The following is a 72,089-nucleotide window of genomic DNA, read 5'->3' as shown; positions in this document are numbered from 1 at the left end:
ATCCTTTGTCAAAAATCAATTGGCTGGAAATATGCAGATTTGTTTCTGAGTCTTCTATTCTGCTCCATTGGTCTATATGTCTGTCTTTGTGTCAATACCATGCAGTTTTCATTACTGTTGCTTTGTAGTATAGTTTGAAGTCAGGTATTATGATGCCTTCTACATGGTTCTTGTTGCTGAGAACTATTTAGGCTATTCTGTTTTGTTGTTGTTGTTGTTGTTGTTGCAAACAAAATTAAGGACTAATTTTACTTTGTTTGTGAAAAATGACCTTGGTTATTTAATGGGTATTGCATTGAATCTGTAGATCATTTGGGAAGATGGAAGACTGGCCATTTTCCAGCCCATACCTCTTTCTTGTATCCTAGGCAGTATATCTACTCAACATCTCCACTGGTTTGTCCAATAGTGTATCAAGTTGAATAAAACTAACTTATAAATCTTCACTTGAATAGTTCCAACATACTTCATTTCATTTCTGGAGTTAAGTAACTATGTCCTTAGTCTCTGTGAAGCAATGAAGTGACTTCAACACCTTCTTGCATATCATGTCAGCTACGTATCCTCCTGTTTTACAAATGCATTTCTGTTTTGAAATGAGCTGTCTTAGATAAAGACTGTGGTATACTGACAGAGTAGAATGAAACTGAACTTTTTCATATGAAAAGAGCACATTGTCTAGCCTTCTATGTATATAATATTCTAGAACAAGCAAAACTAAGGTGTGGTGGTGGAAATAAAAAACTGATCTCATGATTATCACAACTTATTTAATGAAATTTTGATGTATATAAAATATTCTTTCTATAAATATAGTAACTATATTTTTACACTGTTGGAAGTAAATATAGTAAATATAGTTAATATCTTGTATCTCAATACAACAAATTGTGTTATTTCACTTTCTTTATTTGAACTTTGTCTCTGCATTGTTGTTTATTTATCATTGATAGTTTCTTCTATTTTTTTTATGGTGGTACTGGGGATGGAACCCAGGGGCCTTCTACCTCCAGGCTACACTCTCAAACCTATTTTATATTTTATTTGGAAACAGGTTCTCTTAAACAAGCTGAGGTTGGCTTTGAACCTGCATGATTCTCCTGTCTCAGCCTCCCAAGCGTGGAGATTACAAGCGTGCGCCACCACGCCTGGCTGACAGTTTCTTCTTAATTCAGTTTGTTTTAATTTTATGTCATAATAACAAGAAACTGGGAGCTGGGACATTATAGGGTTCTGCAAAAGAGTATTACGCTGGAAAATAAAGCAGTTTGACATTTATAACATCCCATGGCAAGAGCTGCCTATTACCATGAGAAAAAAATTAAAAAAATATGAAGATTAATAAATATTTCATTATTACCTGCATGAATTTTAAAGTAAACTCAGGACATTGTTAAGAAGTTTATTGAAGAAATACAGCATTGCTTCTATGTAAGGAGCTTTTGGAGAAATGCAAATAATTAATTTGTACCAATTTCTGATTTAATTTAATTATAGCAAGTAAATAGATTTTAAAAAATAAGCGAGGCTGTTCAGGTTGTTTGTTTACAGAAAGAATACAAATGTGGCACTTTCATTTACTTGGTTAATAAATTAATTGTGTCTGATATTTCATTGCACTGAAATTTAAAATATAACTGCAATGAAGTCTCTATAGTATGCTGTTTTTTGGCTGGATAAATTTTTGTTACTACAAATAACCTTAGATTTAGTTCAAAATTGCAAAGTTTTATAATGAATGTATTTCTATAAAATAACTATGCATATAATATTTGAAATATTAAAATATAATTTAATTATACTATTTATACAGGTGATTTATGGTTGTTCTGGAGACTTTAAGCAAAAACAAGATTGACTTTGCACTTATGTATGGGTAGATGTATTATTAATTTTTTATAATATCGTGGAATACCAAAGAAGCTTTATTAACAGATCTTCATTTTATAGAGTTTCTACTCATACACTTAAAAGGTTGTTTTCATCATAATCATCATCATCATCATATTGACAAAGTGCATGTAGTTTGCCTAAGCTAATAACAAAACTTCACTAATATAACTATTAATTAAAAAGAACCACCTAATAAATTTTGGATAAAATATATCATATTTTTAAACATTGTTTTATTAGTGGATTGTAATTGTACATCTTGATGATGTTCAAGGTTATAGAAGCATTCATGCACACAGAACTTGGTGAGTCTTCTCCCAGTTCCCATCCCATTTCCTCTCTCTCCCTAAGTTCTCTTGTTTGATACAGTGATTGGCATTGAAAAGATTTTACTTACATCAAGTCCATTGAAGTATTTCCCTCTTTCCCTCTTCAAGTCTTCCTCCCTACTCCCATATCCCTCAGTTAGATTCCCGCATTCACTTCATTAAGATTTTTTTTTTTTTTTTGGTCTGGAGTCTCTTCTGAGTCCACAAATCATAATTGACAATGGATGGAAACAACTGATATTCGTCAGCATGTAAATATATTACAAAACTATGAGAGATACACACACAGAAATTCTACTAAGCCATAATAAAACATTTTTTGTATATATGTGCACTATTGCATTTATTTTTTAGAAGAAAAATGGAATATTGCATATATTTTTTTCAAATTAAAACTTTTATTTAAAAAGAAGGATGAGAATGGAGATATATTGTTTTTAGTGTATTTATACTTTAGTTTTTAGTAACTGATATCATAAAACATTCAAAATTAAATAATATTCAAAATATTATAAATGTGTACTTATATAGTACTCAAAATATTAGATATTTCAAAAATTTTAATGAAAGCACATCATTATCTTTCAAGATTAAACACATTAATTCTTTATATAATTTTATACATACATTATCTTAGTAAAGCATGAATAGTAATTATTAATTTGTCCCAAGATTTATACTTTTTAGTGGAATGCAGCATAATTAAATTATTGCCACTGAAAATAATGAGCTACAAATCTATGCCAACTATAACAGAAATAATGCATTAAAGTGCTGAGAATAACTCTTAAAATTCACTACACATATACTAGCTATTTTAAGTATTATTTTCAAGCCCTAATTTAGGAAATAGTATTCTTTTTTTTAATTAATTTATTTTTTAAATTGGTGCATTGTAGTCATATATCAATCACATTGGAGTACAAGACTTGAGAGGATATACAAGCACACATCATCCAATTAGCCCTCCTCCAGCCCCCGTCCCATTCCCTCCCCCTCCCTCCATCCCACACTTCTTTGGTGATTTACTTTGATACATTTGTTTATGTACCTCCTGCGTTTTAAAGAGGCTCCGTCCTCCAGTATTACATATCCTCTGATTGGTCACATTAGTTGCTTCACTATAGGGCCCTTTCTATAGCTCAACCTCTTCCTGTTGCCCTTTTCCTCCTAGTTATTGCTGATTAAGAGAAGCGTCTGATTTATATTTTCTGCGATATTTCTCTGTGCATGCTGCGTTGCAAGTACCAATCCCATTCTTGATGGTCCCAGTAGTGGCCTGGCTACTCAGTGGACTGATACAGACCTCGCTGGCTCAAGCAGCGGCCTTGCCTCATGGGAGGACCCAGTTCTGGTCTCGCTGGCCCCTGAACGGGTCAAACCCCTAAGCTGGCTTTGGTCCCACCCTTGGAGGCCGCAGGAGTGAACTTGCCTCAAGCCAGGCTCCGATGCTGGCCATTGGCCCCTGCACCGGTCTAACCCCTTGGCAGGATTCCAATCCCGGCCTCGGAGGCCCCAACACTCACGGCAGGCTCCGATGCCGGCCTCACTGTCCCCAGCACTGGCCTAACCCCTTGACAGGCTCTTATCCTGGCCTCAGAGGCCCCAGTACCGGCCTTGCCTCAAGCCAGGCTCCGATGCTGGCCTCGCTGGCCCCAGCACCGGCCTAACCCCTCGGCAGGCTCCGATCCCGGCCTCGGAGGCCCCAGCACTGGTCATGCCTCAAGGCAGGCTCCGATGCCGGCCTTGCTGGCCCCAGCACCGGCCTAACCCCTCGGCAGGCTCTTATCCTGGCCTCGAAGGCCCCAGTACCGGCCTTGCCTCACGGCAGGCTCCGATGCCGGCCTCGCTGGCCCCAGCACCGGCCTAACCCCTCGGCATGCTCCGATCCCGGCCTCGGAGGCCCCAGCACTGGTCATGCCTCATGGCAGGCTCCGCTGCCGGCCTCATTGGCCCCAGCACCGGCCTAACCCCTCGGCAAGCTCTTATCCTGGCCTTGGAGGCCCCAGCACCGGCCTAACCCCTCGGCAGGCTCTTATCCTGGCCTAGAGGCCCCAGTACCGGCCTTGCCTCAAGGCAGGCTCCGATGCCGGCCTCGCTGGCCCCAGCACCGGCCTAACCCCTCGGCAGGCTCTTATCCTGGCCTCGGAGGCCCCAGTACCGGCCTTGCCTCAAGGCAGGCTCCGATGCCGGCCTCGCTGGCCCCAGCACCGGCCTAACCCCTTGGCATGCTCTGATCCCGGCCTCGGAGGCCCCAGTACCGGCCTTGCCTCAAGGCAGGCTCCGATGCCGGCCTCGCTGGCCCCAGCACCGGCCTAACCCCTCGGCAGGCTCTTATCCTGGCCTCGGAGGCCCCAGTACCGGCCTTGCCTCACGGCAGGCTCCGATGCCGGCCTCGCTGGCCCCAGCACCGGCCTAACCCCTTGGCAGGCTCCGATCCCGGATTTGGAGGCCCCAGCACTGGTCATGCATCAAGGCAGGCTCCGATGCCGGCCTCGCTGGCCCCCGCACCAGCCTAACCCCTCGGCAGGCTCTTATCCTGGCCTCGGAGGCCCAAGTACCGGCCTTGCCTCATGGCAGGCTCTGATGCCAGCCTCGCTGGCCCCAGCACCGGCCTAACCCCTCAGCAGGCTCCGGTCCCATCCTCGGGGGCCCCAACACTGGCCTTGCCTCACGGCAGGCTCCGATGCCGGCCTCGCTGACCCCAGCACCGGCCTAACCCCTCAGCAAGTTCCGGACCTGACCTCGGAGGCCCTAGCACAAGCCTTGCATCATGGCAGGCTCCAATGCCGGCCTCGCTGGCCCCAGCATCGGTCTAACCCCTCTGCAGGTTCCAATCCCGGCCACGGAGGCCTCAGTAGTGGCCTTGCCTCACAGCAAACTCCGATGTCAGCCACTGTCCCTGGCACCCGCCTAACCCCTCAGCAGGTTCCGATCACTGTCTCTGTGGTTATTATTTCAAAGGTTCCAATTGTAATGTATCAGATCTCTGCCTCCCCTAAGTATTGGCCACTGGCATTGCCACTGCCTCCACCGTTTCAAATCCTTCCCAGGCTCTTTTTCCACTCTGAATGTTGTCCAGTGTTCCTAAGCATGCGTGATGGTAGCATTCGACATTTGGTGTAATTTCTCCAAAAAAATAATGTTGGTAAGATCCGGTTTCTGCTTCTCCTGAATACAAGTCTCCACCACCATCGCGAAGAACTCTTTCAACACCGCATTTCTCCTTGGTCTTCGCTAAACTCTCTCCTTATATGTGATGTCTGAGATTCTTAACAATATAGAGAAATAGCAGTCCTCTTTCACGGCGAATTTTTCCATAAGTTCCAGTGCATTTAGATAAGTTTTGTCTGCATCTCCAGTGTCCTGGCATCCATAACGGCTTTCTTACCACCTCTCCGATATTTTTCTTTATCTTTTTCTGTTCTGGGCCCGGTTTCTCCAGGGGTCTGGCGTGCTACTCGCAGTTCGGCCGGGACCCAGAGTCCCGCGATCCGGGCCCCAGCTGGTGTGCCCTGTGCTCGACCCCCGCCCAGAACCCAGCATCTTACTGGGCCTGGTTTCTCCAGGGGTCTGGCGTGCTACTCGCAGTTCTGCCTGGGGCCCAGAGTCCCGCGACCCGGGCCCCATCTGGCGTGCCCAGCCTGCGACCCCCGCCCAGAACCCAGCGTCTTACTGGGTCTGGTTTCTCCAGGGGTCTGGCGTGCTACGCGCAGTTTGGCCGGGGCCCAGAGTCCCGCGACCTGGGCCCCATCTGGCGTGGCCCGCCCGCGACCCCCTCCCAGAACCCAGCTTCTTACTGGGCCTGGTTTCTCCAGGGGTCTGGCGTGCTACGCGCAGTTCGGCCCGGGGCCCAGGGTCCCGCGACCCAGGCCCCGACTTTTGTGCGCCGCGCGCGACCCCTGCCCAGAACCCAGCGTCTTACTGGGCCTGGTTTCTCCAGGGGTCTGGCGTGCTACCGGAAATAGTATTCTAAATAATTGTTAATTTTGCTCATTTTCATGTTTATGTGCTAGAATAAAAAATTATTCATTTGAGTATGACTTTTTGCAATGATTGATGTGTTATGACTTCATAGGAAATTTGTAGAGCATCTACTTTATAAAACCTGCCACCATTCATCTTGTTTATCATCCAAATATTATTCTAAAAACTTTGGATTTGACCCTAATTATATATTATCATCTATATTTAATTATAATCACTTCACCAGGTACATCTACCTTTCCAAACTGAGTATCAGCCTGAAAATGTAATTTTGGAAAGAGTTAATTTTTCCCCCCTGTTCCTGAATGATTTTTGCAGGGAATAGAACTGGACATCTACACTATAGGAAACAGTGCACAGTAAAAATTAATTAAATCAATCTATTGTTGAATAAAAAATAAAAAATGTTGGCTTTTATTCATCTTCTTGGAAATCAGATGGTAGAATTCATTTAGATCCAAAGCAGGTTATGTCAAAACAGGCCTAGGAACTGATATTCTGAGAAAAGGCTGTTATACTGAGAGAACTCAAATGTGTTATCACTCTATCAAACAGGATAAATTACCTTATTAATTTTCCAAGCCATTCAAATATCTAGCACAATAAATTGGTGTATGTTTCCAGTGTCAGACTAATGACATTTGAATAGTAGAGATTTTGTTTTCTACCAAATTTTCTGCTTTTGGCAGTATACAACTTATATTACAAAACAAAATATATCAAGAAAATTACATTAAAATAATATTGAAAAATTAGATAAGTGATACCTCTTTGCTGAGTCCCTAGAGAAATACATAGAGTTTGTTTCAGAAAGTAAATTCTATAAATTGATAATATTTTACACTTTTTTCTTTTTGTGTGCTACTGGGGATGGAACTCAGGGGTATTCTGCCTCTGCAAAACACATCCAGCTCTATTTTTTATTCTTTATATTGAAACAGGGTTTTACTGAGTTGCAAAGGGCCTCACTAAGTAGAGGAGGCTGTCTTCAAATTGTGATCCTCCAATCTCAGCCTCCTAAATACTGGAATTACAAGCATGTACCACCATGCCTGGCTCATTTTACACTTTTTAAGTTAAAAAAGTATAACTTTATTATAGATAACTTTAATTTAATACAAAATAAGGATAAGGGGGTTCTATAAAATTCAATGTTAACTCCATAAACCAACTAAAATATTATAAAAATCAGCCTACCCAAAAGTCGAGAAATAGGACATTTTAAGAAAATATTATCAGTAATACATTAATAAATCAAGTTTATTTAGAAGAGATTCCATTATATAAAATCTGTGTTATCAAAAGTGGTGTGTCCTCTCACACCACTGGATCAATCTTCAAGGCAAAAGATGAGTAAAGACTCTTCTGAACTAAAGAAAACTATAAACCAAATGGACCTAAGAAACATATACAAAATATTTCAACCAGGAACTACAGAATACACATTCTTTTCAGCAGCCCATGGAACCTTCTCCAAAATAGATCACATCCTGGGCCACAAAGCAAGCATTAGCAAATTGAAAAGATGTAATATAATTTGCTGCATCTTTTCAGAACATAATTGAATGAAAATAAAAATCATCAACAAGAAACCCAAAAGAAACTATTTAAATACATGGAGATTGAATGATACATTATTGAACAATGAGTGCATAAGATCAAAAATTAGGGGAGAAATAAAGAAATTTATGGAAATAAATGAAAATAGAGAACTTACCAAAATCTATGGGACACTTTGAAGGCAGTGTTATGAGAATAGTTCATAGCATTGAGTGCCTACATAAGAAGAACAGAGAGTTGCCAAGTGAACAACATAATGACACAACTCAAGGACCTAGAAAGACTGCAACAGTCTAATCCCAAAGCCAGCAGAAGGTAGGAAATTATTAAAATTAGACCAGAAATAAATGAAATAGAGAACAAAGAAGCAATTCAAAGAATAAACAAAACAAAAAGCTGGTTTTTTGAAAAGATTAATAGAATTGACAAAACCCTGACCAACCTAACCAAAAGAAAGAGAAAATCAACTCAAATTATATAGAAAGGAGAAAGGAGACATCACCACAGACAATGGGAAAATTTAAAGAATTATCAGAAACTATTTTGATAATTTATCCTCCAATAGACTGGAAAACATGGAAGAAATTGATAGATTTCAAAGCACATATAACACCCCTAAACTGAATCAAAAGGACATAGCAATCCTAAACCAACCAATAGCAAGTAAAGAAGTAGAAATAGCAACAAAATTTTTTACCATCAAATAACAGCCCAGGCCCTGATGGGTTTCAAGCTGAATTCTTTAAAACCTTCAGTGAAGAACTAATACCAATACTTCACAACTTGTTCCAGGAAATTGAAAAAGATGAAATTCTCCCAAATTTCTTCTAGGAGGTCAGTATCACATTAATCCTCAAACCAAATAAAGATACCTCAAGAAAGGAAAATTACAGACCAATATCCCTAATGAACATAGATGCAAAAATTCTAAACAAAATACTAGCTATACTCATTTAAAACCACATCAAGGGAATTGTACACCACAACCAAGTTGGTTTCATTCCAGAAAAGCAAGGCTGGTTCAACACATTAAAATCAATACATGTTATTCACCTTGTAAATAGAAAAAGAACAAAAATCACATGAGCATATCAATAGATTCTGAAAAAGCATCTGACAATATCCAACACCCATTTGTGCTAAAAACCCTGCAGAAAATTGGAATAGAAGGAATGTATTTCAACATCATTAAGGAAATATACAATAAACCCCAAACCAGCATCATATTGAATGGGGAAAAACTGCAAGAATTCTCTTTAAAATAAGGAACAAGACAAGGATGCCCACTATCACCACTCCTTCTCAATATAATCCTAAAGATTCTTGCCACAGCAATAAGACAAGAAAAGGAAATCAAAGGAATTCAAATAAAAAAGAGGAATTAAAGCTAACCTTTTTGGCAGATGACATGATTCTTTATATAGACAATCCAAAGAACTCAAACCAAAGACTTCTGGAGCTGATTAACCAATTTATCAAGGTTGCAGAATACTAAATCAACCTAAAGAAATCAGTTGCTTTTCTTCATGCCAACAATGAACCCACAACAAAAGAAATAAATAAAATAATTATATTTATTATAACCTCAAAACCAATAAAATACCTAGGAATAAACCTAACCAAAGATGTAAAAGACCTCTACAGAGAAAACTGCAAAATATTAAAGAGAGAAACTGAAGAAGACCTTGGAATATGAAAAGATCTCCCTTGCTCATGGATAGGGAAAATAAATATCAAAATGGCAATTCTGCCAAAAGTGATCTATAGATTCAGTGCTATTTCTATTAAAATAACAATGACATTTTTCATAGACCTAGAAAAATCAGATATGAAATTTCTTCTCATCAAAGAAAACCACCAAGAACCTAAAGAGAAAGCATACAGAATGGTAGAAGGTATTTACCAGCCACCACTCTGGTAGAGAGTTAATATCCAGAAAAGATAAAGAGCTCAAAAGACTCCACACTAGCAAAACAAATAACCCAATCAAGAAATGGCAACTGAACTGAATAGACACTTCACAAAGAAGATATACAAATGGCTAATAGATACATAAAAAGATTTTCAACATCATTAGCCATCAGAAAGATGCAAATCAAAACTATGCTGAGGTTCCATCTAAACCCAATCAGAGTGACAACCATAAATAAATCAAATAACAACAAATGCTGGCAAGGATGTGGGAAAAGAGGAACTCTTACACTTTTGGTGGGAATGCAACCTAGTTCAGCCACTTTGGAGACCAGTGTGGAGATTCCTTAGAAAACTGGGAATAGATCCAAAATGTGATCTGGCTATACTACTCCTGAGTATCTTTCCAAAGGGCTTAAAATCAGAGAACTACAGTAACATATTCATACCCATGTTCATAGCAGCATTATTTGTAATAGCCAAAATATAGAACTAACCTAGGTCTCCATCACCAGAAGAATTGCAAAATTATGGGAAATACACACAATGGAATTCTATTCAGCTGTAAAGAAGAATAAAATCATAGCATTCACAAGAAGATGGGAAGATCTGTAGAACATTATGTTAAGTGAGATTAGTCAAGCACAGAAAGAGAAGAGACATATGGGTTCTCTAATATGCCCAAACTAGGGAGTAGTGTGAATACCAGAGGGACTCCAGATAATGAAGGGGAAATCTCAGCAAAGCTAGAATGGAAGGATAGGAGAGGAAGAATGCTGAGGTTGATTGATGGAGGAGCTACATTTGAATATGTGTTAAAGCATGAGTATAGCATGGTTAACCTGGACACTCATTGTTGGAAGGAGGGGAAGAAGAATGGGAGGGGGAGAGGGCACCAAGTACAGTCTAAATAAATACCATTTTCAATGTGTTCCACATATAAATAAAATAACATATAAAAAAGATGTGAGAATATAATGCACTAATTAAAGTGTAGAAAAGATTATTTTATATATATATTTTTTTAAAAAACTAAAAACTAAAATATAATAATAAAAATCAGTGTGTGTGTGTGTGTGTGTGTGTGTGTGTGTGTGTATGCACACGCATACAGAAACACTCAGGGAATCAGACATGATGTTTTAACAGTTGTAGGTGAAACATATCATAGTGCATAGTTTTGTAAAAAAATATACAAAGCCAAACTTAAATTTTTTCATTTTGGCCTCTGCTTTCTATACTTTTATCATTTTCATTTATAATTCATTTTTCTTTGTTATACTAATATTTCTGCTAAAACAAAATCCATCACATAATCTTCAAATCTCTGATATGTTGATTTATTTATTATTGAAATTATAAATTTTATCTTATAATTTGAGGAATTGTTCTGTTTGCTCTGAAATCTGGAATGTGGAAAGGTCTCATAAAAATAACTTTGTAAAAAAGATCATATATGTTTTCCTTTTATCATTTTAAATATAAGTGCCTGTGAAGAGAGTAGACAGATTTTTCTCTCTTTACCACACACCACTCTGAGTTTCTGGAAGAGTAAGCTGATGGTTTGATCCATTGACTCTCTAAAAATGATCAATTTAATTTTCTCAGGCTTATTCTTTACTTTTATTTTGTGCTTTTATAACAGAATACTACATACTGAATAATTTATAAACAGAAATTTATTGGCACACATTTCTGGAGACTATATAATGTAGTGTAAAATTTCAAAAGATAGTCTAGTGAGGGCATTTTTAAAGATGATTCCTGGCACATCCTTTAGAGGAGGAATTCTGGATTATGATGTGACAGAACACCAGAAAAGTAAGAGGGCCTGAGGGGATAAAACGTGTCCTTATATAATGGTACAGATCTCCTTCAGGCAAATGGAAACCTGATGTCCTCATCACTATTTTTTAAATTTTTTTATTGGTGCATTATATTCACTCATCATATTGGGTAAAAAACGTGTGTGTACATACAAGTATACATCACTGATTTAACCTCTACCAATTCCCACCCCATTCCCTCCCCGTTCCTCCTTCCCTTGCTTGGCTTAGTGGTTGACTTCAATATGTTTAAGTACATTGTGTGTTTCAGAGATTTTCTTCTTCCCCTCCTCCTTTCTCCTCCTTTATGTGTCTTGTTTGCTCATCTATAGGATATCCTTTTTCATCTAGAGTTACTCCTATGACCTATTTCTCCCTAACTCTCACATATTAGGGAAAGCATCTGATTTCTTATTTTTTGTGACTGACTAATCTCACTTAGCATAATGTTCTCCAGTTCCATCCATTTCTCTTAAAATGATATAATTGAGTGTTTTTTTAATGGCTGAGTAAAATTCCATTGTGTACATATCCCACAGTTTTGTAATCCATTCATCTGTTGATGCACATCTTGGCTGGTTCCATAGTTTGGCTATGGTGAATTGTGCAGCTATGAACATAGATACACATGCATTAGTTTCGTAGTATGGTTTCCTATCTTTTCGGTAGATACCCAGAAGTGGTATTGCTGGATCAAGTGGTAGATTTGTTCCCATTCTTCTGAGGATTCTCCATATTGTTTTCCAAAGTGGTTACACTAATTTGCAATCCCACCAACAATGTCTTAGAGTTCCCACATCTCCACATCCTCGCCAGCATCTGTTGTTGTTTGTGTTTTGAATGATTGCCATTCTAGTTGGAGTTTGGTGAAATCTCAGGGTAGTTTTGATTTGCATCTCTCTGATTGCCAGTGATGTTGAGCATTATTTCATGCATTTATTGGCCATTTGAATTTCTTCTTTTGTGAAGTGTCTATTTAGTTTGTTTGCCCATTTTGTTATTGGATGCTTTGTTTTCTTAGTGTTGAGTTTCTTGAGTTCTCTGTATATTCTAGTTATTAGTCCTCTATCGGTGATGTAGGTGGCAAAAATCTTCTCCCATTCTGTTGGCTCTCGATTGAGGTTCTTGATAGTTTCCTTTGCTGAACAGAAGCTCTTCAGTTTCATGCAATCTCATGTATTGATTCGCCTTTTAATTTGTTTTGTGTTTGGGGTCTTGCTGAGAAAGTGTTTATCTCTGCCTTTGTGTTGCAGTGTTGGACCTATGACCTCTTCAAGGAGCTTCAGTGTCTCTGGCTTTGATTTCCAAGTCTTTGATCCATCTTGAGTTGACTTTTGTACAGGGTGAAAAAGTGGGATTAACATCCAATTTTCTGCATATGGTTAACCAGTTTTGCCAACACCATTTGTTGTACAGGCTATCTTTTCTCCAGTGTGTTTTTGGCCCCTTTGTCAAAAATCAATTGGCTGAAAGTGTATAGACTTGTTTCTGGGTCTTCTATTCTGCTCCACTGGTCTATGTATCTGTTTGTTTGTTTGTTTGTTTGTTTGTTTGTTTGTTTTTTGCCAGTACCATGCTCTTTTTATTACAATGGCTTTGTAGTATACTTTAAAGTAAGGTATTGTGATTCCTACTGCATGGTTTTTGTTGCTGAGAACTACCTTGGCTATTCTGGGCTTTTTGTTATTCTAGAGACTCTAGCCAGAGCAATAAGGCAAGAAAAGGAAATCAGAGGAGTACAAACAGGAAAAGAAGAACTCAAACTTTCACTATTTGCAGATGACATGATACTATATCTAGAAAACACAATAAACTCAACCAAAAGGCTTATAGAAATGATCAACAAATTCAGCAAAGTATCTGGATACAAAATCAATCTTAAAAAATTAGAAGCTTTCCTGTACACCAACAATAAGTCCACTGAAAAAGAAATTCAGAAAACACTTCCACTCAGGATCTCCCCCACCCCCCAAAAAAAAGATACTTAGGAATAAACTTGACCAAGGAGGTAAAAGATCTGTACAAAGAAAATTATAAAACACTGTAAAAAGAAATGGAAGAAGATCTTAGAAGCTGGAAGGATCTCCCATGTTCATGGATTGGCAGAATAAATATCATTAAAATGGCTTCCAAAATCCTTCCAAAAGTGATCTACAAATTTAACGCAATGCCCATTAAACTACCAAGATCATTCCTCACAGCCACAGAAAAATCAGTCCTCATCACTTCTTAAAGCTCTCTCTCACCTCTTACTGTTGTTACAGTGGCAATTGAACTTTCACACTAGTTTTAGAGGGGACAAACTTTACATTAAAGCACACTATGACATGTCTGTCTTTTCAATAATTGCAGGTATGTTTGGGTTATTACGTTTTTCTTTTCCCACCAAAACACTTGTAAGATAGCTTTCAAATTTTTTTTTCTGAAAATAAAGAACATAACATACATATTGGTATGAAATGTTTGAAAATAGCACATTAGTTTGATTTCACTTTCAGGATAAATTTCGCATTCCTATATTCAGTGGATCTAAATTAATTCAATCATTTATTCTTTAGGAAAAAACTAAGTAAAATTGTTTAAACAAAGCAGCTCTTAAATGACATTTTAAAATGTATACTTTAAAATTCAAATGTTTTCTGATGTTCCAGTCAACTTTTAAATGGACCATAGATGTGTATAAACATATATGTGCAAAAATTATAAGCCATATGGAAAAAAATAAACACTTTCTTATATAAAAATAGTAAAAATATTTTTCAAAACGTCTTGTGTTCTATAATTGTATAATAATAAAATTATCATTTACATATTTTACAACTAGGCACTACAAAAAGATACAAAAATTTAAAAATGTTTGTTAAATATTACATCAATGTTATGTTTTATAAAACAATAAATGACAATGCATACATAAAAAATGTATTCTTTTTAAACCCCCAGGTTTATTCTGATACATTCAAAACACCAAAGAAACATAATAATATAAAAAAGAAACTTAAATGAGGGAAGAAATATCAGAACAAATAGAGAAATTTCTCATTTGATGATTTTAATTCTTAAGATGCTTAACTACACAAATATTTATTTTTTGTTTTTATTTTTTATTTTTTAAACAATTTTTATTGAACATAAATGGTATACATTTAAACTATATTTAGTGCCCTCTCCCCCCGCCCCATTTTCCCTTCCCCCCTCCCACCAATGGTTGTCCAGTTTAACCATGTCATATGCATAATTTTACACATATTCAGATGTAGACCCTCATTAGTCAAGATCAGCCTTTTTCCTCTCCTATATTTCCATTCAAACTTTGCTAATATTTCCCCTCCATTATCTGGAGTCCCACTGGTATCCTCTGTGTTTCCTAGTTTGGGCATATTAGAGGAAACATATGTACCTTCTCCTTCTGTGCTTGGCTGATCTCACTTAACATAATGTTCTCCAGGGCTTTCCATCTTCTCGCAAATGATATAATTTTGTTCTTCTTTATGGATGAATAGAATTCCATTGTGTATATTTCCCACAGTTTTGCTATCCATTCATTTGTTGATGGAGATCTGGGTTGGTTCCATATTTTGGCTATTACGAATTGTGCTGCTATGAACGTAGGTATGCATATGTTGCTGTAGTTCTCTGAATTCAACACCTTTGGAAAGATACCCAGGAGTGGTATAGCTGGATCATATGGTGGATCTATCCCCACCTTTCTTAGGAATCTGCACACAGATCTCCATAGTGGCTGAACTAGTTTGCATTCCCACCAACAGTGTAAAAGAGTTCCTCTTTCCCCACATCCTCTCCAGCATTACTACACAAATATTTAGACAATTATGTGGCATTACTTGTATATTTGTAACTAGAGGTAGAAAATACCTTTTGTCATACAAGACAATAAATAAACAAATTATTCACATAATTTATTTCTGATCAGAAGTTTATCAACTGACTCTTTGGCATTTTATACTCAATCAAATATAAATGAATAAATAATATAAAAATATTAGATTTAGCTGGGTGTGGTGATACATGCTTGTAATCCCAGTACTTGGGAGTCTGAGACAGGAGGAGCACAGGCTTGAGGACAGCCTCAGCAAATAGTGAGACCCTATTTCAAAATAAAAATAAAATAGGGATGGAGGCAGGATGCCCCTAAGTTTAATCCCCAGTACTGTAAAATAGATAAATAAAATTAAAAAAAAAAGTTACACAACACTATATCTTTAATCAGAGTTGACAAAAAATCAGCAATCATCTTGCTCAGCCTACTTATCTTACAGAGTCTAAAACTATGATCGTTAAATGCTAAGGGTTGAACAACAACAAAAGAAAGGTTATCAAGTAAACAAAGGAGAATATTCAAGCTTGATTATATGTCTTCTGATTTCAAGGTCAATAAGTTCACAGTCATTAATGTCTTGAATATAAGTTAAGTGTAAATTAAATGCACACTATATAGTATTTTGGAGAAATAGTTGTGAAGCAGAACTCCATGAGTCCTACATCGCTTTGCTTTAACTGGTTTACATCATTGTATTGTGAGGTAAAGAAACTCAAGGAACTCTACAGTCAATGATAGATTTAATTAAAAAAAGTAACATGCTTTAAGTTTAATTAAGGTTGGTATATGGCCTGGTCTCACGCAAGGAATGGAGGATGTTTTAGGGAAGATTGATTGGACAAGGTAAGAAGATAGAGTAAAATCCGCAGCTTTGGAAAGTTGGCCAAGCAGAACAAGTAGAACACATGCTCTTGGTTTCTGAAACATCCTGGACTTAAGTGAGGTGACAAGGTTTAAAGAAATGAAAGAAGATCTGCTTGATAGTTCTTTTTCTTACACAGCTTTTTAAAATGCAAGTGTTGTATGTAATGTGAAGGAGAGAGAAAGGGAGGAGAGGATATTCACTTGCAGAAAACCTAAAATTTGACTAATAGACTTGTTATTGGGAGCATCTGTCTTGCAGAGGCCCACATAGTGACTCTTTCCTTGTGTTAAATGGGCATCTCTGATATTTATATTCTGAAGACTAACACTTTTACATCTCTGGCACAAATGAATTCCCTAGGTACTTGTTTATACTTACGTATCCTGAACATCTGACTTCCAGATGCACTCTAATTCAGTTGAGAGAACTATGTAATCCTAAAAGCACCATGTTCTGTAAAACATACATCAAACTTTTCATGGGATTCTCCAGAAGACATTCACTCTTGAGAAAAATTAGGAAGATATTTTCTTTGCCATTACCAACAGAAGTAAAAAATTCAACCAAGTAATTCTCATTACTAACTTTTCTGTCCAATGCAATAATATTTATAGCCAGCCTCAGCAACGTAATGAGGTCCTCTAAAACTTACTCTGTTTCAAAGTAAAAAATAAAATAGGCCACAAATATAAAGCATTAAGTGAGTATAATTTTTATTTTTTCTGCACTTCAATGTAAAGTTCAGATAAAAGAAATATTATATGAGTTTAACCTGGATATTAGGAATGTTTCTATTTTTTACTTTAGACAGTTTAAAACTGAAACCATGGAACAAACCAGAGTATTAGAGATCAAAATACATGAATCATATCATTTAAATTTCTTTATTGAGTTAATTTCTTGTCATAGACTTTAAAATCAGATCTTTTTGTAGCCTTAACATGTATTGGATGCAAAGGCAGTATAAAGTTTTAAAACAGTATTTACTATTTTGATAATGTTGAGTCTGCTTTAGTCTGAATATTTTATAAGATAACTTCAATATTTAGGAACTTAAGAATATTTTAACTTATCATGTTTCCCACTGTTTTAAGTTGCTGAAAATCATAGGGAAGTTTTTACAGGCATTTTATATATTTAAGGTTTTTAAATTTAAAAATATATCTAAAATATTTCATAGCATGCATTCTTGGAAATATTTTTTCTGATTTACTGGATTTTAATTTTTATGTTTCACACTAATTCTATCTATAACTTGTTTTCTTTGTATAGTACATCTCTGGGATAAACCCTACTTGGTCATGTATAATTTTCCTGATGTGGTTTTGAATGCATGTTGCTAGTATTTTGTTTTGCATCCAAGTTTATCAGTGATATAGGTCTGTAATTTTCCTTCCTTGAGCTGTATTTTTTTGGTTTTGTTATTAATGTTATGTTGGCTTCATAGAATGTATTTGAGGGATAGATGTGGTAGCACACACTTGTAATCTCAGAATTTGGGAGGCTGATACTGGAGAACTGTGGTTTGTGATTAGCCTCAGTTACTTAGTGAGGCCCTTCACAATTTAGTGAGACCCTGTTTCAAAATAAAGAATAAAAAATAGTGCAGAAATTATAACTCAGAAGTCAAATGCCCCTGGGTTCCATCCCCAGACCTGCAAAAAAAAAAAAAAAAATCAAAAACAATGTATTTGGGAGAGTCCTATTTCTTTTTATTTTACAAAATAGATTGAGATAGATTGTATCGGGATTAGCTCTTCTATAGAGGATTAGCTCTTCTATAGAGGTTTTTATAAAATTCACTTGGAAAACCATCTGGTCCTAGGCTTTCCTTTGTAGGCTTTGTATTGTTTAAATCACTTTGATTGCTATTTGTTGGTTTAAATTTTTTATATCCTTTTGACTCACTTTAGAAAGGTTGTATTTATCTAGAAAGATATCAGTTTCTTTCACATTTTCTGTTTTGTTGATGTATAGATTTTCAAAATATTTTCCAATAATCCTCTATATTTCTACACTCTCAATATTAATATCCTCTTTTAAATCTCTTATCTTCATAACTTTGGTTGATTTTTCTCTATTTTTTTTGTTCAATTGACTAGTGATTTATCTATTTAAAACATTTTTTTAGAAACCAGTTTTGGTTTTGTTGATTTTCTGTTTTTTTTTTTTTTTTTATTCTCTACTTCTTTGATTTTGGCTTTGATTTTAATAATTCCCTGTCTTCTACTGGTTTGGGGGTTAGATTTTTTTTTTAAGGGCTGTGAGGTGTGTCATTAGGTTATTGGTGATTTCCTGTTCTTTATATGTGAGCATTCAGTGATATAAATTTTCTGGGACACTGCCTTCAAAGTGTCCCAGAGGTTTTGATATTTTGTATTGCTATTTTCATTTGTTTCTAAAAATTTTGTAATTTTAACCATTACTTCTTCTATGACCCATTCTTCATTCATCAGTGTGATGTTTGGTTTCACATGTTTATGTGGTTTCTCTGGGTCTTCTTATAGTTCATTTCTAATTTTATTTCATTATGGTCTGAAAAGACACAGGGAAGTATGTCTCATATTTGAATTTGTTAGTCCTTACTTTATGACACAAGATGTGATCTATTTTGGACAAGGTTTCTTGAGCAACTGAGAAAAATGTAAACTCTTCTGCAGATGGGTGGATTATTCTATATTGTATAATAGGTCCATTTGGTTGATGATATTTTTTAGATATGAATCTTACTGATCTTTTGTCTAGAAGATTGGTCTAATGTTGTGAGAGGGATTTTGAAGTTTCCCAGTATTATTGTACTAAGATTTATGTGTGACCTAATACCACAAAGAATTTGTTTTATGAAAGTAGCTGCACATATGTTAGGGGCATAAATAATGACTATTGTTATTTCCTCTTGCTGGATCATTTCTTTTTCTAGTTAAAAGTGACCTGCCTTTTTGCTTCTAATAAGCTGGGGCATGCAGTCTAACTTGTCTGATATCATAGTTGTTACTTCTGCTTGTCTTCAAATTCTATTGCCATAGATTACCTTGCTATAGCCCTTACTTTATGCTTGTTACTATCTTTACTTGTAAGGTATGTTTCTTTCAGGAAGAAGATAGATTGGTGTATTCTGGTTTTTAATTTATTTTACCATATCTCTTTTTATTAAGGAATTGAGACCATTTATGTTCATGTAAATATTGAGAGATGATTTTTAATTTCTAACATATTGAAATTTAACTTCTGTTTGAGGTAGTGTTTGTTCTTCTTTGCTTACTTGTTAGCTGGGTGGAAATTTTTGTTTCTCTGGTTCTGGCATATATTACTTATTTCTTTGCAGATAATCTCTTTGGGTAATACTCAAAGTGTTTCTCTAGTGTTGGTTTGGGAGACATAAATTCCTTGAGCTTCTGTTTATTATGGAATTTGTTACTTCTCCATCTAATTTGAGAGAGAGTTTTTCTGGGTAGAAAATTTTTGGCTGAAAATTATTTTCTTTCAGAATTTGGGACATGTTACTCCAGGCCCTTCTGGCCTTCATGACATGGTTTGGGAAATCCGGAGTGTTTCTAATTGGCTTTCCTCTCCATGTCACTTGGTCTTTGTTTTTTGTTGACTTTAAGATTCTCTACTTGAGAGCCAACAGAATGGGAGATTTTTGCCACCTACATCACTGATAGAGGACTAATATCTGTTGCTTTTGGTAGATTTTTCTCAGACTCTAGGTGTCAGCTGGTGTATCCATTCTAATTGGAGCTAGAAAGGGTCTCAGTGTAGTTTTCCTTTGCATTTCATTTGTTGCTAAAGATATTGAACATATTTTATATATGTATTAACTATTATATATATTTATTATTTTGAGAAATATCTAGTCAGTTAAATTGCTCATTTCTAATTTTTTAGTTTAAGCTTTTTTAAAAAAGTTATTTGTATGCTTCAGATAATATTCCTCTATGAGATTAGCAGCAATGAAAGGTTTTCTCCTATTCTGTACTCTGTTTCTCTTTAGACTCTTGATTTTTTTCTGTTACTGCACAGATGAAAATTTCATAGCATTATTTATTTCCATGTTTCTTGAGAAGATGAGTCCTTATTTCAATTTTGTCCTAATTTCATATTGGTGTGAAAAAATAAGGTGTTTATTGGCACATATTTTACAATTAAAAGATCACTTAAATATTGCACTTGTAAAGTATATTAGTCTGGCTTCATCTGGGGTTTGGAATACAGTGGAGACATTTTCAAATGACACCGTAGATACCAAGGTAATTTTTAGGAAGTAAGTCATGACAAGTCATACTTTTCCACTGTCTCTTTTTTCTTTGTTGTCATTTTCTAATATGATATAAAGATTCATTCAGTTTCTGACCCACTTCTATATGTTTTCTGTTCTGATTAATGGCTTATTTGCAAAAGCTACTGACACAGGAAGGCAGTAAGAAATGCCATTTTATATAAAGCATGCAATCATTTTTGTACAAGTAAGAACATTTCACTATCCTCACCCTGGATTTTAAGGCTATGAATACCAAAGACATCTCTGTAATATATGTGTTTCTGAACATCATCTGTCTCCAGATATAGTGAACAATTTTCCTTCACTGACTGAGGAAGATTAGTTTATGAGTAATGTGAATGACTTCTTGCACAAGCTAAGAAGACTGAGAGGAGGTAACCACAGCTAGTAGAAAAAAAAAAATAGAACTGCTAGGAGGGAAAATTAGTGATATATATATACAAGTATGACAACTTTCTTCATCCATTGTCAAATATATCAAAGAGTTTCTTTCGGCATTCTGTATTAGTGTCTAATGGGATTTAAAATATTGAACAGTTTCATAACTACTTTTGTCTTAGTTTATAAGCCATGTTTGAATAATTTATTGCAATTGATCTTTATTATTATACCAGATCTCCTTATATTTTGTAACTAAAATTATTAAGTCTTTGGGTAAATGTCTACAATTGAGTGTTTACCTCTCTATACTCTCTTTAAAAAACTTAATGGAATAAACTCTGAGTGGATATGAATTATAGGAGCAAGCCATGAATATTATAACCTTTCAAAAATATATATCTTCCATTTGTGACATATCAGAATTCATAAGCATGGCCGGGCGTGGTGGCGCACGCTTGTAATCCCCGCGCTTGGGAGGCGGAGACAGGAGGATCGCGCAGGTTCGAAGCCAGCCGCGCGCGCTGGCTTAGGAGACCCTGTTTCTAAATAAAAATATAAAAATAGGTCTGGGAGTGTAGCCCAGAGGTAGAAGGGCTTCCAGGAACCCCAGTACCACCAAAAAAAAAAAAAAAAAAAAAAAAAGAATTCATAAGCATGGAAATAAAATGCTTGAGACAGAAGTCTCATAATAGGATACATGGACTTTAACTACCTGACTTTGTAAAGATTCTCTTTATTTTTTGGTTCTATGCTACAGCAGAGCTGTTCTTTAGTGAGTCAGTAGTGTGTGTGTGTGTGTGTGTGTGTGTGTGTGTGTGTGTATAGGATTTAGGTGAACTTAGAAACTTACTTTATTATTCAAGATTTTAGCTTATGCATGTTTTAATATTTGATACATTATTCCCTAGCAGCCAAACTAGCTTCATCCTAAGGATTAAGATCACAGTTGCCTGAAACATAATACTTAAAATAAATTATAATTTTTATAAGTGTGTGTGTATGCATGTGTGTGTATATAATATATACATGTTGACATATAAAATTAATTCTGGATTACTGAGCTAAATTTTTTTGAAATAGTTTATTCCAGATTTCTAATTATTTGTTTGTTTTAGTTATATTTTATTTGTCTAATGTTTTAAAAGTACTTTTTTGCTTTACTTCTAAAGTTTGTGAGAATTTTCAATATATAAATTGTATTCCTGGAACATTCTCATTTCCATAATGTCTGGATCTCTAAGTAAGTTAAAAAAGACCATGCAGAATTTGGCATTGTTTTTAAAAATTAAAATGTAGATCTATTTGAAAATTTCTTTCCAGTATTTTTTTTATATCTCACCAGTGAAATGTGTCAATCTCCTGATAAAAATGATATATTTAAATGTACAAATATCTAGGCAAAGACACACAAATTGATATCTAAACAGATAAAATGATCTATAAATTTTAAATCATAATTTGTAAAATTTATATTCTTCTTTATATTAGCCATTCTGTCATGAATAAAAATTTTACTTTACTTATTTAAGGATATAATTTAATGCATTTGTTTTGCTTTGGTACACATAAATTTTTGCCAAAATGACATCCAATTTTGTTAATTTCTTAAAATCAAAACAATATTTTAAGTCAAATATTAAAAATCTATTTGAATCATCTACTTTCTCAAGTACATTAATAGGTTTTCTGGTAAGTGTATCTTAATGCATTGTTCTTCAAACACTTTATTATGATTTTTAAATTATTGTTTTAAGTGTGTAGTGTGTGTGTGTATGTGTGTGTGTGTGTGTGTGTGTGTGTGTGTGTGTGTGTTGTTGAAGTCAAATCACAGTTTTCTACGTGCTAGGGAAGTGCTCTACCATTGAGCTATATTCCCAGCCAGAAAACTTACTTTGAGTTTAAGTTAATCCTTTAATATTACTGAATAGAATCATTTAAAATGTTTTTCCAGTTTGATAATTGATAACACAGACACATATTTTAACTTTATTTTATCTCAAAATTTAACAAAGTTGGTTATTTCATAAAATAGACATGTACACATAAACTAAAATATTCTATAAAGATACTGTTTAATCTAGAAGATTTATTAATAGCATTTAGGTAACATAAATTTAATAATGTTAAAGAACAAAGTTCAGTGAGACAAATATTAAGAATATTGACATTTGTTTTGAAAAAGTTTAAAGTCAAACATAGAATATATTACTTCTGAATATTCTATTTCTTCTGATTTATATAAATATACATGATACAAGTTAAATATGTATATTTATTCTTAGAAAGAAGATAATTGAAGTATGTCATTACCTAGCTTCTCATAATAATTTAAAGTAATTTTCAATATTTTTATTTTGTAAAAGGGTCATAAATATAAATACTTTAATTTATCTGAGATGATTTTTAAAATAAAAATTGTTGCAAGTAGTATTTTTGCATTTTATGGTTTACAAATAGTTTTAATAAAAATAAATTCTCTTACCACTCCATTTTCTGAGTTAGTACATTTTAAAAATATTTCTGGGCCCGTTTGTGACCATCTACTTTCTATATGACTGGAAGCTTGAAAATGATGCTTCTGTGGTTGCCTGAGCTTTTAGTCAATTATCTTGGAACCAGCGGGTTTGCACAGTTTAAACGTTTGGTAAAAATGTGCTTAAATTGCACTGTTTTTATAATGGGAGATATGACAACACTTTTACCATCTTTATAAAAACTGGCAAGTATAATTGAGAAAAATTGTCATTGCTATAGTACTGATATGTATTATAAACAAAATATTTCTCAGATAACACACAGATCTTAGTCTTTATTATTTAAATATTTTAAAAGTGAGTTTTAAAATATTTTCATAGGTCACTTTTTAAATTTAACTTTTATAGTTCCTGGAATGAATGAACAGAGAAAATATGCTCTTTTAGACATCACAGTAAAGTTATATGACATCTCAGACATAATCATTGAAATTTTTCTAAAATATATTACTGTCACATGACAGTGACATTAATAATGGACTTACTATGAAATTCATACTTTGTAACATTCATTTGTTAATAAGATAGCTATGCATATTCTATTTTCTCTTTTAAAATAAATTCTGGCTTATGGTTATGTATGTGTACATTTTTAAAGACTTGTCATTAAGGCAAGTGGAACTTTCTCCAGTATCACAGTGTGAGATCACTGTAAATAGCTGCCTTTTCAGGGCAATCAAGAAACTTGTGTGGTATCATGGTGTTAATCAGTAATCAACTTTTAGCACAGAGCACTGATTATTTGTTTTATAAAAGAAATTTATGTGAACAGACACATCATTAATAATTTTAATAGTTAAAATATAATTAGCTGCATAACTCTTGCTGATAGAACAGTAATCACAGATTTCTCAAATATGGATGTTCCTAACCAAATAAAATTATAGAGGTTTCACAAAATTTTCTCTTTTAAAAAAAGTTTTAATCATTGATTAAGCTTTAAAATTAAATGAGTTTTCTATCTCACCTATTTCAAGAGCCTCTATTTTCAAAAACATCACAGTACTATTTATTTTCTTACTTTTTAAAATAATCTTGGCTTTCTTCTTTTAAGACAGTCTGTTTTTAAAATTTTAAAAATTATTTTAGTGCATTGCAGTCATACATCTTAATGTACAAAATGGTAGAGGCATACATGCACATATCACTCATTAGTCTTTCTCTAATTCTCATGTTTGGCTTAGTGAGGACTTTTTATGTTTATGAATATACTTATTTCTTAACTCATTTAAATCTGATCAATAGATACTGCAGAAATGGTAACAGATCAGTAGTGTGTCTTACTGGTCTGTTATGAATAGCATAGAATATTACATTGCTTAGGTACTTCATAGGAAGTAGAACTGCTCAGAAACAAGCATTCCATTGTGAAAAAAATTCACATGTATTTCTGAGAAAATTATATAAAATATAGAGGAAGGGAAAAAATACAAAGGTATCTAATACATATGTTTACAAACCATGTATTAACTTAATCCACTGGTTGCAGGCATTCCATCTCCTGACAATAAATCAGACATGAACTGCCAGCTGGGTCCAACCACAGAATTATGAGCAAATAAAAAATTTTGTTTTAAATGACTACATTTTGGCTGTTTAAGTATCAATATGCATTCAATATGTAAGAGAAACATGTCATGGAATAAAATATAAAAACAATGAAAATGAGGTGACTGAATTCCATTTAAATAAAAATTGTAGATCAATAGTTAAAATTAGACTGTATAATTCACTTTTATTATTTTGTGACTATTTAGAACATATTTTCTTTCAAAAACTGCCTTTTCCTCCTATTGATTGATGATGTCACCACTGCCAGACTTCTTTTTATGTTTTTCGTTTTCTTCTTAAGGTGAATGGCTCAGAATATCAGAAAATATCTAACTCTCCTCAGATACCATGATTAGATTAAATGCTATGCAGTCATTGATGAAAAGAATCATTTTTATGGTATTATTAATGAATCATTGAGGGAATCTCTTCTTTTAAATTGGATTTAATTAATAATTAGCCCACTCTTGGGTTTCTGGTGTATACAATAATGCAAATATGTATGGAGAAACTGGCTTGAGAATGAAGTTTTAAAAAATGTATAAAGTGGATCCAAGTAAACAAGAAAAAAGCCAACAATTATGACATCTTGGAATTACAAGACTTGGGCTTATTTAAAGAAAGAACTTTTCCTTTGATTTTGCAGATACAAGCTACAAAATATCATTTTTTTCTTAAACTAGTTTTAACTTTTTATTACTAAAACATAAACTCCAGACTGATAAAACTATATTGAACGCTATGTAATCTGTGAAGTTGAATGGGAATCATAACAGAGCTCTTGTCTACCATGAATTTCTATAAAGCTAAATAAAAATTAAACATTCTACTAATATTAATTTACAGTGATTTTCAGCATCTATTATTTGCAAAATTTGTGCAAGACATGTTGCAATATATATCTATATATGCACACACACACACACACACACACACACACACACAACAAATTTTCAGTAAATGAACAATCTGCGAGAAATTTATTTTATTAGGTAATATAAAAGCTATTGGTTCTAAGAATATGACAATTTGGGGTAAAAACAAAGTTAGAGATTACTAAGAATTCCCATGGAAATATATTTGTTAAATACTGGAAATATAAAATTCCCACTTTACTATGTGCTCTTCTGTTCTTAATCACTAATGAAAAACTCTTTATCAAATTAGATAGAGGTAGCATTTCCTTCTCCTCCATACAACTTATCCATTTTTTGTTTGTTTCATCCACCAGTTGACCTCATGGGAACAAAGTCTACTGAGTCTAACCTGTCTATATCTATCTCTAGAGTTAAGATTCTAGAGTCTTTTATGGGGGAAAAGACCCAAACTCTCTAATTTTCAATTATTTTTAGCATGAAAGACCTGTGCTTAAGGGTATGGAATCCACATGAGGTTACTTTCTTCATCTACCATTAAATCCAGCAGCATGTGATACAGGAATATACACCATTACTCTAGTTATATTTTTTATGTATGTCTTACAGTGATTCATTTTTTAAAAATCTCTGTGTCTATCTTTAAATCTCTATTACTACAAAGTTTCCCCACTTGTGTCAATTTCCTCTCAGTACTTTATGAGTTTTAGTAATTTTCCTTTTCTTGAAAACATACATCTCTAAATATTTTTATTTGATCAGTTTGAGGTCAATTTTCTTAAATTTTATAGCATATCTGAAATGTCTGAGACATCATTCATTATAGTAATATAATATAATATATATACTTAGTACATTCAGAATACTTAGTACATTCAGGTTCTTTTCTAAGTGGTTTACCTTTATTATTTAAATTAACTTCAGTAGGATATGAATAAACTTATTTTATAACTCATTGTAGGATCTAAAAATGAAGTGGTAGTTTCAGAGAATATAAAATTTTATTGAAAATTCTCACCTTATTTTTTCTTTCTACTTAAACTTTGAGATATTTGATTCACAGAACTATAGCACACTAGAATTGTCAGCTTTGGTACTCTACTAATCAATAGAATCTTTAGCTGTACTATATCACTGACAATCCAAGTTCAAAAATTATTTCTTTCCTTAAGTACTTCTTTCAGGTCAATTTGTTCATTCCTGCCTGTAATGCAACTCAAGAAACCTGTTGGTACTCAGTCCTACTATGCTACACAGGCCATAATAATTGTGAGCGTCAGAACAGTACTTATATTGGATAACAACATTTGAGCACTTTTACCTGAGATTTGTAGTCACACATGTCCTCAATAGAGTTTATTAAATAACATCTGTTAAATCATTCTCCATTTTATAGTCATAGATATTTTTATGACAGCCTGGCATTTTAATTCTAATTTTCTCTAAACCAGACTGGATTGCACATTCTTTCTCTTTGTGCCCATATAGATTTCTCCTCCTCTGCCCATAAGCTTTGTGTTTATAATCAACATTTATTTCTTGAGGTCCAAAGAGATATTTCTACCTATTTTTTTAACATTTTGTGCACACCACAGTCTCACAACATAATGTGAATAATATAGACAATAGCATATATTCACATAGTATTTGGTTCCCTTCTTCCCCTGCTTCTGCTTTTCCCTCCCTTCAATACTGTTGTTATATTCACATATATACACATATTTGAATGTAGCTTTTTCGCTAATTAATCTCAACCTTTTTCCTCTCCTACCCTTCCTTGTTGGCTTTCGTGAAGTTTCCCCTCCATTATCTGGAGTCCCTCTGATATCCCTGATACTCCCTAGCTTGAGCATATTAGAGAAAACATATGTCCCTTCTTCTGTGCTTGACTAATCACATATAATAAAATGTTCTGTAGGTTTTTCCATCTTCTTGTGAATGACATGATTTTGTTCTTCTTTATTGCTGAGTAAAATTCCATTGTGTGTATTTCCCATAATTTTGCAACCCATTCATTTGTTGATGGACACTTCAGTTGGTTCTATATTTTGGCTATTACAAATTGTGGTATTATGAACATGAATATGCATATCTTACTGTAGTTCTTTGATTTCAACCCCTTTAGGAAGAAGATACCTAGAAGTGGTATAGCTGAAACATATGCTGGATCCATTCTAAGTTTTCTAAGAGATCACTACACTGATCTTCATAGCAGCTGAACTAGTTTGCACTCTCACCAACTATTTTTATTTATATTTGAACATAAAACCCTAAGAAACTTAGGTCTCTAATTTTCATGCTTCAGGATGTACTACCCATCTTTAGCTATTCAGGTACTATATTCAATGTGCTTATCTAAATTCAAATATTAAAGTTTAATTATTTTTTATTTTACTTACATCGAGTTACTTATGAATTTTCTTATTCTTATATAACAAAATATTTTCAACTAACTTTATTTCAGTTGCAGTAAGCTTTTGTAATAGCTTGTATTATTTCCATACATATCTGATTCCTATAAAAAGTACAGCTTTTACTACAAAAGAAAATATTTTAGCATTTCTAAAATGTTCTGTTTATAATTCTGATGATGTTAACATTTTATTTAGTACCAAGAGCACACAGAATGGGAGAAGACTTTTTCCAGCTACTCCTCTAATAAAGGATTAATATCTAGATATACAGAGAACTCAAGAAACTCAGCACTAAGAAAATAAATGACCCAATCTAAAAATGGGCAAGTGAATTAAATAGGCACTTCACAAAGAAAGAAATTCAAATGGCCAATAAATGCACAAAATGCTAAATATCATTAGCAATCAGAGATATGCAAAGCAAAACTACCTTGAAATTTTACCTAACTCCAACTAGAATGGCAAACATTCAAGACACACACAACAAATGCTGGGGAGGATGTGGAGAAGTGGGAACTCTAAAACATTGTTGATAGTATTGAAAATTAGCAACCACTTTGGAAAACAGTAAGGAGGATCCTCAGAAGAACAGGAACAAACTTACCATTTGAGCCAGCAATACTACCTCTTGGTATCTACCCAAAAGACAAAAAAAAAAAAAAAAAAAAACAACTACCCAACCAATGTATGTGTATCTATATTCATAGCTGCATAATTAACCATTGCCAAATTACGGAACCAGTCGAGATGTCCATCAACAGATGAATGGATTACAAAACTGTGGAATATGTACATAATGGAATTTTACTCATCCATAAAAAACACAAATAATTCACAGGGAAATGGAGGAAACTGGAAGACATTTGCTAAGTGAGATTAGTCAGTCACAAAAAATAAAAAATCAGATGCTTTCCCTAATATATGAAAGTTAGGGAGAAATGGGTAACAGGAGGAACTTTAGATGAAGAAGGAGATTCTGTAGAGGAACAAATAAGACAACCTACTGAGGGGATGTGTGGGGGGAAGAAATAAACTCTCTAAAGCACATGATGTACTTAAATGAACATATAAACGTTAATCATTAAGCCAAGCATTGGAAGGAGAGATGTGGTGGGAATGGTGTGGGAATTGGGTAAGGGCTAATTGGGTGATGTGTGCGTCTATGTCTTCACCATCTTTTATCCTATTAAGATGTATGACCACAATGCAATGATGAACATAAAATTAAATAAAAAATAATTTAAAATATGGAATTTTTATACAAAGTATCTTATGTTTGAATATATATATGACTAGTGAGATCAAAATAGATCTTTAAACATGGTCCTTAGTTTATCTCTAAATTCTTTTTTTCTTGGTGGTATTGGGGTTACTGGAAGCCCTTCTACCTCTGGGCTACACTCCCAGACCTATTTTATACTTTTGTATTTTTGGAAACAGGGTCTCTTAAGCCAGTGGGGCTGGCTTTGAACCTGCGCGATCCTCCTGTCTCTGCCTCCCAAGGGTGGGAATTACAAGCGTGCACCACCACACCTGGCTCCAAAAATTTTTGAAGAATAAATAGGGCTGAGGTGTAGCTCAGAGGTAGAATATCCCTAGGTTTCATCCCCAGTACTGAAAAATTTTTTTTAATTTAAAAAAAATTTAAAAATTAAAAAATAAAAACAACCTTCTAATGCTCTAATGAATGTTTACATCTTCAAATACATTTAATGCTAGTGTGTTCTACTTTTTTTTCAGTATATATACCCCAGCTATACCCGAGTATGTATACCCTAGCTATATCCCAGCCCAATTGTTTTATTCTTTATTTTTGAAACAAGGTCTCACTAAGTTGCAGAGGACCTCAATAAGGTGCTAAAGGCTGGCCAAAACTCTGTGATACTCCTTTCTCAGCCTCCGCGGTGCTAAGATTATAAATGTGCACAGCCATGCCTGGCTTCTATTCTACTTTTAAAGGTTTCTTTTTTATTATTTTTGAATATGGAGCAATGTCAAAACATTTTATCTATTTACACTGTATAATTCTCAGAGTATCAAGCATACAGATAAGTTCAAAGTATATTTTTTACTGAAATTTCAAAAGTTGCTAACTTGTTCTAGTAGTAGAAATTAAAAAAAAGTTTCCGCTGTATTCCTTTATCTTTAGCTTGAACTATTATCTGCTGCTGCCATAATTACTGAAATTCTTTGAACCAAATCTGTTTTTCTTCTTCCTGTCTCTTATCTCCACCCCAAAGCTATTTGATTAAAATTGCAAGTCTCTTAACAACACTTCTTGTTTTAAAAATATTTCACTTGCTTCTAGACATTCCTTTGGGGTTTTGTTCAATTAAAAATATGTGAGATATAGAAAATTCAGAGGTAGCACTCAGAATATTCATTATTATCAGAATAAAAGCTATAAATAAGGTGCATTTGTGCTTGGCAAAAACCTAAATCTAATATGTAAAAACAAAGTTACAAAGATATGGTAGACTTCAATAAAAGATCACATATATGATTAAAATTGGTTTTCCGGATTTATTTTAAAACTATATATATTTTGCGGAAGTGAGTTAGACTCCTGCTGCATACAAAAAGAAACAATGCATTCATGAATAAAGTATGGTTTGAGAAGCAATTATTAATAGGATCTTGGACCCTGTCTTATTCAAATGAACATACAAATTGAGAAGAGATCTGAAAAGTAAAAATTTACTTTTCCCATTCTGTGTGTGTGTGTGTGTGTGTGTGTTATTGAGGATTGAACCTGAAAACATTCTACCTCTGAGCTACAAGCCCAGCCCTATTTCCTTTTATTTCTTTCATCATTTTTTCTCTCTCTTTCTTTCCTTCCCTATTCCTTTCTTTCTTTCTTTCTTTTTCTCTCTCTCTCTTTCTTTCTTTCTCTCCTTCCTTCTCTCTCTCCTTCCTTCCTTCCTCCCTCTTTCTTTCTTTCTGTCATTCTTTCATTCTTTCTTTCTTATTTTTGTTGAGGTACTTTGGATGGAACCCAGGAACATTCTACCTCAAAGCTATATCCCCAACCCTATTTTTTATTCTTTATTATAAAATAGGGTCTCTTTGAGTTGCAAAGAGCCTCACTAAGTAGTAGCTGAGGCTGTCTTCAACTGTGATCTCCCTGTCTCAGCCTCCCAAAAACTGGGATTACAAGCATGTGCCACCACACCCAGCTTTTCTTTTTTTCTTTTGAATCAGGGTCTCACTAGGTTGATGAGTCTTAGTTTTTACTACTTGCTGAGGCTGTCCTTCAACTTGCAATCCTCCTTTCTCAACATCCCAAGTACCGGGATTGTAGGTATGAACCACGACCCCTGGATGCTAATTTTTGAGAATCATATAAAAAAGAAATAATTGAGATTGGATTCAAAGAGAACTTTTTTCTTAAATTTGGTTTAGAAATGTATGACTCTAAAGTATTTATAATCTGTTCTATTCTGACCCTGAGGGCTCTCCAGCAGACAATTAATTGTGGTCAATTCCTCTAATTGAGATTTAGTTTGACTTTATTCTAATAAATTAGCTTATGCTGTGAATTATTTTATTTATTTATTTATTTATTTATTTATTTATTTATTTATTTTTGTGGTACTGGGGTTCCTGAAAGTCCTTCTACCTCCGGGCTACACTCCCAGACCTATTTTATATTTTTGAAACAGGGTCTCTTACGCCAGCGCGGCTGGCTTCGAACCTGCGCGATCCTCCTGTCTCCGCCTCCCAAGCCCGGGGATTACAAGCGTGCGCCACCACGCCCGGGTTGCTGTGCACTATTTTAAATGCTCCAGTGAACATACATATTTTCTAATTTCAAATGAATCCAACTAGTACATTGCCATGAGTACCCCTTGATGCTGCAGTTTGCTATTTTTCCAAGATGCTCGACTTCTTTATTTAAGTAGTTTTAGGTAAGAAAATCAATATATACTTTTTATTATTATGAACTAACATGCTTTTAAAATATTTATATTTCTAGAGCAGAGCACAATATTGTGTTAGAGTATTGTAAAGTATTTTAGAGTATTGTAAGTATGTTAACATGTTAAGAGTATTGTATCCAAAATGTATGAAAATAGTTTATGTAATTAAAAAATAAACAAAATTCCTTGGTATGTAATTACATTTTAAAATTTTAGTCACTTAAATATGGTTACCAAGAATATGTGAAATGGATGGAGTCTTCCAGTACTTTCAAACAACAGAAGCAGTAAAAAGATGTCAGTTCTAAGAGTTTAATATGACTTTGAATATTATAATCATTTATCTTGGTATGGTGGCATATGCTTCTAATATCAGTACTTGGAAAGTAGATATAGGAGGGTCTCAGTTTAAAGACAAGTCTTGGCATCTTAAGGAGGTCCTCATTAACATAGAAAACTCTACTTCATTTAAAAAATAAATAAAAAGATTTGGGAGTATAGCTCAGAGATATCTCTTGAATTTGATCCCCAATACCTCCCCCAAAGTGAAGATCATCTCATAATTTTGAATTATATAATAAGCAAAGCAGAGTTTCAAGCAATATCTTTGGTAATTAATTCATTTTGTAATTATTTGAAGACAAAACTAACTACTTTTGATGGCACGTATGTTGTAAGGTTATTTTATTTGCTTATAGGTGAAGCAAAATAAAACTCATCCATTGCAATTTTATAAATTATACCAAAAGTATGAAATATAAAATCAATACTTCCCTAACTTCCATATGCTTAAAATATTAAGTGACACAAAATATGAAGGAAACTACAAAAAGAAATATGAAAATAATAGCTTGTCATTAAAATGCTTAAGATACTACAGATTCTCCCATATTAGTTTCAAAAATAATTAATTTATACATAAAATTCTTTGTGACCTGAATCCTGTTTTCTGTCCAGTTTACCTTATAATCACAGCTACACTTTTGGTTTTGGCTCTGTTTCTCACTTTGGGACATTTATACATTCATTTTTATCAAAAATATTCTCCCATATAGACTCCAATCATCTGAATAGTCATAAATACCCCATACTATTGGCACAAAAACCAATAAAACAGACTAGAAGATACAGAAACAAATCCACAAACTTATAGCCTATTGATTTTTGAAATGGGTGCAAAAATATTGGAGAAAAGATAGCTGTTTCAATAGATGGTGTTAGAAAAAATAGTTATACATTTGTATAAAAATAGAATTAAGTCCCTACCTCTCACCATGCACAATAGTCAACTCAAGATGAATAAAAGATCTAGAAACAAGACCAGAAATTTTGTAAAATTACTAGAGGCGGGGGCAGAGGTTCAACACTCCAACATATAGGCACAGGTAGAAACTATTGAGAAATTATTGAAAAATGAGACCCTCAAAACTGAAGAGATTAAAACAAGAATTAATAAATGGGATGGCATTAAACTAAAAAGTATTTGCTCATCAAAGAAAGCTATCAAGAGTAGTATAAAAGAGAACTTACAGAATGGCAGATTTTTGCCAGCTGGTCCCCTTATAGAGGAGGAATTTCTCGAATGCCAAAATTACTGTTAAGACTTAATACTAAAAATAACTTGTCATTTTTCACAATCAAGAAATGGGCAATTGAACTAAATAGACACTTCACAAAACAATAAATACAAATGGCAAGTACATATATAAAAATTATTCAACAACATTAGCTATCATGGAGATGTCAATCAAAACTACACTAAGATTTCATCTAACCCCAACTAGAATGTCAGTTATCAAGAAGTCAAATAAAAGTGGGTCGTGGTGGTGTATGTTTATAATCCCAGAATTCAGGAGGCTGAGACCGGAAGATCTTGTTTTGCAGACAGCCTCAGCTACTTAGTGAGGCCCTTTGCAACTCAATGCGACTCTGTTTCAAAATAAAGAATAAAAATCAGGGCTGGAGATGTATCTCAGAGGTAGAATGCCCCTAGGTTCCATCCCCAGTACAAAAGAAAACAAAGATGTCAAATAATAAATGCTGGGGAGGATGTGGGAAAAATAGGAACTCTTCTATACACTGCTGGTATAATTGCAGATTAGTGAAGCTGCTGTAGAGATTCCTCCGAAAAATGGAAATGAATTTACCATATGATCCAGCTATACCATTCTTGATATCTTTCTAAAGAAACTGAAATCAGAATATTATAGTAATACACAATAAAATCTTCTTATTTACCAAGAAAGTAAAGCAAAAACTGCTAATTCATTGCTTCCATATGTAAAAATATGGCTTTCTTAACTTTTAAAGAATATACACATCTTCATGTGTATAATAGCACAATTCATAATAGCCAAATCATGGAAACCACCGAGATGTCCATCAATAGATGAATGGATTACAAAATTATGGTATATACACAAATGGAATTCTACTAGCAAATAATCAAGATACAAGACAGACTTCAGGTAATGGAGAAAAAACTCCAGTGGCGCCAGAGAGACGGTCCATGAGGATAGAGAGGAGTAAGAGTAAATGAAAGGATTATTGACATTTACATATGTCCATTTCTGAGGATAGTAATGCCAATCTCAATATCATAAGTGGGAAGTGGAAAGGAAGCCAGGAAAAGCTCCACACAGTGACTTGCAAATATTTCATTATCACTGTGAACCACATTATGAGGAGAGACGATAATAGGCCAATAAAAGACTCAGTTTTGTGTTCTTAAGATACCTGCATATTCTCTGGTTAGTTACTTCCTCATATCCCTAAGAGCTAGCACAGTGTGTAGGATGAGGTAGACATGCATTATTCAGCTGCCTTTTAGGATACCCAAGGGATCACGGCAAATAATGGATATTCTGTGTGTTTAGCTGGTGAAATCCTAGCTGATTGTCTTACGAGATTTTGTAGAATGAAATATGTCAGAAAAATGATATCTCAGTAAAATTTACATATTCAAAGAAAATAAGAACAGTGTTACAAAGGACATGGATTGAATAACCTATGAAATTCAAAATAATAGAGATATGTCTGGGGAACATGAAGGAAGTAGGTAGCCATGCTGATAGATTCAAAATTGATGTAGATGGTCTTAATTGGAGCATTCTGGATCTAGCACTAACTCCTAGTCTTACAAATGTATTGAAAAACACTTTTGAAAAACTGTAGGGTCACGGCATGAGAATTTTATTTGCATGATGGAATTCTACCACACTAGTGTTGGTGTCCAAGATACAATGCTCAATATTTTTATTATTTATTTATTTAGTCAGTTTGGTACTGGGGTTCCTGGAAATCCTTCTACCTCTGGGCTACACTCCCAGACCTATTTTATACTTTTATTTGGAAACAGGGTCTCTTAAGCCAGAGCGGCTGGCTTCGTTCGAACCCGCGTGATCCTCCTGTCTCCACCTCCCAAGCGCGGGGATTACAAGTGTGCCCCACCACGCCCAGCCTTTTTTTTTATTATTATTATTTATCACTCTCAGAAATTACTGAAGACCTGAGAGTAATTAAGAGTTTGTTTTTTTTAATCACAGGATCTACAATTAAAATTTATAATGAATAAGTATTTTCAATTATTATGCATTTGTCCATTTAAAAATAGCAAAAGATAACCCATTATATATTAACACAAATAGCATATTTTTATAAAATGTAATTATATTTTTAATACACAAAAATATAGTAAAATAAGTGCCATTTTTGGAACTTAAAAAATTACTATCTTATTAGAAAAATCTAAACTTTTATCTGTATCAACTTCAGTTGCCATATTATGCATTGAATGAAGTACACAGAGAGATTTTGGCTTCATATAGATAAGTAAAAATAAAGACATATTGGGAACATTCAATTAAAAGAATGTTGGAACTTGACTATGAGGCCATTATGATCCTTCTGCTGTTAGATGAAACATGTTACAAATAATTTCATCCTGTTTCCCGGTATAGAAATTGGTGTTATTTTTCTTTTAATGGTCTAGAAATAATTCCAAAATTAATTTCTTATCCCAGCACTATCCACTAAGTGAGTTTCACACTGCTACAAGTATTTGAATCATTACTAAGAAAAAAAATATTAGAAAAGTAGTATTATGAGCATTGTTTATGCAGTTAAATTAATTTCTTTGTAACCTGACAGAAATAACACAAAGTGAATAAGAACAACGTTCATGTTATCTCCATGTAGAGTAGCCACACATTTTCAAGCATGCATACCCAGCTTAGAACTGATATGGCAATGCTGTATAAAAATGTACACATACATCAGGATACAGAGAAGCATTTATCACCTCACATTTTGCCTGTCCCCAATTTCCTCACCTTTCACAAGTATTTGCACCCTACTTTCCTCACTAGATAATCGCTCATTATCTGCTTAGCTATGTCTCCGTGCTGCCTTACTATCTAGAGAATGTCAGCAAGAAGCTTTGTCCCTTAGTCAAAGCTGGGTCCTGTCCTTTGACTTAGCATTCCTTCTGTGACGTTCTCCCAATCCATCATTGCATAAGACTGGGTCTCTCTTTGATTTACTTATATGGAGTAAGTCCTATATACTTTTACAACTATCCATCTTAACTAGATAATTCAAACTTTTATACTGACACTTTTTATAAAGTACATATATAAAATTCTGATATATATGCACATATCAGAATGATATTATGTTATTCACTTCAGAGAAGACACAAAACACTTCAGCATGTCTAACGTTTCCATATAAATAACTGAATAAACCATAAAAAAGAAAAGAATAAGTAATGAGAAAGTTTTTTAAAAAGTATATTTTTCTTCAAAGCCCAGAGCAACCATTTTTCTATTTGAATTATCTTGAGCAATCTTCACCTTCAGATGTGATTTAACGTCACATATTTTAAGGAGTCTCTCCTATGTCCCTTCAGAGCTCAGTGTAGAATTTGTCTGCTCCAGGGCTTGAGTCACTGGGTTGGTGCAGATGCTTCCCAAATTTATGTTTTGTTATTTCACACCCTAGGTTCAACTGGGAACATAACCAGAAATTTCGGGTTTGTAATTTTCTAGTATCTGATATTGTTTTGTATTCTCATCAATGAAATTTAGATCGTGTACTTTGTATATGTGGCTGTTACTAGGGCAGTAGTGTCTAGGTTATTTTTTCTACCATGCTGAAAAACTTTCAACTCATTTAAACACCTACAATTTTATCTTTTCTAAACCTGGTGTGCTTCTTGCAATGCAACTGTTTAAAACCTTCCATATGGCTTACAGATTAGCATTTATACCAATGGATATTAACAATTTGGGATTGTTATTCCTTTATTTCTTCATTCATTTTTTTTCAAAATTCTGTATTTAAATACATGCAAATGTGTTAAAGCCGTTCTGGGGTAAGCCGGGCAGCAGAAAATTGTCACATCCTATGGCAGAACACAGAGAGATGTCAAGAATTATTTTCTATGCAGGTATCTTTGGATTTTAAAGGAAAATTACTCTTGAAGACTAGTGATGGGTAGACGGCATAAAGAGCAAGAAAGTTTGTTTTACTTTATATAAATATTAAACTTATATATTATATATATTATATTTATATAATATATTTATAATATCTATTTATATATAAATATATTTATCATATATATTTATATATACTTTATAAATATATATTTATAAATATATGTAATATATATTTATAAAAAGTATAAATATATAATATATATTTATACTTTATATATTTTATATTTATATATATACCTGCACATATATTTATATAATATATATCAGCATAATATACATAAATTTATATGTAATATATATTTGTATATATCACAATATATATTTTATACAATGAAATATATATTTTATTTGGTATATTGTAATTATATATCATACTGAAGTATAAAAAAACTGTATTTAAGACAGCTGCTTCAGACAATGTTGAAATTGAAATAAATTTTAAAAACTGGTCCGGGCATGGTGGCACACGCTTGTAATCCCCGCGCTTGGGAGGCGGAGACAGGGGGATCGCAATGGTTCAAAGCCAGCCTCGCTGGTTTAAGTGACCCTGTTTTCAAATAAAAATATAAAATAGGTCTTGGAGAGTACCCCGGAAGTAGAAGGGTTTCCAGGAACCCCAGTACCACCAAAAAAATAAAAAAAAAACACTGGAAATTTTCAGGGCTCTCAAGGCAAATTAAATTTACTACAGGTCTTAAAACAAGTAAATAAAAATAAATATGCATCTAAATCTGCATACTGAACTTAATATTTGTCTCATTCAGCTTTGTAAAATATTAAGACGCCTCTTCATTGTTTTTATTTGGTATAAACGACAGTATGGTCTGGAGATTGAGAGTCGGTGAAATGTCACATTAGCAGAAAGTATGAGGAATCTTTAGAAATTGGCCATATGGATTCACAGGTCCTAATTAATATTAAAACACAGGAAAGCACTGGATATTGAAAGATTTTTGCAACTCAGTTGACTGCAAAACCTAACCTTAACTGAAAGACCCCTTTAAGTTGGTTTATGGCCATTATTTACTCAACCCTGTAAGAATGTATTTTGTATTAATTAAAAATATTTATATGTTTGATCAAGGGTATTATAACTAGGACTGGTTAATAATATACATACAAAATATGTGTGCCATTACCTTCCTAAAATCTGAAAAAGAAATGAAATGGTGAAATACTGTGTTGGCAGGAGACATTTGAATGAACCATATTGGGATGGTGAACTTTTATAACTTTGCTACAGAAAAAAATTCCATGACCCTTCAAGTTCAATCAAATTCTTTTTTAGCCTCACTGCTCATGGTTAATATTTGTTTATATTGAAAAAGTACAATCATGTTCAAGTAAATGTTGCCCAAGAAAGATTATATTTTCTAAAGCTATGTGCTGTTTTATTAGAATCAAAATGGAAGAATGAAACTGACCCATATATTTTTCATTGAAAGGTATATGTTACTATAAATTATTTCACTAACAACTATTAATGTCTTTCTATTCTTGCTATGAAGAAGAGATTGTTATGTTTTAGTTTTTATATCAAGGTAAGATAGACTTCTGCTGTGGCTGATGTTTGCTTTTTTTTTTTCCTTAAAATTTCCCAGGGCAAAATGCATAATACATGTAATGAGTCAGAAATGATCGTTATTCATTTATAGCCTCTCCAGTTAGAGTGAAATAATGTCGTTTTTAGGTCATTGTATAATGATGTTTTTGGCATACGTGGACTGAATAGAGTAACTTTTACTGCCAAGGTTAATGTATCAACTTCAGGTAGTTTCTTTGTTGAATTTTGTTAAATATTCTTGAGCTTCTCTAACCCTCTGAGACAGACTGAAATGAAAAGGAATTTAATTAGAATGTGCTGGGAATGTAATGTGATACATTAAGATTTTATTAAGAAAACTAGTGCTGAACCACAATGTTACTGGTTCTAAAATTATCCCCCTAGATAAACAGAAAACACATGTGTGTAGATTAGCAGAGTGAACACAAAAGGAACTTATACAAAAATACTAATTCAATGAAAGTTTACATCAAAGCATTATTTTTTAAAAAAAGAAGAGTTTCCTCATACCCTATAAAATTCATAAATAAAACTCCTGTTTCATTTTAAAGGTACTGTACAAGAGCAGTTGTGCTGTGCCAGTTTTAGTCATTGGAATTCAGTGCTTCTGTGATTAATTTCAAAGGCACATTGGTCCAGGGTTATTATTAGGTTAGTCTGTTAATGCAAAATCTGTCAAGAAGGCCTTGAAGTGGAAATCAAGCAGATGCATACAAAGTTCTAGATTAAAATTCTTTAACCCATGGACTTGACTATTCTAGTTTCATTTGTTAAAGAGAGCTCAAAATTAAATCAGTTGCTTCAGTTGAGCTGTGTTGGAGCAGCGTGTCACACATTTTTTAGGATAAAAACTCTAAAACTTCTCATAAAAGGTCAATTTAATTAAAACCTGTTAATTCTAAGGAGTTAATATATATGATGCTATGATTCATAGTCTATTAATGATAAATTAATAAATTACAAGTGAATAATAGCATTGCAACGACAGAGATGGCCCACCTACTGCTCTGCGCATCCATGTTACTATCGCTAGGAAATACATTATGATGTGAGAATACAACGCTCCAACAAAAATATTTAAAGAATTAAGAGATTAATGAAAGTAATTCAAATAAAAATTTACTTTTGTTTTGACTCTTGGAGTAAGGTCAGGTTTTTCTTAGTTATATATCAATTCATTTAGAAGAAATATAAATTGCATAACTTAGCTTCTTAATTGGGTAGACATAACCTTCCTAAAATGAATTTATCATATTTCTAATAAATTGTTTGCAATTGCTATTTATGGCTCTTCAGGTTTCCAGAATTTTAAGTACTAACTTTTAAGTAAATAAAATGTTTTATTCCTGTCTATTATCTCACTTTATCAGTTTACATTAATTTTATATAAAATTTTCACATGAGGCATGGTAGCCCACACCTCTAATTACAGTACTTGGGAGGTTGAGACAAGGAAATTACATGTTTCAGACCAGCCTCTTTAACATATTGAGACTTAGCAAGCTAGAGAAACTGGCTTAAACAATGACAACAATAAAAAAAGAGGACTAGGGATATGACTTGGAGTTAGGACACCCTTGGGTTCATTTCTCTGTACAGAATAAATATATAAAAATAATTAAATAAAGTAATATAAATAAATAGATAAGATAGTCATGGTGGTCATCTCTTTAATGACAATAGAATTTTTATAAATGTGAAAATCAGGAAATATACCACCACAGTATTTTATGTGAATTTAGATATATAAAATTATTTGATTTTGGATTGATATAATTCATAGTTTAAATTACTGAAAAAATAATCTTTATTTCTATATAAATAGGGAAACCTCCATAAAATAATCACATAATAGTTTGTCATTACTTGAAAAAGTTCAATCATCCACTATTTTAAATCAATCAGTAAAGAAGTATTTTATAGCCAGGCATGGTGGCCCACACTTGTTATCCCAGCATTTGAGAGATGGAGACAGGAGGATCTGGGTTCACAGCCCACCTCAGCTACTTAGTGAGGCCCTCTGCAACTTATTAAGAACCTGTTTTAAAATAAAAGAATAAAAAATAGGGCTGAGGATATAGTTTGAAGGTAGAATGTCCCTAGGTTCTATCCCTGGTATCGAAAAAATATTTTATGTTGGTTTTTTAATTTCTATTATTATTTAACTTAAAAAGCTTATATATGTTTTCATCAAAATGAGATTTTCACCATTTTTCTAGTAGTAAGAGATCACAGTATATTTGGACAATTATTCAGTAAATATTTGTTGACTAGATTCGCATAATTGTAATTTGAGAAGGTATATTTTATGCTTAATACTATATCTTCTTATAATTGGTTAAATATTTTTAATTTAGAGTATATTCTTTGAAATTTTTAAGATTAAAAGATAAACTATGAATAACTATGTTTAATGGCTTCATCATCTTATTAAGAACTGCTATTTTCAAGATACTGCCTTTTCATAACATTAATAGTGTCTGGTGTGAAGTCATACCATCAGACCACATTATCAAATGACTGTCCTTTTTTGCTTTCTTAGATTCATTTTTTACAGCCCACTTGACATTTTTATTATTCCATTACTCTAATATTTTTAAGAGATGTTTTCATGTTACTATTTGCACACCAGAAATTATGAAAAAGCATGAATCAACTTATTTATGCACACAAATGCTTTTGCTGAAAATTCATTTTTATCAGACAGAAAATATGTTGGTATATGAATGTATTCATCTGTCATTGCAAAATTTATATTTATAAATATTAAAATAAATGTTGATTAACTGATACACAAAACCATAATATCTGTACATATTACTGAAGTTCCATGTCACCTTTTGATGTACATATATTCGTATACATTGTGTCATGTTTACATCAAGTTAAACATATCTGTCTCTTCAATCATTTGTCATTTCTTTTTTTTTCTTCTTTGCAGTACTAGGGATGGAACCCAGAGGCATTCTACCTCCAACCTACACTCCCAGTCCTATTTTTTGTTTTCTGTTTTTTTATTTTGAAACAGGTTCTCACTGAGTTGCAAAGGGCCTCACTAAGTAGTTGAGGCTGACTGTGAACTGTGACCCTCCCGTCTCAGCCTCCCAAATGCTGGGCTTACAAGTGTGCACCATCATGCCCACGTTGTCGTTCTTTTATAGTGAAAACTTTCAAAACACTTTTTTTTAGATTTTTGAAATATGCAATACATGATTGTTTTCTATAGTCACCTTACTATGCAATAGCACACAAGAAATTATTATTCCTAACTGTAACTTAGTACCCATTGATCCAAATGTTCTCTCCTTCATCTACTGGCCCAAGTGTCTGTTAACCACTATTCTATTCACAACTTCTATTGGACTTTTTCATATTCTATCTATGAGTGAGATCATGCAGTATTTGTTTCTATGAAACCACTTAATTTCACTTAGCATATTGATTCTAGTTCTAGCCATGATTTTGCAGTTGATCATATTTCATTCTCTTTGATGGCTGGAAATAGTATTTAATTAATTATATTACCACATTTTTTTAGCCATTTATCAGTTGATGGACCTGATCATTAAGTATAGTTATTCATAGTTTATTTTTTAATCTTAGAAATTCCAGCTGACCAGGTAATTTTCATTTATCCATAGTGTTTTCCATAAAGGATGGACTGATTTATATTCATACCAACAGTGAGCAAGAGTTCTCTTTCCTCCACGTCCTTGACAGCATTTGCTGTCTCTAATTCTTGGTAATAGCCATTCTTCTCAAATAGAACTATATCTCATGTGGTTTTGCTATGTATTTCCCTGTTGAATAGAAATATTCGATATATTTTATATACCCATTGGTCATTTTTATGTCTTCTTTTGGGATATAATTCAGATTAACATAAGGGTTACAATTATAAATAAGTAAGGGTGTTAAATAATACCTATGAAATTTGTTAGCACACTCATTTTTATTACTTAAAATGCTGAGTAATACATATCTTGAATAGTTTCCAATATAGTGTTTGTGTGTGTGTATGTGTCTGTAGCATGACACATTTAATAAAGGAATAAAGATGATCAGAAACAAACTAAATGAGATTATTCAGAGGTCAACTAGCACCACAACTGCCTTTATTTGAAGGGAATGTGCCCACAGCAGGTGTGTGTAACTTTAACCTTGAGAAGTTAATGAAAAAAAGTGATGAGAAAGTAAGTTAGAAATTTAATAAGGCATTCTAATATAAAAATTGAATATAAAAATAAAGTAATGTAAATAAGAATATGCTACTGTCTTAATTATCTTAAATTTGGAGTTTTCAAATAGGAGGAAAAACCTTGATAATCTGTAAGAACAATTTGGTCTTTACTGAATTTTTATATATTTTATAATATATAATTCAGCTATAATTTTATATCTGAATTTTTATATGCATCTGAAAGAAAATTAAAGTGGAAGAATTATAAGCATTGCCTTATTGGTAAAAAAAAAATCAGTAAATTTCAAGGGTAAAAGCATATTCTGAGTGAAGAAGTAAAGGCCTAAACCAAGTTCAACGAATTCAGTAATTATGAGCTCACAGGTGAAACATGAAAAACAAATAGAAGGAACAGGGTCTGGGGAAAGGATTGCAGGAGTCAAGTTCAGCCACAAATGTTGCAGGAAGTAGTCTCTATAACAGCCCAAGGAATAGGCTAAGTAGATGGATTAGGAAGATAAGGAGTCCAAGCAGAAACAAAAAAAGAGTAGCAGAAGGGAAAGCCAAAGATAAAGTCTCCTGGCCGTAAGTAGAACTCAGAAATTTGGCAAAATATAACCTGTTTCTTGCTCCTGAAATGTTGGTGACCCTTGATTCCATCTCTACTTATTCTATCTGGATTTCTTGCTGAAACAAGTGTTGTCACCTACAGCTAGAAGGAAGTACTGTCTTAAAATATGCTGTAAATTTAACAATAAGCTTTTATTTATAAAGGGAAGAAAAAAGTCACTCAGTGTTCATTGTCTCTTTAGTTTTTATTCAGCCATTTCTACTTCAGCTGTGAATTTAAAAAAACCCAGCCTAGCATCCTGCCAGCGTCTGTTCTTTGGCCTTTTTTCTTCTTTGCATTTTGTGTCACCTGGATTTAAAACAACTCATTTTGAAAAAAACAGGAGAAAAAAAGAGATAAAAGCACCATTACAAGAGACAGAAAAAAATAAAAGCAAGAACTGTAAATTTGAAAGATACTTGTGTATTGAGACAATAAATAAAAACTAATTTTATTTACTATTCTTAAAGACAAAAGCTCTAAAATATATAAATAAATGTACATACTATTTAAAATAATAATTTTGAAAATGAAACAATTATAATTTCTAGGAGTTAATAAAAATATTTATGAGAAAAGGCAAAAATACAAAGACTTAAACACCTTCAAAGAAATTCAGAGACAGAAAATCACTTACAAAAATATAGATTTTACATTGAGTTTCTATCAATAGCAAAAATGCATGCCAATCTCAATGTAATACTATCTTCAATGTATTGAGTGAGAATAATTTTCAACCTAGAAACATATATGAACAAAATAATTTGAATTATTGTTTTGTGGTGCTCGGGATGAAATCTAGAGGCCTTTTACCTCCAGACTACACTCCCAGACCTATTTTGTATTTTATGTGGAAACAGGATCTCACTAAGTTGTTGAGAGCCTCATTAAGTAGCTGAGGCTGGCTTCAAACCTGCACAACAGCCTCCCAAGAATTGGGATTACAATCGTGCGCCACTATGCTCAGCAAAATAATTTGAAGTTTAAAGTCAACAATCTTGTCAATAATTCAAATATTTGATAACCATATAAAGGCATGTTAAATTTTTACTCCCTCCATTTTCCTATGATTTGCAAAGACTAACCAGTTACTAATTTCTGAGTCTGCATGGAACTATTATTACATTTTTTTCTTGACTATTTCACCTTACAGAGAATAGTTACACTTGAATGTGTTAAAATCATATAATCTATATTTTTTACATTATTTATCTTCCTTAAATTCTGATATACATTCCAGGAATTTCAGGAACAAATGTCCAATGTCCTACATTATCCCCAAATTAATTACTATTAATACTAATTAACTTATGAATGTTGAATTCAATGCAAGACTTTATTAAGAGTAGTAGAAATATTGGATGTAGACAGTTCTCCATGACTTTAACTTGATGTTTTTCCTCAGTGACAATATGAGCAGCTGTGTTTTTCCTTTACTAAAAGATCCTAGAAATAAATGCAGGTGTTCCTGGAGACAAATGTAAATGATATCAACTTCCTCATATTTTAATCCACTGAGTACTTAATTATGGAGTGCTGTCTTTAGATTTTATTTATGTTAATAGTAAAATCTTAGAAAATAGATTCAGAGCAAGAGTTAAAATCGCTCAAGAGTTCATGAATTATTCTTATCATCAATCTTGTCTCTGTTGACAAATGTTCCATATGTTCACAACCTCTTATGCTTTGCTTGGTTTTTAATATGTGTTGAATATCAATACTTGAATAAAGTTATGTGCAAAGTTTTAAAAAGATAATAGGCTACTATGCAATATGAAATGCTAGTTTACTCTCTGATCTTCTGTTATCAGATTATTTCTACCATTAGTTTACATTGCATTAGAATACCTCAATATTAAATGTATAACTTTCAGTTAAAGAACTGAAGAAAATCTCACCAATGGACATTATAAAGTTTAATATGGAAAAGTAAGAAACTAGCAGAAGTCCAGGGCTCACAAAGTTGTCTATAGCTGAAATTCAAAGGTTTTTGAACAAATATAGAAATAATCAGGCCATTTTAATTAACTTCTTCTAAAACTTATTTCTTACAATTATGAACATAAGCAACTAATTAAAGTAGCATCTTTGTGATCAATGATACTCTAAATTAATTTAATATAATGTTATGGATTTGGCATATGTCATATCATTCTTAATGATTTCTTCTTCAATATTATAGTTGGTATTAAATTTGCTTTATATCCTAATTTATCACACTAAAACTTAGAAATATATAATATTTATGATTTTATTATTCTTTTTTTTTTTTGCAGATCTGAGGATGAAACCCAGAGGCATTCTCTGAGCTACACATACTGCCGTATTTTTTATTCTTTATTTTGAAACAGAACCCCACTAAGTTGCAGAAGGCCTCCTTAAGTAACTGAAGCTCTCAGTGAACCATGATCCTCGTGTCTCTGCCTCCCAAATGCTGGGATTTCAAGCTTGCACCACTACATCTGGCGATTTTATTATTCTGATTGGTAAGTTTTAGTGTATTTTGAGTCCTTTAAAATTTCATCTCTTAATTTGTATTTTTAAGATATTCTGAAAAGTAGTTCCTAAATCAGGCGTAGTGATGAACACTTGTAATCCCCGAGCTTGGGGGGCGGAGAAAGGAGGATCATGCAGGTTCGAAGCCAGCCACGCTGGTTTAAGAGACCCTGTTTCCAAATAAAATATAAAATAGGTCTGGGAGTGTAGCCCAAAGGTAGAAGGGTTTGCAGGAACCCCAGTACCACCAAAAAAAAAAAAAAAAAAAAAGTAGTTTCTAGTATTCATCAAACTGTGGAAGGGACTCATGTACACTCATGCACTAGGAAATATGGTATCTGAAAACATTCAATTTCAACAAACACATCCAATCTATAAGATATATATTTTTTTTTTTTGGTGGTAGTGGGGTTCTTGGAAACCCTTCACCTCCGGGCTACACTCCCAGACCTATTTTATATTTTTATTTGGAAACAGGGTCTCTTAAGCCAGCATGGCTGACTTCGAACCTGTGCGATCCTCCTGTCTCCACCTCCCAAGCACGGGGATTACAAGCGTGCGCCACCACCCCCAGCTATAAATTGATTTTTAAAGCAGTGATAAACATATTAATTTCCTTTATTTTATAGAATATGAAAGATAACACAAAATACTATTACACTATTTATAAATGTAAAGTTTGAGAATGTATTCATTAAACATCATAGTTCTTAAGTCAAATGAGATATTGCAAAAACTTGTACCTCTTGATTACAAAACACACTACAAACTCCAGTAATTAGACTAATGGGGTAATGTCTCTAAATCAATGTAATAAAATAAACACTCCAAAAATAAACTTTTGCATACATAGTCAAGTTATTTTTGACAGTATTGCCAAGACTATTGATTGAGGAAAGGACAGTATTTTCAACAAATATTGGTAGCATAACAGCATATACACATTGAAAAATGAAATTAAACTTTTACCTAATCTCATATGTAAAACATTAATGTAATATTAAAGACCTCAATATATAGTTGCTCTAAAGAAAGCAAGTGTAATTTTGATTGGATTATTTGTTTTCTTAGCAGTGAATTTCTTGAGTTCTCTGTATATTCTAGATTAATCAGTCTTCTATTGGAGAAATAGTTGACAAAAATTTTCTTCCATTCTGTTGGCTCTCTGTTGAGATTCTTGATAGTTTTCTATGTTTTACAGAAGCTATTAAGTTTAATGCAACCCACATAGTTATCCTCCTTTTAATTTATTGTGCTTTTGGGGTCTTGTTGAAAAAGTTTTACCTGTGCCTATGTGTTCAAGTGTTGGACCTATGCTTTCTTCAAGGGGCTGCAAGGTCACTAGTCTAATTTCCAAGTCTTTGATCCATCTTGAATTGAGTCTAGTCTAGGATAAAAAGGTGGGATTTATTTCCATTTTTCTGCATTTGATTAACCGGTTTTGCCAATGTCATTTGTTGAACACTTTCTTTTTTCCAGTGTATGATTTTGGAACCTTTGTCAAAAAATCAATTGGATGGAAGTGTGTGGATTTGTTTCTAAGTCTTCTATTCTACTCCATTGTTCTATGTGTCTGTTTCTGTGCCAAAATCATGTTGTTATGCTGTTTTATTAATATGGCTTTGAGGTATAGTTTAAAGTCAGTTTATTTTATTTTATTTTTTGCATGAGGCTACTTCTTTCTTGGTGCTCTATGACAATTTGAAACATAATTATCCAAGTTAGACACAAAGTATTCCATCATTATAATGATATTTCTTATTTTTGTTTTGTAAGTGGGCATTGACTGCTCTTCTGTATTCCTGTTCTACTTACTATATGCATACTCTTCATTTTATATATGCTTAACGCCAGCAAGTCTTTATTTTAAATATTCCTATATCCATCAGGACTTTAAAATCATGTGACTGGAAATTTTTGGAGCCAATTATCAAATGTAAAAATTAACAAAAATATCAAGAGAGGATTTTTTTCTTTCAAACAATCATTTTTATTTATTTTCTGAGCTATAAAAAGCAATTAGAGGAAAGAGTAATTTATAGATCAATCCTTCCTAAACCATCTACAAAAGTTCCAGACAAATATCTCTGTAATATGAAGTAAAAAGAAAAACTAGTAGTGAAGATCTTCCATGTTCTTGGATAAGTAGAATAAATATCACCAAAATGACCATTCTTCCAAAAGCAATCTACAGATTCAACACAATACCGATTAAATTATCAAGGTCATTCCTCACAGACATTAAAAAAAATAAGTCCATAAATTCATTGTAATAACAAAAAAATCAACATAGCCAAAGTACAAAGTATTTCTCAGCAATAAGAACCACACAGGAGGCATCACAATACATAAAAAGCTTAGTTGGTAGTAAGAAATTTGTTTTTCATGCTATTCAATAATAAGAAATTGTCTACAAAATCACTTGTCATAATCCAGGAGCATTTCAGAATTAGATAATACAGAATTTCACTGAACTGTAATGTGCATTAAAAATAGAGAATTTAACTGCTATATTTGGGGAAAATATTCTTTAGTTGCACTGAGATACACTGTCATTGACTTTCATTAAACTTAAAATTTAATATTGATTTTTAAATGCATCGTTAACTGTATTCTACACATAATACTTAGATGAGAAACCTTCTTTTACACTTACAGTAAAAACTTTGATATTTCTACATGTTAACTTCAAACTCATTTTAGACTAATTCTTCATCAAATTACAATGATTCAATAATTAACCTAACTACTAACATTATAACTTGAAATGCATTATATTTTAAGTTTATTCTTTCAACATTTCTCTAAAATTACCTTAACAGCATCAAATATATTAAAATAAATAAATTTCATTTAAAAAACATGCTCTTTGTGTTATTTTTAACACCTTTTTGGGTCTAGGGTAATGCTTACTGGAGTGGTCAGAAAAAAAAATATATCTTATATATATATGTATCTTTTATATGATAAATATAACAAGGAACAGAGATAATTTATGCACCAACAAAAACTTTAAAAAACAAAACAAATATAGAAATTAACATTATAAAATTTAAATAAAATCTCAAAAATAGTTAATATTTTTGATATTTTAATAAATTAATTATTTCTTGAGATTATATTTAAATATTATACTGTTTATTTCTATATTTGTTTTATTTTTTAAAGTTTTTGCTGGTGTACTGCAATCTCATATTGTTATGTAGTTCAAAATGACAGGGACACATATGCACTGAGCACTTGGTGAGCTTCCCCTAGGCTCTCCTTCCCTACTCCCTCCCTTTACATGGTATTGATATTGGCATTAGTCATTTTCCATATGTATATAACCTGAGTGGCAGTGTTTACTTCATTGATTCTCCTTTTCCCCAAACACCAACCTTTCCTAAAAACAGTAGTAACTTAAATGAATATTAAGTTCTGATGTGGTGTTTTAAGATACCAAGTTTCGTTTGTAAAAATGAAGACATCATTTGCCAGGCATGGTGGCGCACACTTGTAATCCCCGTGCTTGGGAAGCAGAGACAGGAAGATCACGCAGGTTCAAAAGCCAGCCTCTGTGGCTTAAGAGACCCTGTTTCAAAAAAAAAAATTATATATATATATATATAGTAGGTGTGAGAGTGTAGCCCAGAGGTAGAAGGATTTCCAGGAACCCCAGTACCACCAAAAAAAAAAGAAAAAAAAAGAAAAGAAAAAAAGAAGAAGACATCATTCAAGAAAGAGACTAAAAAATGATCAACCAAATAATTGAGCTAGTAAAGTGCCCTCTGTTATCAGAATTGTATCTCTAACTCCATGGGAATAAAATGGAGTCAACACTTCCTTGGAGTCAGGAGAGAAGCAAAAAAGGTAAGTGAGAGGTTTCCACATACAGACATAGTATCATCTGTTTCCTCAGTGAGGAGAAGGTAATGGCTGGATACATAATATCTGATGTCCTAAAATATGTTTATTGAAATGAATTAAGAGACTTCAGAATGCAAGTGGAAAAATCATGCATAATAGAGTCAGCTGGAGATGAACATGAATAAAAGTAGCACTAATGGTCTATTTGAGTTTAAAATTACTCATTTATGGAAGAATAAAATATCTTTTACATGATTTTTTTCCTGGATTCTCAGCTGCTTTGATAGAGGGCTGATGAATAATGGTGCTTTATATATTCACAGAGCTTCAGATTTATGCTTCCTTATTTGATCTTGGGACAATTATGTGAGTGTACTCTCAGTATTTTACCTGAAACTAGTGAGGTACCCAGTAAGTACATACTTTTTTATATTTCAAGATTAGGAAATGACAGAAATAAAATTCCAACTGAGGCCACTGGGTCCAAAGATCTGCTACTAATAGTCCTCAGGCATGACATTTAAAAAATAGCATACTGAGGTCTGGGAGTGTAGCCCGGAGGTAGAAGGGCTTCCAGGAACCCCAGTACCACCAAAAAAAAAAAAAAAATAGCATACTGATCTAAAAATCAAGGGGATTTTTATTGGGAAGAAAATATCTTTGAAATATTTGCTCTAACTGGTCTGCAACAAATTATCAATATAACACAAGGTGGAGTTTCACTAAGAATACAGTGGTCATTGGAAAGCTTGTAGTGTTAGTAAAGGAAAAGAACAGGAACTGGTAAAAAAAAGAAGGAATAAATGAACTTATAATAATAAGGCAATTTATCAAAGAATATATTTGTAGATTTTTGTCATCTAAGTATAGAATTTTTACTTCAAAATCTTTATCAATTAGACAAAAGAAGAGACCTTGGTTTATTGTTTTACTCTTGTAAAGTTATCCACTGTAGGAAGGGAGAAAGCATTTTTACCGATCTGGCTAAACAGCCAGAGTCTGCAGAGATACTTAACATGCATGGTATTTGTAGCTTGCTTTTCATCACTGACTTGAGTGTTAAACTCCTTCATGATTATATTGCCCGGGACTGATGGCCTCCAGCAGGGTTAGCTTATCAATGGGAGCCACACTTAGTTGCCAGGCCTAATGCAAAGTAAAAGTAAAATGACTTCAGGCCTTTGATATTTCTATGCAGATTATGTAATATGTATAGAAGAATAAGTTAATAATGCCCTTAACACGGAACTTAGCTCAGAGATTTGCTTCTTTGAGTCTGTTTGGAGATAGTATCTGTAAAATAGGGCTGCTGATCTATAAGTTGAACCACTTAAAGTGACCACAAATCCAAGAAGATTGCTTATAGAATCGGAGAACTCCAGGAAGATCTTATATCGTGTGTTTTAAAGTAGCCTCAATTAATTTAATAATAAATAAACAATTTTATTGTCTTCTTACATTAAATCACTATACTGGATAGCTAGAAGATGTAAGAATACATTTAGATGATTTTGAACAAACACGTAAAACAGGATATACAAAATTAATCTTAATATTAAAAGCAACATGTAGGGTCAATAATTAATAATATGACTATCCATAAATATTTTATATAATTTGCTAACTTATGTACAGCTAATAAGTAATAGTGGCAAAACTCCTATGCTGGATAAAATATTAAGGAGAAAGGGTATGCATGAATCCTGATCTGGTTTTTATTTTTATTTTTTATTTTTTATTTTCAATAGCCTTTGTTGTCCTTTAATAATTACCCTAAAACAAAGCCATTTTACAATATTTTTGTAAACCAACAATTTAGTAGCCCATTTAATACACACAGGTGTTATTTTAGATACTAAGAAGCCAGGAGCCTTTTAAAGATGCAATTACATTTTGAATTTACTAATTTTAATTTAATAATTAAATTATAGATTACCCCTGAAAATTAAGATGGCAGATAAATATCATTAGCATTTATTTATTCTGGTTTAAAGCTATGTAAAGAAAATTAAATTAAAGTATGTGCCATCTAGTGGCTAAATAACACATTATCCTTAAATTATATTATTTGGACAGGGGGAGGGGAAATATATATTTATCCTTCCTTCTCCCTTTTCCAAATGGGGTAAAGGAACACAATGCCTTGTCAAAGTTGAACCAGGACTTATAAAGACAAGAAATATTTCATTCAAAACTAGTGCAATTCGAGGTCAAGATTATCGCAAAAAGGCAAAGTCTAACACAACTCTACTGAAACAAAAACCAAGAGATATTTTAGGCACTGGGTTGAAATTGGAAAAATGATGGAGGACATAAAGAGGATGTTGGTCAATGAGATTAGCTACCATTTTTGATAATTGGCATTTGCAGAATGCATTTTTAACAAAAACAGGAAGGCAGAACACTGTCTTTTCTGAACCGGATTGGACACAGGTCCATGAAGAGAACGATACTCTTGGGTTTTAAAATTGGCAAGCAACAGCCGGGCGTGGTGTTGCATGCTTGTAATCACTGCGCTTGGAAGGCAGAAACAGGAGGATCACACTGGTTCGGAGCCAGCCTCGCTGGCGTAAGAGACCCTGTTTCCAAATTTAAAAAAACATATAAAATAGGTCTGGTAGTGTGGTAGTGTAGCCCAGAGGTAGAAGGGCTTCCGGGAACCTCAGTACAAAAAAAAAAAAAAAAAAAAAAAAAAAAAAAAAAATTGGCAAGCAACTGGGGAAGAGTTATATCTTAAAAGATTGGAGAGAGAGTTTGCAGTTCTATTGCTTTCAAATTAAGTGCACTAAGGTAAAGAAGATCAGAAAATTATATTCAAAAAGAAACATATTTGATTGTGAGAAAAATACCAGAAAATATGTAAAATGAAAAGTTTTGGGAAAGCAGATATATAATTAAAAATGAAGATGCGGAGCTGGGCATGGTGGCGCACGCTTGTAATACCCGCGCTTGGGAGGCAGAGACAGGAGGATGACACAGGTTCGAAGCCAGCCTCACTGGCTTAAAAGAGTGTTTCCAAATAAAAATATAAAATATGTCTAGGAGTATAAACCGGAGGTAGAAGGGTTTCCAGGAACCCCAGTACCACAAAAAACAAACAACAACAACAACCAAAAAAAAAAAAAAAACCCAGAAAACAAAAACAAAAAAAGAAGATGTGCAATTAAGGATAATTGAAACATAGTTTTGTTTTTATTTTTTCCTTTTGCAATTAATGTTTTCTTAATTTATAACTACTCATAATGTGTGGCAATAATCCCATGTAGTACAGTAGAGTAGTCCATATTCTGTCCTCTCAACGGTATGTGGAGTATTACAAATTCAACAGAACAGATAATAATTTGGAAATTCTGAATCTAGTTATTCAACTTAAGTTTTCCATTGCTATTTTAAATGGTAATCACACTTTATATTTTTGCAGTTTTCAATGTAATCTGTAGAGTTTGAAAATGAACACTATACTTAACATTAGAAATTCTTGGAGATATATAGTGAAAATAGCTCTAGGTAGAAGTACTTATTGTTTAATAATTAGTAATCAAATCAATTAAATTAATTTAAGGTGATTGTATTATTCAAGGTTCACTACAGCAACAGAACACACAGGACACATATATGGTAAAAGGAGATTCATCAAATCAGCCTACAGTCCAAACCAACGTAGTCCCAAATGACAGACTGCGTGTGGAGAGCCACAGTGGCTGACTAAGCAGTCCCAGAGCTGAAGTCTCAGATTCAGAGAGGCCACTACTTTAGTCCCAGTTCAAAATGGAAAGGGCAGAAATCTCTCTGGAGAAATGATGGTAATAGTCGAGTACGAAGAGCTGGAGGCCAATATCAGATGAGCAGACACAATTTTTTTCGGGAAGAACCACACATGCCTTCATGCAAAAGTCCTTCTTTTGCCAGGCGTGGTGGCACACGCTTGTAATCCCCACGCTGGGGAGTCGGAGACAGGAGGATCGCGCAGGTTGGAGGCCAGCCGCGCTGGCCTAAGAGACCCCGTTTCCAAATACAAAGTACAAAATAGGTCTGGGAGTGTAACCCGGAGGTAGAAGAGCTTCCAGGAACCCCAGTACCACTACCAAAAAAAAAAAAAAAAAAAGAAGAAGAAAGAAAAGAAAAGAAAAAAGAAAAGAAAAGATTCCTTCTTTCCATCAGGTCCTGTACTTATCAGAACAGTGCTGCCTACACTTCATGCAGGACTTCCCCTTCCATTGCTGTTATGTAAACCAATCATTGCATCAACACACCCAAAGTCATGTAATTTTAGGTGTTTCATACTTTAAGTTGAAAATCCAGACTAAACCATCATAGTAATTTATTTTATTTGACTATTACAGGTATTTTTGAGAAAGATTAATTCTTTAAATCTCAACTAGTTTATAATTTCTCATATAGCTGTCCATTTAAGACCATTTAAGATAGAGTATAGTTATCTCCAGTGTCTTTGATTTGCAAAGTAGCACTATATAAAAATTGTTATACTGTATATACATGAGCTAATTAGATGCCCATAATTCTTTTTTCTTGTTTTACAATTAAAAAGGGTTGATATTCTAGAGAAAAGAGTGAGAAATCTCTACATGTAGGATGTCATTATTGATTCTATCAATTATAATTCCGCATTACTTTTTTGTGTAGATATATTCAATAAATTTCTGTAGCTTTGAATTACTTTATTTTTTAAAATTTAAAATTCTCTATGCTTTACTAACATTATGTAAATTATTTTAAAACCATAAATTAGGATAAAGAAGACTGATAAAATCCTTCTTTGAGTCAATTATTTTACTTTTTACATATAAGGATTTATTTTTATAATTTTATTTATGCATTATTTCCTTAAGATGATAATCAAAAATGATTACTCAGCCACACGAACAAAATTAAGTAATTTGCAAGATAAGTGCTAGAACTAGAGACTATTATGTGAAATGAGGTCAGCCAACTTCAGAAAAGTTCTCATGTCTTTTCACAGATATGAAATATAACTACTCTTCCATGTGTCCAATTAGACTTTTATTTAATTTTACTTACTCTCAGAAACATATAGCGTCCTGAAAATGTATCTAGTTCACTGGCTGTTGTGATGCACATTTGTAATCTTAGTAGTTGGGAGGCTGAGGTAGGAAGATCTCAGGTTTAAAGCCAACCTCAGAAACTCAATGAGGCTCTCAGCAACTTTGCAATACCCAATTTACAAACTAAAGTAAACTAAACTAAATTAAAATAGACTGGAGGTGAAGCCTGTAGCCTGGAGGTAGAAGTCAAGTTGACAATCCAGACTAAAGCATCATAGTAATTCATTTATTTTATTTGACAATTACCTCTATTCTTTGAGAAAGATTAATTCTTCAAATCTCAACTAGTTTAAATTTTTCATATAGCTGCCCATTTAAGACCATTTAAGATAGAGTATAGATGAGTTTTCATTTATATCCTTGGGTTTCCTTGGGTTTCATTCCAAGTATCCTTTAGTATCCTTGGTTTTCATCCACATTAGCACACAAACACACACACACACACACACACACACACACACACACACACACACACACGTATCTTGGCTGAGTTCTTTATTCCCAGATTTTGACCACATTTCTTCTTTGGATGCCTTTCCACAGCTCTGAGAGGAATTCTTTCTCTGTAGTTTTTCTATTATCTTTTCATAAATAGAAGAATGTATCCATGATCTCTGGCTTACCAAAATGAAATTGGATCCATCTCCCATCTTTAGGGAAACATTTTAGGTCCATTTTAATGCCACTTTGGATCAAAAGCCCAGCAGGTCTGTGACTTTAGTCTGCTCACCATTTTCACTTTTATTGTAATGGCCTGCTGATATATTGATCACATGTGCAATCTGAATTAAAATTGTTTGCTTGTTTTTATATGTTAGTATTGTGTGTTTTCAATAAGAAAACATTTAAGCATATATGACTTGAGCTATCTTGACCAATGAAGCAGCACCTCATATGATTCTTATTTGTTCAGTATTTTAAATAAAATAAATAAAATATTCTTTTTAATTTTTTTGGTGGTACTGGGGTTCCTGGAAGCCCTTCTACCTCCAGGCTACGCTCCCAGACCTATTTTATACTTTTTAAAATTTTATTTGGAAACAGGGTCTCTTAAGCCCGCACAGCTGGCTTCGAACCTGCGCGATCCTCCTGTCTCTGCCTCCCAAGTGCGGGGATTACAAGCGTGCGCCACCATGCCCGGCAAAACATTATTAATAAATTGTTTTTGAATAATTATTAGTATATGTAAAACATCCACAAGAGCATTTGAGCAATCTTATAAATATATACATTTTTTAATATTATGAAAAATAACTATTGTTTAAGAATACTTCGAATAACACCAGGTAGCTTTGAGGCATGTACTTGTTCTTAATTCAACAGTCCATATGCTAAAATTGAAATGAGACATGCTTTTTCTCAAACAGACACACACATACATATAGTGATGATATTATATATTTTTCTGGTGATAAGGTTATTTACTAAAATATAGCTTTTAACATATTGTACTTGTGGGTAGAATGTCCCTGGATTCAATTCCCAGTACTGAAAAAAAAAGTTGTGATACGGCAGTATTTGTAAGCATGTCTTCAGCATTATCCATGAGAAGGTCTTCCACACTTAAGTAAAGTGAGAAAAAGATATAGTGAAAAAAAAAACAAAAAAAGAGGAAATAGCTTAAATGGGCATTGAGGTCACTATCTTCAGTTCCATCAAGACAGGTAGTCTTCTTCCAAGGCATGGAAAAAGCTAAAAACAATTTTTGTGTTTATGTTTGGATTAGAGAAAGGACTTTCTCATATAATCAGGTGACTTAGTTTGTCTTTTGTGTGTGGTACTTTGGGGTAAAGCCCAGGGGCTTTCTACCTCTAGGCTACATCCACAGCCCTACTTTATAATTTATTTGGAAACAGGGTCTCCTGTTTTGCTGAAAACCTCACTAAGTACCTGAGGCTGGCTTTGAAACTTTGCAATCCTCCTGTCTCAGCCTCTCAAGTGCTGGGATTGCAAGTGTGCACCACCAGGCCCATCTAACTTAGTAAGTTTTAAATTGACTTTTTAGTGTACTTTGTCTGTAAAATGCAAGCCTCATGAAAGGGATAAAATTACCATCCTACAATAACTTTTATATTTAAATTAAGTTACAATTTAAAAGAGTAGAAGCATTATATCAGATATACAACTAAGTACATTCCGTCGAAATTGCACTTTTACAAAGAAATTGTGTAAAATATGTGAGTAAGAAGAAAGAGAATGTTTAGTAGGAGGAAGAGAAGGATGGCAAAAAATGCTACACTTACAAATGCAAAAATGCCTTTTTTTCCTCCTCTTGAGTAAGAACCTGCCTATCTTTCTATAAGGAGAAAATGAGGTCACTTTTACCATAAGTATTCGTCAGCATTTTTACAGCTATAATCTAAAAACTGACCATGTAAAGCAGAGAAAGAAAACTTTATTCATTTATTTATTTTTATTTTTATGTGGATCATATTGAAAATGGCATACATTCAGACTGTGCTTGGTGCCCTCTCCCACCTCCCACTTTCCCCCCAACAATGAGTGTCCAGGTTGACCATGCCACATTCATACTTTTACACATATTCAGATCTATCTCCTCCATTAATCAACCTCATCCTTCTTCCTCTCCTACCCTTCCATTTTTTCTTTGCTAAGGTTTCACCTTCATTATCCGGAGTCCTCACAGTTTCAGGCTCAGACCATGTAAGGCCAGATACTGTGGCCCTCAGGACATGGTGGAAGGAAGTGAAAGTAAAGAAACAAAGCATCACCTTCAAATCATGGAGACCAGAAGTGAGAGAAAGGGGGAACCATATATAAGACTCAAGGCCACATCCCCAGATACTCACCTTCTCTATTCATACCCTACAAACATAGACCATCACTCAGAAAAATCCATGATGAATGTATTCACTGCTGAGATTAAAACTCTCTTTATCAACCCTGAATATTAATAAATGAGCTTTTTAGGAAACATTTTATAACTATAGCATTCTACCCCTGGACCTTAAAGAGCTCTTCCCCAGGTTAGAATACAAAATGTGTTCAATCCAGCTCTAATAGTTTCCACATTCTGAAAGGTTCCAGCATCACTCAAAAGCCTCAAAGTTCAAAGTCTCCACTTACACTCAAGGCGATCCCTGTGAATCCCTGTAAAAAATGACAATCCTAATAGAAAGCAAGTTATGCATCCAATATAGAATGGGACAGAGTATATATTTACGTTCTCAAGGGGGAGAGATAGGGCCACAGAAAGAAGGAATGGGACCAAAACAATATTAAAATCTAAGAGGAAGCCATTTGATCCTGAAACTCCACTTCTGACATTCAGGGCACATAGCAGTGAGAGGTAATCGCCAAGAGGCCTTCGTCTCTCTGCCCTTGGCATGGCTGATTGTGATGGGTAGTTTACTGGCTCTTCTTCCAGCCTGGCTCCATGGCTACAGTTTGTCATTTTTCTTTGCAGGTGTTCCATATTTTTGAAGTTTCTAAATCCCAGTTTCTTTTTATCTGTAATCTTGGCTTTACTTTCACAGCTTAACAAATTGCTCTACTAGGGCCTGCTCGCAGGGATTCTAATCGTGCCACACATCGCCTGAATTCCTGGGCTTTCTTTTTATATTTGGAGAAAGACTTCATGACCCCTCTTTTTTTTTTAATTAAAACTATCTTTACTTTAGTGCCAAGATGGACCACCAGCAGGAAAGGTAGTCAAATACGACTTCTTTAATAACTGCTGCTGGGACCTTTTCAATCACACCTGCTGGGCCCATTCCATTCAGGCCACAGTTGGAGTAGCATCCATCTGTGCCAGTGCTGGCCTTAACTACTTTTGCCACCTCCATCACAGCCATTGCTGGCCGTGCCTCCTTCAGAGCCATCACTTCCTCCTTTCTTTCAGACATGTTACCTTCTTTCATAACATTATTTCTCTGGATCCTAGCCTTATGGCCATTATGGCCAAACAGAAAACCAATAATGTCTCTCTTTTTTTTCCTTTCTGCTCCTTAAATTCAGGATAGAATCCACTAAATCCAGAAATAAATACTCATATTTTGCTCTTTTGAGATTTTCTCCACCAGCTTATTAGTTCATTATATTTAAATCTGGCCTCACAAAAAGTTTCAAGATGCTGGAAAAAGACCAACAAGTTCTTTGGAACAAATGTGGTCTCCACTCCATTATCTTTGGGAATATTTTTTGTTCTCCAAAATCTCCTGAGCACAGTCTCTACTGTCTGTCTTTTTAGCCACACTTTGTCTATTCCAATTTCCTCTCACAAGAGAGTTCCAAAACCGCACAATCCACTTAATCATGTTTAGATGTAGCCAGAACTCCACTCTTTTGGTACAAATTTTTGTAAAACTGTGTGAGCACCACTTTTTCTTATCTCCATTCTGGTACTAATACAGAGAGTTCTGTATTAGTCAGAACTTTCACATTTATAATCTAAAGCACTGGCCATGCAATTTAGAGGAATGAAGATGTGTTTGCTCATAGGTTTGGGTTCGCAGTATTAGGCCCACAGTCTGATGGCAGGGTATGGTGGTGAGAAGTGGAAGGAGCTAGAGAGGGAAAGAGCAAGGTTTTAGTCCTCATATCATAGAGGCCAGCAATAGAGAGAGTGAGGGGAGGAGAAACCATGTATAATCCCCATGGCCTTCTTCAGCCACAGCCTACCAGCATAGGCCACCAGCAATTAAAAACATCACAATAGATCTATCCACTAACATTAGAGCTCTCATAACTGAACTCTGTTAACTATTAATATTAATAAATGCACTCTTCAGGGATTTTTAAAATATCTAAATATAATACCATATATTCCCCATGACTTAGTCAAATCTTGACACAAGTATATTTTGAAATTTTACTTTACATAGCTTGGCTTATCATGATACTGCTAAAAAGATTTTTTGACTCTGCAGCCAATTTTTCAAAAACTGTTCAAGGTTTATGGTCATTACAAAAAATCACATTCAGATCTGTTATATTTCTTCAAGTTATATATAACTGAAATATGTGAATAAATGTGTGTTCTTTCTTCAAGGACTAAAAAATATTTATACCTATTTTGATACTTATCATTCGGTGTATTTCTTTAGATTGCTATTTGGAAAGGTTGAGACTTTGCTTCAAGACTTAAAGAAGACAATGAATTATTATTGGGCATTTGGTTAGTACTTTAGTTAGAGAATTTTTGTAAAAATGGGTGAGCATCAATTTCTTCCTATCTCCCTAATGCCACACATTCAGGTTGAAATGCAGACCTCTAATGGTAAAAAAAAAAAAAAAAAAAAAAAAAAAAAATTGATGTCAGACTACTTATTTTTAGTGTTGAGTATAACGGCTTTCACAGAACAAACATTCAGTAAATACTTTGATTGTCTTTAATGTAAAATTTATTTTTATTTTACCTCTCTTTTTAACCTGATGTTCTTAAATGAAATTGGCATTTGCAATAGAAAAAAATACAGATATAGTTGTCATCTTCATGACCACAGTAAAATTCCCATTAGTTTGTCAGTATAATTTAGTTCTTTTCCCCAAGTCCCAATAGTACTAACTTTAAGCTCTTTTTATCTTCTTTTTTATCATTATCCAGTTCTGAATAACCTTCATGAAATCCATTGGGACCATATTTGAGAAACTATTGTTCTAAAAAGTAGGTCAGTGTTCTTTTGTCCATAGATTTTCTTATCTTCTTTATATAGAAGGTTTAATTAATGTGATCAAATTGTAAGAACATACATAAAAGCCTGTTTGTCACAGAAATAATAATAAAATTGCATATGGCATTTTTCTATAAAAATAAATCTATTCATGATAATTCTTTCTCACACTAACTCAAAGGGTTAGTTACTAACAAAGCAAAATGAACCTAATTATAAAGTTATCTCACAGTTCATTGCCTCTTATGCTAGCATTAAAGTAAAACTGATTCTGAAAAAATCGGATGACTAAAGTATTTTCTATTAGCCAACTTGCTTCTCCGACAATTGTACACAAGCAAGAAAATTCAAAATACGAAGTTATTGTATACTGTGATACAAATAACTTTGCAAATAATGCAGATAAATAGCACTATATGCCAGCACCAAAGTATGATTATTGATCAGTTAATAATAAATATAAACAAACATTATATACATAATCCTATGACATAAATATTTATTCTCTTTAAAATCTTATGCTGAAATTGTAACCAAAAAATTTGACAAAGAAATAAGACCTTTAGGAGGATATTGTGTTTGAGAGTAGACCTTTAACAGTAAATTCATTTCTTTCTATAAGAAAATAAAGATCCTGAAATTGGCATTGTTTTCCTACTACCTATGGTCTAAAAATATAAGAAGTAATTTTCTTTTATTAAAAAGGATACCCAGTTAATGATGTTTTGCTATAGCAGCCTAAATACATGAAGATACATAATTTTAAAATTCAGTATTTTAATGGAAATTTCATTCCAATATATAAAACTGCAAAGTAATTCAGAATCTTAAGAGTACTAACTGTGTTTTGGTTGTTGTTTTAGTTTAGTATGCATGGGTTAGTGTTTTCATTCATTATAGAAATTAGTTGACTCATTCAGAAATCAAAATTATTTTTGATAGCAAAGAAAAAAAGCAACAGACGTTTTTATTTCAGTTATTGTTTGACTTAAACATATATTTTCTGCCAATTACAAGAGAAAGTAGAAGAAAAGAAAAAAATACACTTTAAATATATTTGTTGATTTGGTGAAGAAGCAAAATATAGACTCACTACATTAGTTTATTTTTATGTTTTCTTTCTTTTTATAAAATATTTTTAGAATTGAGGATGTTAAAATGATGTCTTGATACAAAGCTATATTTTAAATCATTTAACAATTTGCTGTTTGATCTGAGAAAGCAAATCTCCCAAGGAAATAGAAACATAAATCTCTGGAGGCACCTCCTTACTTATCAAAGAGAGAAAGCAGGTGATTGTCTCTAACTATATATGAATATACAGAGATACTTTGCAACTAAGAATGGTAAGCAAAGAAAAGAAGAAATTAAAATATCTTTTAATAAAAATAATTTTGCAGGAAAATTTTGTGAGAGGAAACAGATGAATGCTTTTGGTAAATCTAAGAATTACTGTGCCACAATTTAACTTTAGAACTGTACACAGTACAGAATATTAAGAGCCCACGCATCATACTTATCCTAGTCAATGTTATATTTTTTTCTATGCTCAAAGTGTATAGTAAAACCTATCACTGATTTTATATGTTAATTGCAAGTAATTGCTTTAAAATTATTTTCCCCTTAATTTTTACACATGTGTAAAACAAATTGAATGTGAGCAGAAAACAACCTCTTTTTTACCAGGTATATTAATATTCAGAATGGTGGGGCTCATTGTGAAATACTTGTATATACATAAAACATAATTTGATCAATTTTACTCTTAAAAACTTTCTTCATCTTTTCCTCCCCCTTTTATTTGGTTCTCTTCTTTTACCTTAATGGTCTTTCTTCCATTTGCACAGTGCTTTTCCCTTTTTTTATATTTTCTTTATAACTTTCACATATGAGAAAAAATATATGGTCTTTTATTTTGCATCTGACTTATTTTGCTAAAATTACGACCCTACTCCTATGAATTTTTCTGCAAATAATATAATTTCACTTTTTATATGAATTATTTATACTCTTCCACCATGTGTGTGTGTGTGTGTGTGTGTGTGTGTGTGTGTGTGTGTTCTTTATCCATTCATTCATTCATCTCTTTGTAGAAATCTGGGTTTATTCCATATCTTGGTTATTGTAAACTGTGCTTCAATAAACATGAGTGTTTAACACAAGTATCTATTAAGTAAAATGACTAAATCTTTGGGATAAATACCAAAAAGTGATAGTTGAATTATAGATGGCAATTCTAGTTTTAGCTTTCTGAGGCATGTTCAGTCTGATTTCTGCATTTGCTGTACTAATTTATGCTTACACGAGAAGTCTAAGATTTTTTTCTGAATCTTCCTTGAAATTTATTGTTTGTTTTTTGAGATTGTCATTTTAACTGTAATGAGATGAAATCATAATTGTAATTTTTTTTAATTTCCTGATTCCTAAAGATGGTGAACATTATTTTATATATACACAAAGATATAAATATATATGTTAATAATTTGTACTTCTTTTGAGAAGTGTTGGTTAAATTCATTCGCCAATTTGAATGACAAATGAATTTTCATTTGCATATATATATTTTTTTAATTAATTAATTTATTTATTTTTTGCAGTACTGGGGATTTGAAACCAGAGACACTGTACCTCCAAGCTACATCCCTAGCCCTATTCTTTAGTCTTTTTATTTTTTGGAACAGGGTCTCACTGAGTTGCAAAGGGCTTCACTAAGTAGCTGAGACTGTCTGAAAACTAGTCCTACATTGTCAGCCTCTCTAACGCTGGGATTACAAGTGTGTGCCACTACGTGTGGTTTCATCTGCCAAATTATTGATTGGGTTATTTATGTTCTTTTTTAAATTTTGATATGCATCTTCTCACCCTGCACTGTCAATTTGAGATAGATCAAAGACCTGGAAAGTAAACCAGAGATTTTAAAGCTACTAACGAAGAGTATTGGTTTAACACTCCAACATAAAGGCACAAGTAGAAAATTTCTCAACCAGAGCTTTAGACCTGAGACTACTCTAAAGCTACTAGAGAAGGGAATTGATTCAACACTCCAATGTACAGACACAGCTAAAACCTTCTCTAACAATACTCCAAATATGAGGAAATTAAAACAAGAAGTAATAAGTGGGATGACATTAAACTAAATAGTTTTTGCACATCAAAATAAATCACCAAGCCTGGCGTGGTGGCGTGAACTTGTAAACCCATTACTTGGGGTTGAGGCAGGAGGGTTGCGTAGATTTGAAGCCAGCCTCAGCTACTTAGTGAGGCTCTCAGCAACTTAGTGAGATCCTGTTTCCAAATAAAATACAAAATAGGTCTGGGAGTGTAGCCCGGAGGTAGAAAGCCTCTGGGCTCCATCCCCAGCACCACCATACAAACAAACAAACAAACAAAAAACTATCAAACATCTAAAGAGAAAGATCATGGAATGGGAGAAAATCTTTGCCAGCTAGCCCTCTGACAGAGAACTAATATATAAAATACTAAAAGGACTTAAAAGATTTTACACTAAAAAAAGCAAACAACTGAATTAAGAAATAAGCAACTGAAATAAATAAAGACTTCACAAAATAAGAGACAAAAATGGCCAATAGATACTTGAAAGTGGTAACTCATTTAATCCTCACAGAAACTCAGGTGTCACTTCAATTTCAGTGACTTGGAAGGCTGAGAAATACAGATCACTTGAATGTAAGAATCCAAGACCAGCCTGGACAATGTAGGATGATCCTATCTCAAAAAATAAAGCAAAAAAAAAAAATTAAAGAAAAATAATTATGTGAATTATTTTTGTACCAGTATTTTATAGATGAGTACTTTGGGGTAAATATGACATAATGTTTTAGGCATTAAAATTTAATGGGGCTGAGTATTATATTCTGATAAACATAACTTGCATCTAGACATGGGACAATTCTTTTCCCTCTTATTTCCAACCAAAAAACAAAATTGAAATTGGCATTTCAATAGAGATAGTGTGTATCTTATTTAAACTGATTCTAAGGTTAATTTTGCAAAGTATTTTTAAATTTGCTTTCAAATGAACAAAAAAGTTCCAGCTCAGAAAATTTAGGTGTGGTGGTAATAAGTGGAAGTCTGGTTTCTGTTAGTCTATTTACATAACAGTCTCATTCACAAGACGAAAAATTTGCGAAAATTCTAAAATTTATCAAAACATAGAAAGGACATCATGGACTTCACAAAGCCAAGATGTGGTCTTAACCTAGCCAAATCAGTGTGACCATTACTTTCTACCTAATCTGAGAGGATTATAAAATGTATAACATATTATCACTCTACTTTACAAATAGATTTTAATTCCTCAAGAGGAGGTTTTCCTTCTTCTATATTACGTGACAGATTTTAGTATGATATTTTACATGTAAGCATGTGTAAAACAAAACTAAATGCCTGCCTAATGAAGCCATATTTTTTATATCTTCTTCTATTCTTGAAAATCAGATTCTCCAAGACATGTTAGACTGTTTTGAATGGCTCTTCATCTGTGTACTAATGGGTAGAAAGAGGGGGGATTTTTTTTTAAGATGTATGACAGTGGAGAATGTGTAGGTTAATATTTCAGCAATAAAGAAAACAATGGGAAATTACACAGCACTTTGGATTATTTGCTTTTCTGTTGCCCTCCCACTTTTAGGGTGAGCAACATTTTTATGTAAAGGTATATTTAGTAAATATTTTAGGTTTTAGACTTTACAGTTTATAAGATACCCTTAAAACTTTTCATCTCTTTTGAAATTGTAGCTAGAAAGCACTCATAGACAGTATTTAACTTAATTGTCATAGCTGTGTCCCAGTAAACTTTACTTATGAGAGCAAGCACCATGCCAGATTTGCTTCTTAGTTCTAGGTAGAAGATTTTTTTTTTTGACAATTACTGATAAGTGAATAAAAGAGAATTTCAAGATCAAATGAAAAATGAAGAGAAAAAGCTGACTAGTAAACACTTCAAGTTTAGGTTGAAACCTTTCAAAGAACACTTTAAAAGAAAAAGTGAATAAGAAATATTCTGACCCTCACAGGATCTGAAATACCAGCCTAAAATTATTTTAGTTCTGAATAACTCTAAAATTGGTTAAGGATGTTGCAGAGGTCTAACACTTGAGCCCTCTCATGAAACCAACTTAAGTATTCTTTGGAGGATCATATACATATCCAAAATTTTAAATAACAAATATTTTGAATAAATTATTTCTAAAAGCCAATGAAAAATAACACGTCACTGGATATAACTCAGTATGATAAAAAAGAATATAAAGGATGTATAAAAGAAGTTGCTAGAAGCAGATTATAAATCATGATACCTAATATGTTCAAGTAGAAAATAATCAAATTCAAAAATTTTAATATAGGACTAGAAGTTTAAAGACAAAAAGAAAAATTTTAAAATTGATAAACACGATTTGATGAGTGTCTTTACATTAGACAATATCTAGCTATATGTAAAAAGATTGATTTGAAGAAAATATACAGAATCAGAGTGTTAAAATAAGAAAAAAGGAGTTAGAGAATAACATTAAAATATCTATATATGTGTAATCAGAGTTTCAGAAAAAGAACAGAGAAATAATAAAGAATAATATGTAAAATATATTTGATAACTTAAGGGCTAAAAATGTAACAAAATTAAAGAAAAACATAAAGCTAGAGATTTTGAAGTCCCAGCAAATTTTAATAAACAAAAACAAAGAAAAAACACAAGTATATCCATCAGAACCAAACTTCCAAAAGCAAATAAAAAAGAACATATTACCAGGAACAATGATTATTTCTAAGGAGCAAAATATGAGACAAAACCTGACATCTCAAAAGAAACTATGAATGCCAAGAGACAAAAAGGTAGCGTTTTCAAAGGGCTAAAAGAAATAACCACCTGTTTAAAATGTTCTAGAAAAATAAACTTCAAAAAGTGAGAAAAAGACATTGTTAAGCAAACAAAAAGTATAAACAACTTGTTATTTTGGACTTACACCCAACTCTGCATCGCATCTTCAATGGGAATCGTGTGTGTGTGTGTGTGTGTGTGTGTGTGTGTGTGTGTGTGTGTGTGTAGGTATGTGTGTAACAACCTAAAAGTATTTTTGAGAAAAAAGTCAAAGATTTCAATTATTAAAAATTCACTAATGTACGATAAAATAAAGATTATTTACCCACAAAATCCTAATGTAACTTTTATTTTCAAATGTCCATGGAATATTTATTGCAACTGACCCAGCGTTAAGTTTAAAATAGGTTTCTGCCCTGTTTTAGGGGGAATTCTTGCAGGGTTTTTTTTTCTCCATTTAATATGATGCTGACCTTGGACCTACTGTAAATTGCCTTTGCAATGTTGAGGTATGTTTCTTCTATTCCAATTTTCTGCAGGGTTTTTAGCATACATGGATGTTGAATTTTGCCAGATGCTTTTTCAGCATCTATTAAAATATTCATGTGATTTTTGTCTTTGGTTCTGTTTATGTGATGCATTGCATGTATTGTTATTTATCTATTAAACCAGGCCTCCATCACTGGGTAAACCTAATTCGGTCATAGTTTATGATTTTCTTGATGTGGTTTTGAATGTATGTTGCTAGTATTTTGTTTAGCAGTTTTGCATCTAAGTTTATTAATGATATAGACCTATAGCTGCTTTATTTGGTTTTGCTATTAACGTGACGTTGGCTTCATAGAATGTATTTGGGAGATCTCATTCTTTCTATTTTATGGAGTAGATTGAGGAGTATTAGGATTAGCTCTTCTATAATGGTTTTTATAAAATTTACTTGGGAATCCATATAGTCCTGGGCTTTTGTGTGATGGTAGGTTCTTTATTTTTGCTTCAATCTCTCTGATTGCTATTGGCCAGTTTTAATTTTCTATATCTTCTTGACTCAGTTTAGAAAGATTGTATGTATGTAAAAAATTTGTCCATTTTTTCTAGAATTTTATTTCATTGGAGTATAGTTATTTCTGAAGTACTTTCTAATAATCCTCTGGATTTACATGTTGTCAGTGATAATATTGCATTTTTAATCTTTTATTTAATAATTTGAGTGATTCTTTTTTGTTCTTTGTTTAGTTTGGCTAGTGGTTTATCTATTTTGTTATTTTTTTTGAGAAACCAGTTTTTAGTTTTGTTGATTTTCTATATTTTTTCTCTATTGATTTTGGCTCTGATATTTATAATTTCCTATCTTCTACTAGCCTTAGGGTGAAACTATATCTGTTTCTGAAGGGCTTTGAGGTGTGTTCTTAGGTTATTCATTTTGTGATATTCTGTTCCTCTTAGATAGACACTCAGTGCTATAATTTTATTTTCAAAATACTGCTTTTATGGTGTCCCAGATGTTTTGGTATGCTGTTACTATTTTGTTTGTTTGTTTGTTTGTTTCTATGAAGTTTTTAATTTCATCCTCACTTCTTCTATGACACATTCCTCTGTCAACAGTATAGTGTTCTGTTTCCATGTATTTATGAGTTTAGTCTGAGTCTTCTTATAGTTGATTTTAAGTTTTGCTCCGTTGTGTTCTGAAAAGATGCAAGGGAGTATGTCACATTTTTAAAATTTTCTTAGTAGTAAGGTAGAATATTCTGTTATGTGTCTAACAGAACCATTTGACATAGGTCTTTCTGTTTGAGGCATCTTTACTGAACGTTTCTCTAGAAGACTAGTTAAGCAGTGTGAGGAGTGTTGAACACTCTTGGTATTATTATACTGTGGTCTCTGTGTAACTTAATGACAAAAAGAGTTTTTTTTTAAGTAGCTGCACTTATTTTAGGGGCATAAATGGTTGACTATCATTATGATAGAGAAAAAAAGCTTGTAAAAGGGGTGGGGAAGAGGGCAAAGAAACAAGCGCACACACAAGAAACAAACAAACAAAAAACAAGAAAAAATAAATAAAACAACCCTACAAGTATGCAAATACTGATAAAACGTGGCCTTTGTAGTTCTCCTGGGTCTACATGGATATTTTTCAGCCATTTAAGGTTCACTTCTACAATAGATTCTTGAGCATGTTCCAAGCACTCTGATTTGCTCTATAACCTGTAGTAATGATGTCAGTTTACAGTCCCACTTTTTGGGTTTCTTAAATGATTGAGACCCTGGTCTGGTGTCTCTCTCTGTGTGCAGGTGCTGAATGCCACTGGCATCTTTTCCACTACAAGCTTGGGTCACTGAGCCCTCAAAAAGTGCCTGTCACTGAGACTCCCTCAGTCTACAGCGCACAGCATCACTAGGGCTAGATCTAGTATTAAGTTTGAGTCTCCACACTTTCCACAGACCCTGAGCTTTTGCCTTTTTCTGCATAAATAGATAGCTGGTACCACTAGGACCAAATCCAGTGTATCTATTACTTCTGTTGTCATTCCAGACATAATGCCAAGCCTAAGCAGGAAGGAAATGAATCTTTGGCCCTTTCCTTCTAAAACTATTAATGAAGATTTTTTTTCCATCTCCAGGCTGTCAAATATCAAATAAGACTCAGTCTGGTCTACCAACTCCTGTCTACCATATACATCAACGACTATCTACCATCAGTTACTCAATGACCAACTCATCTTTGAGGAGCTTGTCCTGTTCTAACATGCCCTGTCCTGACAGAGAGCAAGAGCAAGAGGATCATATGTCTATATTCCTATCAAGCTCAAAGAAACTACAGAAGATGGTCCATGGTCTCTTTCCACTAAATAGTTTTATAGTGTTTAGCTCTTGATGGGGGAATTTTATGAAAATAGGTGGGATTTCTCAACAGTATAAAAACTCACCATGGATCAGACCTGTCCCCTTTTTTTCTTTCTACCTTATACCAGCCAGCTCTGTTACCCTCCTTGTGAACCCACCCAATAAAACCCATATGCTCACCCTAAAAAAGTTGTGATAGAAAATAAGAAATTTTATTTAATATATATATAAATAAAAACAAAAAACATTGTATTTTATAACCACTAAAATAAATAATATTTTATAAATTATATAGTATTAAATTAATCATATAAAATTGTTTATAAATAAAATTTCAAGCACAGACTCAAACTCACTGGAGAATTCTACTAAATAAAGGAAGAAATAAGACCTAACTTAGCAATAAATTTAGAGACTAGTGGGGATGAAACCTTTTGCAATATAATTTAAAAGATCAGAACAATTTTGATATGAACACCTGGCCTGGGCAATATAGGAAATTAAAATATAAGATCAATGTTGCTCTTAAAAATAGAAAAATATAAACACATAAGCACAACAGATTTAATTAGATAAATTTGATATTCATTTATCTAAAAAGATGATAGGTAGATAAAGAGATAGATGATAGAAAAATGTTTGGCATACAATTATCCCAGAATTCCAAGGTTATTTTAACATTTGAAAATATATGAACATACTCTTCTATATAAACATAATAAAGAACAAAATTTTTATTCAATTCAATAGAATAATAAAGGGAGTTGAAAATATTATTTATTATTCTTAAAAATAATTCATATTATTTTATAAAATATTTTATTATTTTTAGTAAACTAGCCTTAATAGTACACCACCTTAAACTGAAAAATCTCACATTTAAAAAACAACATCCAGCTGAGAGTGGTGGCGCAAGCTTGTAATTCCAGCGATTGGGAAGTGGAGACAGAAGGATCTCGCAGGTTCGAAGCCAGCCTCACTGGCTTAAGAGACCCTGCTTCCAAATAAAAATATAAAATATGTCTGGGAATGTAGCCCAGAGGTAGAAGGGTTCCATGCCCAGTACGACCCCCCCAAAATAAAACCCAATATCCAATGTGATATTTAATTGTGACATCAAGTGGGTGTTAAATTATTTTCCTAACAGTAATTGTAATAATACCATAATGTGTAATAGTAATAAAACAATGATTATGAGTTTATGTTTTATATAAAACTTCATGTAAGCTATCTCACTAGCTAGAGTTTCTTTAGATTTAGCATCTGATAAAATGTAACTTTATCATTAAGCTTTTAAAATATATCTAATGTTTATTTTCTCATTTATCTTCACTTAGAGTATTTCAAAGTTCAACAAAATAAAATAAAATTAAGGCTGGTAAAAAAAAAAGCAAACAAAATATAACAATGCACCATACCTTTTATTCAACTGCAAACACTTTGGAGTTTTATTTTAATGCTTCACATTTTTCCAATAGAGCAGTCATTAGTAGTGTAGTTTTTAGCTTGCTCTTTGGTCAAATTTTATATGAACATTTTTCTGATGAATAGTAAACATTCCAAGAAAATTGCAGAACCATTTTCAACTAAAACCATTCAGCTCTGAAGTGTTGGTTAGACAAAGCTTCCAGAATTACTTTCTATAGCTCTTATCTTCATTTTCTTCTACTCTAAATAAATCTCTGTCATTGTATGGTTTTCTTGGTTTGCCGTCATTATGAACTGCTGGAATAAGGCAAGTGTTTGCTTTAGAGACATTATTGCTTCAATTTAGAGGGATTGATTCCTAACAACTCTGCTTCACTGAATAAAAGTATCCTAATTACAGAGGTTGAAGTTGAGGAGCTTTAAAATATAGTTATCTGTTCTGCTTTGTCTTGAGTAAAGAGTTATGAGTGGTGTTTACACCTATTTATTTTATATTCCTTCCGATTTTAAAAGTGCTTTGGGTAGCTTTAGCTGATAACTGCTTATTTCAAAATAGGTGCTATTCTCTGGGTTACATTTATTATTGTGCTTTATTGAAAAACAAATCTATCTGCATTTCTGTCCATTGTATTTGATTTTGTATTATTAGCATTCTTATTGTGATATCAAAAATTACAAAAGTAAATACAACTGAAGTTGTTACAGTTTGGGTTCTGGGATAATCCCCAAAAACTTATGGACTTAAAGGCTTGATCCTCAGTGCAACAATGTCCAGAGGGGACTCTTTTAGGAAATGATTGTACCATGAATGATCAATCTCATCAGTGGACTAATCCATTTGATGGATTAAAAGTTTGGATGAATTATTGTAAGGTGGGACCTAATTGCAGGATTT

This window comes from Muscardinus avellanarius, assembly GCF_963383645.1.
Source record: "Muscardinus avellanarius genome assembly, chromosome: 2".
Taxonomy (NCBI): Eukaryota; Metazoa; Chordata; class Mammalia; order Rodentia; family Gliridae; genus Muscardinus; species Muscardinus avellanarius.
The sequence above is the reverse complement of the archived record's forward strand: the minus strand, read 5'-3'. Positions refer to the sequence as shown.